Source organism: Rattus norvegicus, chromosome 7, assembly GCF_021556685.1.
Source record: "Rattus norvegicus strain SHRSP/BbbUtx chromosome 7, alternate assembly SHRSP_T2T, whole genome shotgun sequence".
In the NCBI taxonomy this organism is placed as follows: Eukaryota; Metazoa; Chordata; class Mammalia; order Rodentia; family Muridae; genus Rattus; species Rattus norvegicus.
In genome coordinates this window covers 23,283,253-23,355,341 of record NC_141540.1, presented here as the reverse complement: position 1 = coordinate 23,355,341, position 72,089 = coordinate 23,283,253, and the positions used below count along the sequence as shown (strand labels likewise).

General features: G+C 44.8%; 3 pseudogenes across 8 annotated transcripts; all 3 read right to left on the bottom strand.

Annotated features, from left to right (window-relative positions):
• Positions 1-13,573: 13,573 nt before the first annotated feature.
• On the bottom strand, positions 13,574-31,908 carry Smokl7 (sperm motility kinase like 7; annotated as a pseudogene). 8 transcript variants are annotated; one of them, XR_015624520.1, is made up of 13 exons: positions 30,283-31,908; positions 23,755-26,447; positions 23,476-23,616; positions 22,999-23,216; positions 22,642-22,770; positions 22,440-22,554; positions 21,470-21,623; positions 20,148-20,185; positions 19,239-19,532; positions 18,715-18,922; positions 18,441-18,643; positions 14,246-14,428; positions 13,574-14,082 (listed from the first exon to the last, which is right to left on the bottom strand). The product of XR_015624520.1 is annotated as a sperm motility kinase like 7, transcript variant X7 (transcript). The 8 variants fall into 8 exon arrangements; XR_015624521.1 differs by having other exon boundaries at positions 19,364-19,532; XR_015624522.1 differs by having other exon boundaries at positions 22,999-23,194.
• A 682-nt stretch (positions 31,909-32,590) lies between these two features.
• LOC134479835 (nucleolar RNA helicase 2-like) lies at positions 32,591-33,377 on the bottom strand (annotated as a pseudogene).
• On the bottom strand, positions 33,309-67,009 carry LOC134479833 (nucleolar RNA helicase 2-like; annotated as a pseudogene).
• Positions 67,010-72,089: the final 5,080 nt, after the last annotated feature.

The window sequence follows — 72,089 nt, the reverse complement described above, 5'->3', positions numbered from 1 at the left end:
CTGTAGGCAGCAGAATACAGTGTCCTCGTTGTGTATCCAGTTTGTTAATCTATGTCTTTTTATTGGGGAGTTGAGGCCATTGATATTCAGAGATATTAAGGAATAGTCATTATTGCTTCCTGTTATATTCATATTTGGATGTGAGGTTATGTTTTTGTGCTTTTCTTCTCTTTGTTTTGTTGCCAAGATGATTAGTTTCTTTCTTCTTCTTGGGTATAGCTTGCCTCCTTATGTTGGCATTTACCATTTATTATCCTTTGTAGTGCTGGATTTGTAGAAAGATATTGTGTAAATTTGGTTTTGTCATGGAATATCTTGGTATCTCCTTCTATGTTAGTTGAGAGTTTTTCAGGATACAGTAACCTGGGCTGGCATTTGTGTTCTCTTATGGTCTGTATGACATCAGGACAGGATCTTCTGGCCTTCATAGTTTTTGGTGAAAAGTCTGGTGTGATTCTGATAGGTCTGCCTTTATATGTTACTTGACCTTTTTCCCTTACTGCTTTTAATATTCTTTCTTTATTTTGTGCGTTTGGTGTTTTGACTATCATGTGACAGGAGGTGTTTCTTTTCTGGTCCAATCTATTTGGAGTTCTGTAGGCTTCTTTTATGCCTATGGGTATCTCTTTTTTTAGGTTAGGGAAGTTTTCTTCTATGATTTTGTTGAAGATATTTACTGGTCCTTTGAGCTGGGAGTCTTCACTCTTCTATACCTATTATCCTTAGGTTTGATCTTCTCATTGAGTCCTGGATTTCCAGTATGTTTTGGACCAGTAGCTTTTTCTGCTTTACATTATCTTTGACAGTTGAGTCAATGATTTCTATGGAATCTTCTGCTCCTGAGATTCTCTCTTCCATCTCTTGTATTCTGTTGGTGAAGCTTGTATCTACAGCTCCTTGTCTCTTCTTTTGGTTTTCTATATCCAGGGTTGCTTCCATGTGTTCTTTCTTGATTGTTTCTATTTCCACTTTTAATTCCTTCAACTGTTTGATTGTGTTTTCCTGGAATTCTTTCAGGGATTTTTGTGATTCCTCTCTGTAGGCTTCTTCATGTTCTCTAAGGGAGTTCTTCACGTCTTTCTTGAAATCCTCCAGCATCTTGATCAAATATGATTTTGAAACTAGATCTTGCTTTTCTGGTGTGTTTGGATATTCCATGTTTGTTTTGGTGGGAGAATTGGGCTCCGGTGATGCCATGTAGTCTCGGTTTCTGTTGCTTGGGTTCCTGCGCTTGCCTCTTGCCATCAGATTATCTCTAGTGTTACTTTGTTCTGCTATTACTGACAGTGGCTAGACTGTCCTATAAGCCTGTGTGTCAGGAGTGCTGTAGACCTGTTTTCCTGTTTTCTTTCAGCCAGTTATGGGGACAAAGTGTTCTGCTTTTGGGCGTGTAGTTTTTCCTCTCTACAGGTCTTCAGCTATTCCTGTGGGCCTGTGTCTTGAGTTCACCAGGCAGGTCACTTGCAGCAGAAAAGTTGGTCTTACCTGTGGTCCTGAGGCTCAAGTTTGCTCGTGGGGTGTTGCTTATGAGCTCTCCACGGCGGGAGCAACCAGGAAGATCTGCGCTGCCCTTTCCGGGTGCTTCCGTGCACCAGGGTTCCAGATGGCGTTTGGTGTTGTCCTCTGGAATCAGTAATGTGTGTAGAGTGCAGTCTCTTCTGGTTTCCCAGGCGTGTCTGCCTCTCTGAAGGTTTAGCTCACCCTCCCACGGGATTTGGGTGCAGAGAACTGTTTATCCGGTCTGTTCCTTCAGATTATGGCGGTGTCTCAGGCGTAGCGGTCCTCCTGCTCCTGGGCCCTCCTCTGTGGGAACCCAGTTTCCGTTTGGGCCCGGGATGTGGGCAGGGGTGGGCACTGTTGGTGGTCTCTTCCGCTCTGCAGCCTCAGGAGTGCCCACCTGACCAGGCGGTGAGGTATCTCTCTCATGGTGTCTGGGAGCAGAAAGCTGCTGCCGGCCGGGATCCGCGGGTTTGGGGTTCCCGGTAAACACAGGCAGTGCCCGGTCCTAGAGGAATTCTGCCTCTGTGTGTCCCGAGTTCACCAGGCAGGTCTCTTGTAGCAGAAAAGTTGGTCTTACCTGCTGTCCCGAGGCTCAAGTTCGCTCGCGGGGTGCTGCCCACGAGCTCTCTGTGGCGGGAGCAACCAGGAAGTAAGTTATTTATTTATTTATTTATTTATTTATTTATTTAGTATACATCATACAGCTTTCTGCCTATATGTATGCCTGCAGGCCAGAAGAGGGCACCAGACCTGATTATAGATGGTTGTGAGCCACCATGTGGTTGATGGGAATTGAACTCAGGACCTCTGGAAGAGCAGACAGTGCTCTTAACCACTGAGCTATCTCTCCAGCCCCAGAGCTAGGAACTTTTTACATTTGGTGTTTTCCTTTACTAATCTATCATTTCTTTTTTCTTTTTTTTTTTTGCACATCACTCCTTTATTATACTGATCTGGAAAGAGTTAGTTGTTATGCCCAAACGAGTTCTGAACCCACACATCCTCCTGGTATGCATAGGAAACTGTGGACTGGGACTTTGTGCACTGCTTATAGCTGCAGGTGCAGAGGTTAGAGGTCATTCACTGGGAATCAGTTCTCTCCTTTTGTCTGAGACCTGGGAATTGAAGTCATGTCTTCAGGCTTTGTAAGAAGTGAATGTCTTTATGTGATGAACCATCTTATTAATCCAAGTATTTTAGGGTTTGGTGATGTTGTTTTCTGGTACTGGAAACTGAATTTAAGGCCTCATATATATTAAGCAAGCCGCCTACCACCAATCTATGTTCCTAGCTCTGTATCCTTTATATTCCTTTGAGTTTGCATAATAAATCTATAAGAAGTGCGACTACAAGTCAAACTCCAAAAATTCTGGACAATTTTTTTTTTAAAAAAAGAAAAAGAAATAAAGAAGAAAAGGTTTATTTTTCTTACAATGCAAGTTAGAAAATATAAAAACTGTCCCCACACTATAGTTTTTAAGTATTGCCTCCTTTGTGTGTGTGTGTGTGTGTGTGTGTGTGTGTGTGTGTGTGTGTGTGTGTGTGTGTCAGGAGAGCAGTGTGAGCATCACAGAACATAGCCCTCAGACTGCCAGGCCAACAGTGTTCCCCAACCTTCATAGGGCAGCACTGTCTACTTCCATTCCTGTTAGGAGCTTCTTTCATTGTCTACCCTCCTACTCCCTCTTAAAGTTCATCCCAACCGTTATCTAAAACTGTGGTGAGTCATATTGTGTATCTATGCAGGGGAATGATGTCACCAGGGACTGAATGTGTCTCGTTGAATCCTCTGAGGTTGAACTTAGCACATGAAAACGCTGGAAGAGAGTACATGCTTGGGGTGCATGCCCCTGTACTCATGTACTCAGTCTTCTTCCTTGTATCCAGAAAATCTTTCTCTTTCAATAGGACCCTTGTCTACCTCTTTCTTCTCCACGAAATTGCAGGGTTTCATGCATCATTGTAGTGTGGAATAAGAGTATTGACATGATTTTTCCAATGGATATTATCAGAATAGATGGACAATTATACAAGACACCATCTAATAGCAAGTAGATCTACAGAAATGATGCCTCCTCTCGGGAAAATAAAATTTATGCTTTTTTCAATGGTCTGTTTTGGTGCTATTGTATACCAGATAACATTCTAAGCAGTTTTTCTCAACTTCACTTTTAATAAACAAAACCTCCTTGTAAAATTATTTATAATATTCTGGTTCTTCAATGTGGCATTTCAGGCTTGGAGCTCTTACATAACAATTAGTTAATTTTTTAATTGATGTAATAAAATCCCTGACAAAAGAAAACTCAGGGTTTCTTTGGGTTTACAACATTACTATACATTTTATATCTCAGGGAAGGATATGTTGGCCAGACAAGGAGGTAGTTGCTTCTACTGTGTCTGCAGTCAGGAAGCAGAAAGATAAATCTATTCACTTTCCCCTTTCCTTCAGTCTGGGACCCTGTTCCATGGAATGGTGCCTTTGCATTCTATCTGGATGTTTCTATTTCAGGCAAACACTTTTGAACACAAATTCACGAATATGTTCAGAGGTCAGTCTCTGACTCAGTTACTTTAGCATTGTTATAATATGGCACTATGACCTTGGCAATTTAAAGAATAAGGAGTTTCTTTGTGGCTAATAGTTTTGGAAAGTAGTACCTGACCATCTTGTCAGGGTGTATGGCTACAGGAAGGCAGTTATGGTATGTCAAGAGTAGCTAACAAATTATTTCTTGAAGCACAAGCTAACTGGGAAAGATTTAGGCTTTAAAATCTTTTCAGGGGAGGGTGGGGAGGGGAACACCCATAAGGAAGGGGATGGGGAGGGGGATGTTTGTCCGGAAACCGGGAAAGGTAATAACACTCGAAATGTATATAAGAAATACTCAAGTTAATAAAAAAAAAAAACTTTTCAACTGGCTCTTAATGACATACCTCCTCCAACAAGGTCACCCTTCTGATTTAATCCTAAACAGTTCTACTCCCTGGAGACCAACTATTCAAACATGTGAGCCTTTATGGGCTGTTCTCATTCAAATGATTACAGCTACTATTTTATCTGAAACTCAAATAACTCAAATAACTCATCTCAAATAACTTTTCCCAAATGACTCAGATGAGTGTTGGAACTAGAATTTCCATTTAGACCATGAATGAACCTGTCTTATTAACCAGTACAAAATACCTACAGTATTAATCCATGTAGTATATTGATTATATCAAAATAGTGGTTACAATATCTTGTGACTAAGCTGACTCTTTATAATCTAGAAATGATAGCCAAGCAAGACGAGAAACATGGTAGCTGACATATGACAAGAATAGTGCTGAAACCAGATTCCACTCCACATACTTTGATCTTAAACGATAGGAGAGTTGGAGAATTTCATTAAGATGACAAAGAAAATCCTGTCTGCCTATATGGAGATTTCCTTCATTCTTTTTCCCCCCAGAAATAGGTCCAGCTCTCTTAGTTGATTCTCATTTTTAGACTCCCATTATATGACACCACGTAATGTCAAATAGTCTTGTTATCCCTCAAAATGTCTCAGTGAGGGTCCTCAGCATATGAATAGGGTCACCAAAGCTTAGAACTGTCAGTAACTTTTTATGATTATGTAGATAATAGGCATTAGAATCCAAATGATTATTGAAGGGATCTTAGAGAAAACATACATCAAAAGAGAGTCCCTTGGAAAGGCTTACAAGGATGAGTGTCATAAATATGGATATGCATGATTAAATATATGTCATACCTTTTCTTTCCCAAAGATACCTCTCATGACTGCTTTAATGGAAGTACCAGAGCTGTGAAGCGAATGAAACATTTCCTTCTGTGAACTCTGGGTATTCTCCCCTAAAATATACCACCCAGACAGGAGGATATCAACCAGATTACACAGGAACACAGAGAATGCTTGACGTGCTCACTTTGAGTGAATCACCTTTCTCTGGATGGCAGAATCAGGCAGGATCAAATCCAATAAGCATTGAAAGTCAAGAAAGAATTCTGACGTGTGTAATGAGGTCAGGCACGTTCAATGCCTAGGGCAACTTGGATCTGTTTCTCCTTTAATTAACCTTGAGACTTTATCTTATATTATAATGGTAGTAAATTAACAAAAATGCAGGAAGTAAGAAACAATAATAACATGGGGGGAATATATCTCGTAGTAGAGCTTAAATGATTGCCTTATTTCTTCATTTACCATGTCTTAAGGACTATAACAAAAATGCCATTGTCTTCCAGGTATAGCCAGTGTGTCCCTGCATGATGTCAATCATGCAATCATTTTTCAGGCAGATGAGCTCAAGAACTTGATTCATGGCTTCAAATGTGGCTCTGTGGATGCAATTCTCTCTCATAAACGCTAGCATTTCTGTAGGAAAATGCTTTCTTTTGTTTATCGGTATTCATTTTGTTCATAAGTATAAATTGCTTTGCTAGTTAATAGGCTTATAGATCTCATTGGTCCCTAAATATTTTGATTTGTTTATCTTACTAGTTCCTGCCAGTCATATCGGCATCTTCAGAAACTTGGACAGGCTCCACCAGCCTTAAAAAAGTTTCCTTTTTCCCCTTTAGTGAAAATTGTAAAGATCTGTTTCTTCAAGATATGAAAACAGGGACTGGAGAGGTGGACAAATGCTGAGAGCACTGACTGCTCTTCCAGAGTTCCCTAGTTCAATTGCCAGCAACCACATTGAGGCTCACAACCATCTGTTATGGAACCCGACACCTTATTCTGTTATGTCTTAAAACGTCAGCATACATTGTTCTTTCATGAAACAAATATATATATATATATATATATATATATATATATATATATATATAGAGAGAGAGAGAGAGAGAGGTTTTTGTAAAAAAAAATGTAAAGACGCATCTTGTCTCAAGACATACATGCATGTGTGCTCCCCTCACATCAACTTAACAATCAAAAATTCTTAAACAGCATACCAGAAGTCACCCAAGAAAAGTCCCCAGAACAGGGTCAGGAACCTCCCATATAAACAAGAATTTCCCTAGAGTCACAACATAATTTAACAGATTTAGGACTTGTTCCCATCATGCCACATAATTTCCATGATCATTTCCCAAACAGTAACAAGATATGTGGACTTCTTCCCATGTGGGTATCCAATGAACAGAACTGTTTCTCCTGCTGTTTCATTATATCAAATGTCTCTCATGTGGATTCCAATAACAAGGCTACTTCCTATACGGGTAAATGTTCATCTACAACATGCAGGAATTTCTGGTATGTGGATTTGTGATATCTAGGAGTATCACAAACACACACACACTCACACACACACACACACACACACAATATAAACAACTTCTTCCTATTCAAGTAGCAAACATCCAAGACTGCTTTTTATGTGGGTCCCTGATATGCAAGAATTCTTTCCATGTGGGAATATGATATCCAGTGCCTCTTACCATGAAGGTATAGTATTTCCAGGACTTCTTTCACTGTGGGTGAGTGAGATCCAAGACTTAATTTCATGCAAGTAAAATATATACAGGACTTTATCATTTTGGGTTTGAAGTAAACAGGATTGTGCCCCACCTTTTTGGATGATATCTATTGCTTCCGTCCATGAGAGTACCATATCCAGGATTGTTTTTTTACATATGTGGATAATATACACGGCCTTTCCTATGTAGGACCGTGATATCCAGAGTTTTTATCCATATACGTTCCAAATTTCCAAGACCTCTTTTCCTTCCATTGCAGGTACATGATACATAGTATTGCATGAATTCTTCCCATGCACTCCTTACCATGCATGTACGAATATTGAGGAATGATTCTCACACAGTAACATGATATCTGCAATTACATCCCATGTGAGTGCATAAATTTTAGGACAGCTTGCCTTATTAGTCCAACATATCCAGAGCTGGTTCTTATGAACGTATATGATATCCATGACTGTTTCCAATGCTTATACAAGACATATAGATCATTGTCCTATGCAGTTGTGTAACATCCTGGACTTCTTAACATACACATACACTATAAGCTCTCAGAGGCCAGCCCTGATGATGACCAGGTCCCACAGAGGAGGTAAGGAGTCAGAGAGAAAGAAGTGAGTCAGTCATGGTGGTTTGGGGGAATCTTGCAGCCTGACTGATTGGCAGTCTGGTTGCTTCTTTATTTATAGAGAACTCAGTAGGCAAGGATAGATTCACGTTCCAAAACATAGAAAATATCATTTTTATACCCAAACACGTTTAATCTCTATTGGCCAGAAGTTAGGCAACATTCATAAATCATGACAGAGCAGAGTTATTTTTTACAATTATTGTCCCTCCTTAACCCCAGAACCCAACAGTTAGGATATTGTGGATTCCAGAGCACTGGACAGAACAACATCGATGCCGGCCTGGGTGTCATGTCCTGAGCAGTGGAGCAGGGTGCTAATCGTCATTAGGCCCAAGAAAAACTTTGAGCCAAAGCTAATACAATTATTATTCAATTTCCAACATAGTACGATGTTTATATTTATTTATTTGTAGAATTTATTCATATGTACAATCTTGTTCTTTGGACATAGGACACCACTTCATGAGAAAACTTTTCTAAGAAATGGAGGTCTTGACACCTCAGTATCCTATCATTTTTTTCAAACCATCCTTCTCTTCGTCAGAAGAAGCTGGAGATGACTCCAGGCCATCTAACTTTCTTGCTGTATCTTTTCCTGCAGAGTCTTGGTATATGTGGCCACCAATCTTTTATGCCACATGAGTGCCTGAGGCTATAGTAGTGAGAGGCTTTTGCCTGTTCTGCTGCTAAATTTTCTAGTCCACTGAATCTTGTTCACCTTTTTAAGTTTAGTTTGCTCTGATTACCTTGCTGCTGAGTAAGTACAGGGCAGATGTTCCAAGAATATCTATGAGCCAGAGACCCACTACGTGATCTCTGGTGTCTTTGAGTTACAACCTTCAGAGTGCAAGGATATCTTTCGAGTAGGGCCAGAAAGGCTAGCTCCCTAAAAACAGTAGTAATATGCTCAGGACTGTTGTGGGAAATCTTAGAAACAACTGAGATATCCCTCAACAGAGGAATGGATACAGAAAATGCAGTACATTTACACAATGGAGTACTATTCAGCTATTAAAAACAATGACAATGAAAGTTGCAGGCAAATGGAAGGCACCAGAAAATATCATCCTATGTGAGATAAACCAGTCACAAAAGATCAAATGCGTGCACAGTAAGTATATATTAGGAGAAAAAGCTTAGAATACCAAAGATACAGCTACCAGACCATGTGAAGCTCAAAAGGAAGGGGGATTAAAGTATGGATTCTTCATTCCTACATAGAAGGGATAACAAAATAATCACAGGAGGTAGAGAGAGGTAGACACATGGAAGCGAAAGGGAGGGGGTGGGGAAAAGGGGAGCAGGATCAGGTGTGAGAAGAGACAGAGAAATACAGAGGAACAGAAAATTACAAGAATGTGTGTAGCAATGCGGAGTGGGGAACTAGGGTAGCCACCAGAAAGTTGAGATTCTAGCAAAGCAAGCGGCTCCCAGGACACATGGGGATCACATTAGTTGAAATACCCAACAGTGGGTTTCGAGATCCTGTAGAGATCATATCCAGAGGTTAGGCATGGTTCACCCCTCGGGTATGGGGCCACCCACTCATCTCAAAAATATTAACACGGAATTAATTGTTCCTACCTGAAGGAAATGCAGGGACAAGAATGGAGCAGAACCCTTGTTCCTTAAGTACTTTGCAGGGATCCCTGCCCCTAGTTGAGAACACTGTCCTGTATCAAGGCTGAACTGCAGAAACATGCCACACAGCTATTCCACCTAAGTCTGGGGTACTCATCCACTGGGTTCACAGGAGCTCCATGCTGAAGTATGCACATGGAGTCAATTATGGGAAGGAGTGACTCAAGGGCTGCTGATGTCCAAATGTCTGACTCAGCTCTGGCTTCACCTTACAAAATCTGTATTTCTGGAGCCTCAGGTAACCCGATATTAGCCATGCTGGTCATTGTTTTGGCTCATAGGCATCTCAGATGGCTGGGACTATGCATCGCCTCTCTCTTCAACTACCTACTGTTCATCAGTCTGAAATGAGATGATAAACTCAACAGCAAAGGACACTGAAGTACCTATAGGCTTTGACTCAATGAGTAAATGTCAGCCTGCTTGATCCATGAAAGCAAGAGCTTCTAGTTCTGCATCTTCCTTTCCTTTGCTCCTTAAGACTCCATGACCAAGGCAACAAATTTATAAAAGATAGTGTGTGATGCAGACTCACGTTTACAGAAAAAGTACATTGTGCACAGCAAGGGCATAGTGAGAGGAACAGTTGAGAGCTCTCTGGACCACAAGCGGGAGGCACATTGGGAATCACTGGGAATGACTTGGGCTTTTGAAATCTATAAAACGAACCCTAGGGACACAGCTCTTCCCCAAAAAGCACTGCCTTATCCTTCTGAAACAGGTTTACCCACTAGGAACCAAATACTGTATCACATGGTTCTATGGGCACCAAACCCCTAAAGAGATCCTTAGCATCATCAGAAGGAAGGAAAAGGCCCTGACGCAAAAGTCTAGACCAACACTGTGGAGATGTGCTGAGGGCACTGTCCATTTCATGTTCACATGGAGCATTTTTGCAGAAGTTATAAGGGAAAAGGAACACCATGTATATAAGTCTGTAGTCTGGGTTGGGATTTCATCCCTATTGTCCAGAGAGCTGTTTTTTGCATCCAAAGGACTCCTATGTACCAGTCTTGGTTTAATTTCTAGTCTATGTGTCAGGATTTTCCCTGGACCTGTCAGCAGAGGCCAAGGAAAATACTCAACCTCGCTGCATGGCCAGCCTCTTCAGAAGGACAAACCTCAGGAGTAATCATAGCTCCCTGGGCTTTACATTGTAACATTAGCCTGTCCTGGCCTTGCAGGGACCTGACAGGCATAATCCTACCACCCTGGAAACACAGAGGAGCATCAGTACAACATTTGTCTCGATATTGCTGTTCTCCAAAAGTAAGAGCATCCAAATTTAATGTTCACATTCCATATCCTGATGACATCTGTATTTTATTTTAATCTTTGAATGCTCCTCCTGGGAAAAGATTCTTGCCACATCTGTGAAGAACATGACCAGAAAGTATCTGAACAGAACCTAACATCAAATAATGCCCCCAAATAAAGCCCAAACCACTTATTAAATGCAGGAAACACTGGACACTTACTAGAGCAGTAAGGAGTGGACCAGTTCTGAGAGGGGAAGACAAGAGATATAGTGGCCAAAATCAGTAGGCATAGTGTCTAATGTTTATGACCCAAGGTTAGAGTGAGGAATGGATGGAGACCCACAAATCAGTGTCAGGAAAATAAACAGACCAAGGGTAAGAGAAAGCAAATAAGACACATTGCATGCACAAGTGCATTCACAGAAGCTTGCACATACACGCATACACACACACACACACACACACACACACACACACACACACACAGAGAGAGAGAGAGAGAGAGAGAGAGAGAGAGAGAGAGAGAGAGAGAGAGAGAGAGAGAGAGACTGACTCTACAGGACATGGTGACACTTATGGTGTGTCATCCTGGCTGGTTCCTTTTCTGAGCTATAGTGAACAATGCAACAATGATGCTGGATGTCTGAGGATCCCTGCATCACATCGATGGATCAGACAGCTGTCCTATTTTACTCCTTCTGAGGGACAAAATAGCTGGCAGCCAGTTGGGTGGCCCCAGTTTCATTTCCCACTATCAATGTGTAAGCCACCATGATTCTCCCTGTCCTACCCGTTGTTTGTTGACCTTGGTTTCCTTGTTACCTGTCATGGTGGACAGGGCACAGGTCACATAAAGCACTTTAAATTCCTCTTCCAGGATGATGAGGATGGGGAACACTTGTTTATGTATCTATATTTGAGGGTCTGCTTTGGAGGACCATGTCTTTAGTTTTCTAGCCCCTGTATTCATTTGATGACAGGGTTGGTGTGTGTGTGTGTGTGTGTGTGTGTGTGTGTGTGTGTGTGTGTGCATGTGTGTGTGTGTGTCCACATGCGCACTCACGTGTGTAGTTTTATGTGGGTCAGTGGTGTCTGCCACAAGACAGAAGAGCTGGCACGGATGAAATAGGTTTAAAAAATTCCAGGAATTCTCCTAATTGAAAAGTGTAGGCATTAGTTACAACTCAGGCCTACTGGTCTCAGAACAAGTGACATGACATTTCACCAGGATGATGATGTCACTTAGGGACAACACCTGAGATCCTCCCCCCTGCAAATGAAGCATCCTAACTTCTCAGATTGAGCCAAAGGGCAGCCTTCTTCCCTGTATCTCACCTCACCTCACCCCATGATGTTTTGAAGTTCCCTGTTCACAAGGAAAAAGGTCCATGAGTTATTTCACCGAGAATCGTGAGAGCATCCATTTACTGGGCTGCAATTCTCCCAGGAAGAGTTTTCTCTTAGGAAGTGTTCCTTACTGGATCTTGGCACCATCCAGCAGGCTGGGTTTGAGGTTTCTCTGCAGGTTCTTAGCTTGCTACCGAAGATTCTGTTGGCTATTAATTGCACACTATATCCTGCCCCTGACGTTGTAACTCTGGCTCTGGTCCTGGGGATCCATATAATGTGTAAAACACTCACTGGACAAGCACTGTCGAGTCAGGAACCAAATTCCTGGCCTATGTCAGCTTTGATAGACTTTTCTTTGTGGTGTAACCCGTGTGGTCCTCTTGAGCAACTCTCAGGTCAGTCTTAAGTGCATCTCAGGGTGTGAACTCAGCATGCAAGCTTAGGGTGACTTTGAGGTCCATGCTTAGCACCAGGAAATAGGCAGCAGAAGGGTTGAGTAAGAGGCCTGGCTTAGATGAATCCCAGAGTATCATTCTTGATAAGACTCCCGGACTGACAGGTTAATTTTGGCCTCTAAGAGCAGGAAATCCAAGGTTAAATATTTCCCTGATACACTATGGGAATGGTCAGAAGTCCAGGCCTAGGGATCTGGTCTCCTGTCCCTAGTCCAGCACATAGGTAGGAGGAGAATACATTCTTGCATGCTCTGCCTTTAACGTGAACAAAGACCATGTGATTTCGGGAACCAAGGCAGTTGTTTCATGATGCTGTGAGTTGCAAGAGAAAGAAGCAGCTAGAGCCAAGGTACAGGTAGAGGCTGAGGCAGGCCATGCTTTGGTTCTGCTTCAGAGCAAGAAAGCCCATCAGGCCAGCTGTGTAGCTACATACATAGCTCATGATACCTGGCACTTGATCTCAGTGTGTCCTATACTTCTGCTGGCTTGTCAGCCATCCTGTGTGGTACTCAACCTATCCTGTATATTCCAGAGATTTCCCCTATGCCCTTGGTGTGCCAGTTCCTATAAGGACAAGCTATCTTGTGGCTGTTCTGGTGTAGTGCAAGATGTCATGTAAAGCACTTTCCTCTTGTGAGCATTGACCCTTTGTTCCCGGTCACATTCCTGACCTGAATCCTCCATACAGAGGCAGATGTGCCCTTCCAGACTGATAGCTGACACCTAGGCGGCTTTGGGCCAAGAATACAATCACACACTCCCTCCCGTGTTCCTCTTCCTTTAATTCTAGATGTAGAGGGTGGTGTCATGTCAATATCTCCTGGAACCACCCATGACACCACCCTATGGCCACTGTACTGCTCTGCTGCCCTGCACTAGTATTCTACTAATGGTGACATCCTATGGAGTTTGACAGAGAGCATGGCAGTCACAGCACTGTGGGTCATGGAGGACATTATATATCAGTAAGAGTCTCCCATGGGTCATTTCTGTGAATGGCAGCTCCCAAATTCTAACGGTGGAATCCCTGAATGATTCCACGTAGGTGTAGTGTTGGTGAGTCCTGGACCTTTAAATAAATCTGTAAGATTCTCATGTCAGACACCTTGTCCTTGGATTCATTTCTGAGTGGTATCTGTACTGCTTTGAGCTGTGGGTATCTGAATTTGTAGGGGTGAATCTTGGAAATATCAGGCTCTGAGCCTTGTTCCCAGTCAAACAAGTTTTAAAAGGGCCAATAACCACAAAGGACAGAACTTCAGTTTTAATGGTAACTGTGAGTCCAGTCTATTTCCAGCCCCTTCAAGGGGTAAAAATCTTTCTTGGACTATATGTCAAGTGAGATAGCATAAGGACCCAACTCTTCCAAAGTCAGGACTTGCAAAGTTATACCAAGGAATGTATGAAAAAAGGCCTGTGGATACCTGGGCACAAGATTCGTGAATCTGTTATCCACAGACACAAGTTTCACAATCATAGTCCTGGTTGCAACAGCATCAGCCACAGGCTTCTCCTGTGGAGTGGGGCCTTCTTCATGATCTAGGCTTCAGACGTAACCTTTGACCTGAGTCTGTCAGAACCTCTGAATGCTGGAAAGTCTGAGGAGACTTTGGTCCTTGCACCTTTATCCTGTGCACACATGCTTTCAAATATTTCTTAAAGATGTGACTTGGCCTTAGATGGGCCAGGCTTCTTGGATGTAGTCCATCTTCTAGGCCTGGGCTCATCAGGTAGAACAATCTCTTCAGTATCAAGAAGCTGAATGTGGAGAACAAAAGGAAGGAGATTGTGTAAATGGAGGGAATATTTTTTTCAGAAGATATGTTCCCAGCTCTTTCCCAATGGTTTTTGAACATACCAGACATTCTACCACTCTACCAATGAATAAGAAAACCCTCATTGCCATTCCTGTCCCTCTAACCTGATGTCTGAAGGATCAGAAGCTCTGAAATGTTAGCCAAGGAGACATGCAGGAGCTGAGGGAGTCCGACAGGGAGCTTGTGTGTGCTCTATCCACTGTGTCATCAGCAGCCTTTTTTTTTTTGTTTTTTTTGGAAAGAGTTGATTTCTGCCATGCTGCCTGTCCAGAGGCTTGCTAGACATCCTGTAGAAAATGACAGGGTTTGAGCACTCAGAAATTCTGCTATTGGTTGCCCAGTTTTCTTCTGTATGGCCTGTACTATGGAACAACATGACATCTCCAGGTCTTTGTTCTCCTCCCTACAATGGGGTAAAAACTGGAAGCAACCTGTCAGGGGTGTCCTCAAGTACACATCAAATGCCTGGTCACTTGTGGACAGACCATCACTGGGGATCAAGTTTTACAAAACTTTGAGAATGGGGTGAGCACAGAGAACATGAAGATCCTGGGTACTGAGGGAGAGAGACACAACTACACCTTCAGGGACCTACGCCGAGTTATAGAAAGCATCACCTGTGCTATCAATGTACAGAAGTCAGTCAAGGAGACCCACTGCACATCCTGCAGTAACATAACCAAGATTCCCCCTGGAGACTCAAAAGCTCAAGTTCTGTGACACAAATATAAACACATCCAGAGGTGAAGATGATGGCCAAAGGGTTTTTCTCCATAGCTGAAAAATGTTCAAATGGTATTTCTGAAGAATGACCACTCTACTGTGCACAGCCCAACAGTCATACAACAGAGTTTATATTTTAATGTGATTGTGTGCTCTCTCTTTTTCCTGGTCTCATAGGAGCATCGTGAAGATGTAGGGACACATTGCAGATATGCCACTGTCCAGAGTTTTCTTCGCAGAGCAGTACCTTGCTAAAGACGCAAGCAGGGCTCTAATGACCCAAAAGACTTCTATAGACTTCTTACGCCTTTTGTGCAAATGTGGGTGAGGAGGGTAAAATAAACTTTCTGAGCACTTACTTAACAAACAAAGGGTCTAGATCAACTTAGTACATTTGATAAAAGTCGCCTGGAATCTGCTCATCACGAACCAGAAGAGACTCTTTCCTCCAATGACGGACAGATCTCTATCCTCCACCAGGATTGGCTTATGAGGGCCCAAAGATGTCATTGCCATCCAACAATGATCTACTTTCTGGAAAATGAATTCTCAGAGATGGATGGAAGGTTTATACATGATGATAAATGTTGGGAAGAAGTCTGGAGGGATCACATGACTTGGTGATGCCAAAGGCATGGCTCAAAATGGAGGCACACAATGGTCTACAAAACAGTATCCGTTGAGAATCCTAACTCATCAACCAACCCATAGAGAGAAACTTATAACACACTAGACTGTGCCTTGATCAGAACCAGTGTGGTCCAAGATGAAAACCTGTGAGAGAGTAGTGAGGAGCAAGCCAGCTAAGCGTCCAGTTCTCGTTCTGTACTGCCACCCACAGTAGAGCAGTGTACATATAAAGCTTGACCAGATTCCAGACTGTGGGTACTTGTCCTGCCTCACTCTACTCAGGTACCTTGAACTCAGGAAATCCCCACAACTCAATCAGCTTCTATTTAGGGCATATGCCAGCCGACCCCTCATTGCAACATCATCCAAACTTTGTAATGTTCCAGATTATGGGAAGGCTGGTACTTCAAAGAAGGGAACATGACATAGTCTTAGAGACAGCAAGGACACATGACAGATTAGGTGATAAAACCCTAAAAGATGACAGTTACCTACAATAAAAGGATCATTTGTGACATCCAGTAGGACCATCTGTCTTTACACAGTTCTGGGAATGCCAAAGGCTTTTAGTAGATTTGCCTTTCAGTACTGGAGAACAACTGTTTGGACTCTGCCTGGCTATGCCTGAGCCTAGCCTTTTAAAAAGGACTATTTAGGCTCCACACTAACAAATGAGTTCTCCAAATTTTAAGCACCATCTTGAGCATCACACATTTGAACACATCACTGGGAATTTGATAGAATTTCACAGTTTTTTTTTCTTTACTCACGTCGGTCTCATGTCTACGAGTTTCCTTAACAATTAAGCCCATGACACATTACAAGTGGTCTTTTCAACTGCTTCTTGCAAGCTATGTTATACTGACTGCACATCAGACAATACAAGTGAGAGGGCCTTCACAACAACCATCTGAGAAAAAGGACATAGTCTGCCTGCCTAAAGCAGCAGGGTCATTGCTAGGAACCAGGAGGAGACATCCCCAGGAAACACTGGCCAGATGCGACAGAGCCAATCTTGGGGGTTTGATAACTCATAGGGATGGAGCAGTGGTTCAGGAGTATAATGGCTTAGAAAAACAGCATTTACTGTTTTTGAATACATCTTGTATGTAGAGTTTTGTGTTGATTTTCATGAATGCTCATATGTACCAAACAATAGTAAAAGCATTTAATGGCATTATGAAGAGCACATGGCATTTCAGGATGCAACCTCCAAAAAAAGTGGTAGTACCAAGCCAGATTGAGTCCACCCTTGAGATTGGGAAAGCTTAGAGTACAGCGTAGCATTCTGTGAACCCAGAGAGCATGGTTGCAGTGTATCCACAATGTCAGCAAATGGAGGCACAGCAACATTAGAGACCACACTGACCTGTATCCCAGTGGCTGCCTATGTTAAACTCAGAGGATCCTGGGATTTCCAGGGACCAGAAAGAATCAGATATGTGATCCACGGATCCGTCTTGGGACAGAAGAAATTGACAACCCTGCTCACCTCTATAGGAGAAGGAGCCCACCTCTCCCCCGAGTTTTAAATAGACAGAAGCCTCTGCTATGAAGAGTATGGGGCGTTGCCCCTTTAGAGACATCCCAATGTCATTGCTTCATGTCCCGAGAGGATATGTTGCTCACAAAGGTCAGCTTGCAGTCATGGTCTCCCTCTATTTTGGTCTTAATAGCTAAATTCTCTGAGGATCATCATGAGAGGATCTGTCACCTCTGCATTCCCTTCAAGTGCCAGCTCATAATCTGGACCTCAGAGAATTGAGAGATGGATTAAGTGCTCTAAATAGTTTGGAGGTGAGATCTGGGCCATGTCTGGAAAGAATGGGGTGTGAGTTACTGCCTTTTGCAATGGATGGAATTGCTGCTTTGGCTCACCTCAAAAGGCCAAGGACATGATGGAGAAGCTGTGAAGACTTACATGGTGGAGGGATATCCTGAGATATCATTCCCTTGTCTACTATACAAGGAAACCATACAGAAGGAAGAAGATGTCCACACGGCTCACAGTACAGCCTGCTGTGACAGGCCTAGTTGAAGTGAAGTGGGCTCATTCTAGCGTTGTTAGGACACTGGGCATGGCCGACATCTGCCCATGTTACACAAGAACGAAGCCTGCTGTGACAAGTCTAAATGTGCAGTAAAGCAGGCTTACTCTAGAATTGTTAGGACACTGGGCATGACCAAGAACTTTCCCTGTTACACAAAGAGGGTGGTATGAGTTGGAAGATATCGAGACTGTGTCAAAGTGATGGCTGTGAGAATGACTGAAATGGCTGTGTCTGGGGAGGAGACTGTTTTCAAAATAAGCCAGGAGGGAAGGAAAGATCCTGAGTCTGTGGCCTGTCAAGCAGGGACTCAAATGTGGCCCTTTCCTGTGAGACTTGATGAGTTTCACTGTTGTTGGGGCAGTCACTGTCAGGAGAGACCTCAGAAGGGCCTTGGTTTCCCCTTCACACAAGGACACAGTGTATTACTTAACTCAGTCATGGACAGACATGGGTACATTTACCAAGACACAACCAATACCCTGTCCTTCCATATATCAATAATTTAGAATCATTGAGTTGTTATTCTAGTCAGTATCTAACTCACACCTGCATCACATAGGATAAAGATGTACAGGGAACATCCCTTACAACAGTTGCAGGGAGAGTGGTGGCTCTTGTCATTTGCAACAATGTTTCCAACCTCACTTGCTTAAGATGTGGTACAATCAAAGACTCAGCTCTAATTACAGGGACCTCAGACTGTTCGTAACAGTTTCTTTTTACATGAAATAGATACATGTCCTCCATGCCTCCTGAGAACAGAACCTCAGGACATCAGCTATGTGTGGTATGAGAGGCAGGACTGAGCTCCACTTTGTACCCTCTCCTCTCAGAGTTGTTTGGAATCCCAGTATCTCAGCAGCAAAGACTAGGTTTCCTAAGATGATCATCTTACCTGCATCTAATAGATGAGGTCCATAGTGATGGTCAATTCTGATTGCAAGGGGAGACTATGGAAAGACCATATGAATGGCAATCTCAATCTTGTCCTTCCGATTTGTGGTGAACCTCTGAGAGCCTCATGTCAACAATCATCCTAACTGTAACACCTTCACTCATCTTCTGGGAGGTAGGACTATATAGATTTGTTAGTGATGCCTAGAAGACAGAGTTGGAAGCATTACGGTGTTAGCCCTCAGACCCGTTTCCTTCTGAGGACTCCCTTCTACCTTGTTGTCCTCATGTCAGAGGCACATTGATCCTTGAACAGGTTGTTGGTTATTTACAGGAGATGGAGGTCCCAGCGAGAAGTCACGTGTTTTTCAAAGCATCATTTGTCCATCTCAAACTCTCTGTCACAGTCAGAGCTTGGCCTTCACTCTTTTGACACTTGCTCCAACTTCGTCACTGAGTGCAGCACACTAGAATAGGCATGACCTTTGGAGAGATGTGGTATATTAAATGTTAAAGGTGGAGATGGAAGACAGAAAACCCAACATGGGTCAAGATCATGTGAGAAAACCCCACCCTTTGCTTTCTGGACTCCCAACTTCTACAGAAGTTGTGAATGATACTAACAAGAAAGGAATGAAAACAAGTCCTGTTCTAAGTTTTAAGTTCCTTCTCACCACTGAGTTAAGATTGGGGTTACTGGCTTGGACTTCTCAGGTAAATAAGAGTACATTGTGTATGGGCTCTGGGTACCCTCGTGTGGGCTTACACATCATAAAGTGTTATAGATGGAATAACTTACCCATAGAAAATTCTGGAAAAATTAAGGTAGAAAGAACAGTGGCAAATAAAGTACTATGCTAAGAGTCGATATGACTTAACATTAGAGAACTAAGCTGAGAGATTGAGGATCTCCAAATCTACAACCAAGACAACTCCAGTAGACAGAGAAGATTGTGTTGTTGCGACGGGTATCCAAAGGAGAACAGCACATCTGTGGGCCAATGCCTAGGCTCCTACTCCCGAGTCCAGTCAAGTATTTCTCCAGCATGTACTGGCACAGCCTCAGATCCTTCGGGTTCTTCACCTACAAAAGCTTTTCCAATAATAGGTAGTAGAGTTCAGTTACTAGGTCCTTTATGAGTCTGAGAAAGACCTCACTTGAGTTAAACTTTGACCTCCACAGGCTCTCCAGGAAATATACATGCTACCTGCCCCCACATGCATTCACACACACACACACACACACACACAGAGAGAGAGAGAGAGAGGGGGGGGGGAGGGAGAGAGAGATAGAGAGGGGGTAGGGAGAGGGAGAGGAAGAGAGAGAAAGAGAAAGAGAGACAGAGATAGAGCAAGGGAGAGAGAGATAGACAAAGAGGCAGCTAGGCAGGAAAAAAGAGAACGGAGAGAGTCAGAAACTGATGCCAAGAATGAGAAAAAGACGGAACAAAAGATATAAAAACCAGAGAAGAGAGAGAAGAGACAGACTACAGACAGGATGTAGGGGAGAGTGAATAGGTAAATGAGAAAATATGTAAATAATTTAAAATGCTTTGCAGGGCTACATGTTCTCAGTGCCCACACCATCTGTTTAAATTAGGGTAAGGTGTATAAGCATCATACATACCTAGTAGCACTGATTTGGACTTACTATAAGAAGCACAATCTAGCTGCCATAAATGCCATGAAAGCCCAACAAGTTGCTAACCTTTATTGGTGGGAGGGGCTCCACAACTGTCAAACGACCTGGCAGAGGAAACAGAAAAAGAAAAAGATCAACCTGAAGGCCAACAAGTCTGCTGTGAAATTTTTATCTCTGCCTAGAAAGTACTAGTCAATGACACAGTACATACATCATAGTGTTGAGCTGATGGCTGAATGGAAACACTATCAGGTATCATATGGGGAGAAACTGAGAGGGCCAGAAAGGACACTCTACAAGATGTCAGCTTTGACCCTAGGTAAAATGAGAAGCTAAAGCCTCTAGTCACAAGTCTGACAGTTTTCAATGTTGAGCGGCGAGGTGGCCACTGGGAGAAATTTATGATCTTTATTTATAACTGTCAATTAGTACAGGAAACGTGACCTGGAGGGAGACTCTTCACAAAGGAATTCTCTAGATGATGTTCTCCTGTGAGCAAGTCTGTAGAGAATCAATTTCATGATCTTAAATGACATGGGAAGTAACAAGAACTTTAGCAGTGCCATTCCCTAGGCTTAGGGAAAGACTTCATAAGAGCAGAGGCCTTTAGATGAGCACTAGCAAGCAAGCCTACATGCATGCATTAATTTCTCTACACTCCTGCCTGTGGATAGAACATGGGTAGCCCCTTTGTAGTGCCTTGGCTACACTGTGCTAATGCAGTATACCAGGAAGTGTTAAGTCACTGGATTGAAATGAAACTAAGAATATTTTGTTTCAGATAATCACACTGACACTTAAAAACAACAACTCAGACAACAGTGGAAGTTATCTGGTGGTTCTCTTAGTCAGTCAAATTTATCAAACGGTAGCTCCCAACTCCTGCTCGGTGGGACCAGGTGGGCATGGCTTCTCTCCCTATGAATGTCTGATCTCCATTCATATTCTAAGAACCGCATTCAGGGTGTCCTTTCAAAGGTTAGAGAGACTCTGTCAGTGCCTGTCATATGTCAGATGACAGCAGAGAGGAGTTGTCAGAACTCTGAACATCTCTCCACTAATGACCTTCTAGGAAGTACCAATAATGTCAAGAGGCATTCTGATACTAAGCTCATTGCTTCCCGTGTGCCACCATGTCGCTGAGAGACAATTAGTGAGCAGCATCCTTCCTAAAGCATGGGGGAAGAGCAAGAGAAGAAGGCACTCTGCAACAGTTGGATACACAGATTTCCCACATTTAAGGAATAACCAAAAACACAAAACACCATCACATTTGCACTTGGACCTTTCCCAAGCCCTAACCAGCAGAGGAATTCTAAATCTTGGCACTGAAATGGATGACCTATACGACACCTGATGGTGGCAACCAGGGAAGGGAGGGGCCATACCATGTTGATCATATATCCACACTGCAGATGCTTGTGACGATGCAAATGAGGTTGCTTGACACATTGTTGGTGCCCTCCTGTCTGCAGACACAGGCTTATGTTTGTCCTGCCTGGTAGCCACATTGAGCAACTTCTTGTGGGAAAGCACCAGGATCTGCAAGGGACAATTGAGAGTATGGAATACCATGGGATGATAAGGACAGCGTCCCCACTACTTCTTCACATAATGACACTGTACTGAGACTCTGGAGAGAAGATGTGTAAATAGACGAGAGGGTGAGCATCCCAGGAAGACAGTCACAGGGATCAAGTGCCCAGAAGTAGAGGACAGCAGAGGGTGTGTGTATATGGTAGAACATTAGAGGATATTCCCATGTTCCTACACAATCAGGTCAGTTCTGGTATTGAGTATTTAGTTCTAGTATTTAGAAAAGAATCAGAAAAGATTTAATCAAAGAAAAGTGTTTTTCTGTGCTGATAACTAATCACAAATTCTATGGTGCTGAAGGATACAGGGATGACTGTGTCCAGTGGCCCCATCTTGTGCTGCTTCTAGGCATCACAGAAGACCAGCTATTCAACACACTGTGTTAGTCAGATTCCTGTTTTACAGCACTAAGCACCCTCTATAGAAAAGGAAGCTGGATCCCAGAAGTCAATCAGAGTGGGAGAACTTTCCTGAAGTGCTAGGCAGGACTGCAAACTGACCAGTGAATATCGGAGTGTTCAGGGAGAGCATTCATAACCTATGATGTTCAAAGAGTGAGGAGAAATCTGCCCACACCAAAGATCCTGAAGGGTCTGTTCATGGGACACGCCACCCAGGGAGCCCTCAGTCTCTATCAGCACTTCAGGGCTCTATTCATGCTAGGCCTACTAATTTGATGCTGTAACTAAAGGAACTTTGGGAAGTGGGTTGAGATCAATCACATAGTGAGAAATCCACATGGGACCTCCCCATCTTCCTCACCTGGTCTTTCCTTTGAAGTGTAGACACGGTCCTCTCTGAGACAGAATGTTCCAGGAGATTGTAAAGTGTATTTTTCCCATATTGAACTAGATTTTTAAATCAATAGCAGCAGTACCTACAATTGCAGTTCAAAATCAGAGGTCAAGTGGTTTTGCCTTCACTGAGAGATCAGGTCCAGACTTTCAGGTCAGACTCTGCTCACCAGTGACAAACAGGGAAAGACTTTGGTGCACAGCCTCGGGATTTGGGCTTCAGGCTGTGTTGCTTCAGTCAGAAAAGCATCATGGCCCTCGACTGCTTCATTGGATGTCAGAGTCATAGTTGGTGATATCTAAAAAGAGGACAGGGACAGAATGTAAGAGAACAGAGGATTCGGCTAGGTCATTCGACCTGTAACAACCCAGTGTGGTATTTGTAGAGGTAAGAAAATTCCTGGACAGTAAGAGGGTGTGCTGAGGGAGACTGAGTGTCTGCATGGGAGATAAAGCCAACTACAGTGCTGGTGTACAACCAAGGTTCAGGATTACCTCTGGTGACAGTTTTTATCTGCACTCCTTACCGGCTTAGAAACTGACATGCAAAATCAACGATGGTTAGCCACATGCAGCAACATGGGCTGTTGTTTCTGGGATTCCTACACTGTCTCTATCAGGATGGCCTCCTCATCTTCTGACAATCCCACCACCAGCACAGCAGTAGTGCACACTTCAGGCCTTTGGCAGGTAGCAATACCCAACACTCCCAGGGTCTGTGCTCTGCGTGGAGAACATCATTTCACTAAGAGATGAAACACAATAAATTTCCTTTTAGGGTGTCCATAAATATCTATCACAGTATCACAGACACTCGTCAGGTCCAGTCATTCATGATGGCTGCCTGTCACATGGCTGCCATTGCCTTCCTTCTCATGCCTTTTTTCTCTCCAGGCTCAGTTCGACAGAGCTGTCTTCTCAGGGACAGTGTTTCCCAACAACCTGTACAAGGATGGGAACTGACAGTTTTATTACTGTTTTTACCTGTTTTGATGCAGACTTACCTCACCACCTCTGTCTTCCTGGATGTCCTGGACTCTGCCAGAGTGTCAGCAACTTGGGCACAGCTTGTTTGTCACACTAATGCCACTGGGATCTGGCTTCTCCTGAGAGCCTTACACGTCACAATGCTTACTGAATGGCAACTGACAAAAGGACAGATGACACCAATTCACATAGACAGTTTACAAGCTGTACTCACATCTAGAGTGAATCTACATCCTTACTCCTTGGGGGTAAGAATGACAGGACTGTGGAGAGAGTAATGGCTTCCATGATAGTACCTGAGGACTGGAGCCGGCAAAGTCCAGGATGTGAGGAACAGGTTGCATAGCAAAACGTGGAACCCAGCTTTCTCAGACATCCCACAATTTGAACACCATCCCAAGTAAAAGCAGTGGTAGTGGTCAATGGTCCAGAGCCAGTGACTGACCTACAGAGGCCCTCCTCTGTGCTCTTCAAGTCTCAGGACTGGGAAGCAAGGCTGGGGAAGAGTCAGGGAGAAGTTGTCATTCGCTAGCAGGGCTGTCACTAGGAAGACACCAGAATAGAATGAAGGTCTGAACAGGGCCTCAGGGATTGTACCATGTAGCTTCCAGGTACATTTTTGGCCCCGCATCACTTTTGCCTGCAGCCTCCCACGGTCGCATTCCTCCTCTGCTTTCTGTTTCCTTGGTGACAGAAGGCTAGGTCTCCTACATGCACAACCATCATATGAGCTTGAAGGGCAGAACAACCTTGTCAAGGATACATGGGCTTTAAGAGGAGATGGTGACAACATTGCAGCTTGAACTGAAGGCAAACAGATCCAGCTACACTGTTCATGTCGAAATTCACTCATACAGGCATTAGAGTGTTCAGCAGCCTCCCTTGTCTTCGGGCTCCACATCATGGCACCCTGTGTTCTATATGTACTCGGGCGTTCCGCTTGTATCTTTTTGTCCTAATGAGGACAAACTTCATTCCTTAGACCCCAGAGTCCATCCAACGTACTCACATTCTCGCACACTGAAGTCCTCCAGAGCTGGATTCTGGACAGAATTCCTGGAGAGGCCTCAGAAATCTCTGTACAGTCTTGGCTTCTGATCACCAGAATATTAATTTGATTGGATCAGAGTTCCAAATATCTGTTTTCTTCTCTTGACTCAGTTGAAGAGTACAGGAAACAGAATTAGCAGAGTGTTCCAGGCAGTTTAAGAAGTCTGTAGGAGCTAACCTGTTCAAGCTCCCTTAAAAGACAATGACAATGGGAAGGAGGAGGCCTCCTTGGCTTTCCTGTCTGCAGGGTTTCTCAACAGGGTTTCTCAGGAGTGACCTTCGCTGATAAAGGTTATGTTTGGTTTAGCAGGAGGTGACCCTTGGGGCTCCTGATGTGGTTACAGGTCACCAGAACTCCTGTCTCTTTATCCATCATAACTTTTGGCCTCTAGTGGTTTGGCAGTGTCCCTTGCTCTCAGGAAGTGTTCTAGTACTTGCAGACAGCATGTTTCACAGTGATTCAGGCCTTTGATGTTCTCTTTCAAACTGGGTGCCCTTCAAGAGTTCAACATATGTACATGCTCTGGGCCTCTTTCTTCCTGATAAAATTCTCCACTCAGGAAAGATTCTGGTACAGGCAGACATCCTATTTCACAGTCTTTCGAGCTCAGAGGTTCTCTCAGAAAAAGCATGACTTTTAAGTGGTCAGGATATATACACTATTTTTCTCATTTGGGCACCAATGTCCACATGGACAAGACTATTTCATTTCCTGGGTAATTACACAGAGTGAGGGATCTTTCCGTGCATGCCAGAAACTTACTACTCCCCTCTTCCGGTCAGATGCATCGTCTGTCCAATCCTGGTGGATTCCTGCATGCTGGTGTTGACTCATATCCAGAAGGAACCCTCAGCTCTCACCCTTGCAGTCCACCTCCTTTGAGGCCTGAGCATCTTAGTCAGTATTAAAGGGAACTCATTGTTTTTTTGCACCCAGCATCCTACTCTCATAGTCCTCATGTCCTTAGTGTTCCCGCAGCGACATTAGCACAGTGTTGAGGTAGGCAGGTTGGTTCACATGGAGACAGGGGAATCCTCACTTCATTGTTAAGGGCAGGATGGCACTGTTAGGTAGTCTATTGGCTCAAGTGCTTCTGCCGTAGATATGGACAAACACAGCTGCTCAGCCCATCCTGCAGCTGTCACAGGATCTTCCAGAGACTGTCCATCCTGAAGGTCCATACAGACAAATGAGGACATGGAGGTTCAGATGGACTTTTCATATGTGTTCCATGAATTGCGGAACAAGATTCAGATCAGAGCATGGGAAGGAAAGGTCTTCATGCGGATAGGAGATAGAAGGAATTGGGGAATGAAGATAAACGAGGACCAGCTCATGTATCCTATCAGAATGAGTGTTATTTGGTCTTGAGGTACAGGGATCGAAGGCTACTGCTCACGTCTTCTTGCCTGATTTCAGATGGTTTGGGTGGCTACCAAAGAGGCCCTGTTCTTGTAAATCAAGTTTGTGTGGAGAATCCTCTATCATTATGTACATACCTCATTAGGGGATAGGATGTTGTTTTACTGTTTGGGCGTGCAGAACTAAAGTGTGGGAACCAGTCTCTCCCTGGTCTACTGATGCTGGTGTCCATTCTTGGCAGATGCTCCACAGTGATACAGGAATCACAGAGCTCTGGACATTGGTGTTCTTCTGAGATGCAGGGAGACTTTGAGGGGGCCCATTAGATAGTTGACCATTGTTCCTCTGCCAGGCATAGATCATCACTATAGATTCCATATGGACACTTGTCCCTGAAAACAGCAGTCTCTCATTTTTTCTGCATACCTTGCTCAGGTAGGAGGATTTTAGTTTGTGTTTGCAGTCCAGTGTTGCTAATTTGAGTTGGGATCCTTAGCAACAATGAGCCACTTTCCTTGTACTCAGGAATCCATGAATGTCCTGGCCTCAAATGCACCATTATCTGCAGGAGGGAAGCTGAAGGAGGGAAAGAAATTAGTTGTGAGGGGGACTTAAACCCAGGTGCCCAGGACAATGGCAGAATCATCCTTTCTCAGAACCTCCGACTGAATGAGACCTCCCTTTGTAGATTATAACTAGGGGAACTGTGAAAGCACTCAGGAGGGAAGGACACTAGAGCAAGTACAGAGAATGGAGACGTTATGGATCCTTTCCCTTTTCCTGAATGACTAAAGACTGCATTTGAGAGGGCCAGTGGCCATTAAGAACTGCTAAGGCCATTGACTGCTGGATGTCAGCATGTTGTGTATCAGGAAGCTAATGGATCAGCATGTCCTTTAGGGTGAGAGGGAAGAGTCCACATGTGTTGTTGAGCTTTGTCTCATGCTGACTCTGGGATACAGAGAGTGCAGACACTCTATGTGCTGTCTGAATTTAGGTTCCAGAGGGACTCTATTGACCATCATCTGCAGATAAACACAGCAGCTACAAATCCTAGAACTTAAACAAATGGAGGATAGAATTGATGAGGAGATGGTGAGTGGCTGAGACACCTAATAGATACCTGAGTGAAAGTGTGACAAAAGACAAATTCAAGTTTTCCACAGATCCAAGTGACAGGACAAGTGCACACCCTGACGTGACTGGCATGCAAGAAAGGGATTGCCCCTCCCCACATGGGTTGGACACTTTCCTGGAAATTTGGTCAACTTTAGGCCATTTGAGATTTAAATGTTTGTTTACATTATGCCACTGTCAGATTGTCCACTGCATTTATAGTACATTTTCATGATTAATAACTAAGTGTTTAGGGAAGTTATGGATGGTAGCTCATCTGGCAATAGGAAAGAAGTCAAGGAAATCATTGTGAAGAAGCCAGTAAAGAGCACAGGTCATGACCTCTATTCTTGTTTCTGCCTCTAAATACCTACTTTCAGTTACTATGACTTCCCTCATAATAGTTACATACATCAGTTTTAAATTACACAACAGTTTCCTCCACAGCCAAGCAAGACCCACTGCTCTCTCTGTTCCTGGCAGCAATGAAGACAAAAACATTTGGTGAACACTTGTTGGACTGTGGCTCCAGCTTAGGGCAGCCTAATCCCAGAAGACTCATAGTAGCTTCCTAACTTATTGAAAATTCTCAGCTGGAGAAATCTAAGAAGACCAGGGATAGATGGTGAAACATGAGAGAAAAAGCCAAGTCAGTATAGCTGGGCTGCTTTTCAGCTATACTTTAGAGTAGAAAGATATTCCTGTAACACTGAAAATGTTGTCTCGAGGTTATGGAGCCTTTGATTTGGATAGGAAGGGTGCGCGCGCGCGCACACACACACACACACACACACACACACACACACACACACATCCATAGATGTACCTGGTGACACTTTTTACTTAGAACCACCACTGAGTTTGAAACACCTACAGGTGCATGTGAAGGAAGGTTGGGGCCTCTAGACTCTGGGATGCCACCATGAGCCCCATTTCTATTTGACTCTGTTCTTTCCCACTGTTCTCTTCACTATCTTGTCCTTTCCAATCCTCAGGACTCAGGAGAGTGCACCCCTCAGGTCTTTTCCATGTGTGGACCTTCAAGACTGTGAGAGCCTGAAAGTCAAGAGGAATTTCAGGAGTTTTCACCTAAAGGAGAAACTTGCAGTTTATTCTTAAGTGACTCAAAACACCGCACTATCAGAAAAAGACACCGTCATATGCATCATATACAGAGATTGATGCTGGCTGTATGTCACACAGCTTCCTCCATGGCCCTCTGTGCCTTCTATTAGTTTCTTCCAGGGTCTCTCCTGCTGTAACTCTCACAAAAGTGTCTCTTCTGATGCCCTGGACTACCATGCATGCTCTTTGGTCTCTTACCAAGTTAGTTGTTTTCATGCAGAACTACACCATCATTTTTGTCTTCCTGATTTTCCTGTACTCTGCCAGGTTGTCTGCTGCTTGGGGACAGATAGGTCGTCAGGCCTAAAGATCCCTGGACTCAGCAGTGAGTGAAGGCTTGGGACAGAGCACGTTTTTATTCAATGACTTCTGACTGGATAACTGATCATAGCATGACACAGAGTAAACCTAGAGCACAGGATTGAATCTCAGATCTCATTTTGACACTGGAAGACTTGTTCCAGTTAGGAAAGAATGACGTGAGGCCTATGAAAGAAGACTTAACTCTAGCAATGAACTGGACACACAGATGCTGTAGGAGAAGAACTTGAACAGGCTCCGCCCAGAATGCAAAGATCAAGCTGGATGGCTAGGACACTGAACCCTAACCATGACGAAGAGCCCACACCCCATGGAGCCAAAATCCCATGGAAATGCAGGGACATATGTCATGAGGCTAACCTCTGACAAATGAGGAGAGTCCCAGCTCCAGGCTCTTCAGATGTGGAAGAGGACTGAGTGTCAGAAAGATGGCAAATGCTTAGGGAGCAACCCTTCTAGTTTCCCAGGCTTAGCCGCTTTGAGGTTCACTCACAAGTTTTGCATCTTTCTTGGACACAGTGAGAGAGATGCGCTGGGTGCCTACTCTTATCCTTCTCACAGGAGAGCAGGTCACACAGGCTGAGTGATCTCCATGATAGAAGCACTGTGTTTTGTTCTCTAAACCTCAGTGTGGCATCCTTCAGCCCAGAACTGAGACTCACACCAGACATGGTAGACAGAAGCCTGGACTTTCCAAAGCTGGAGCATTTTTGGAATGTGGTGCACGATCACATCCTGGAGGCACTTAAGCTCTCACACCTGAAGTCCACTTCCTATGTCCCTCAAGTCTGCTGCTGTATGCTTCATGCAGTCACCAAGCCTACCACAGTAGATTCTCAAGGGGATGGCTATTTCAAAGAAATTCGAGCTTTAGAGTGAGACCGCAGTGAGCTTGGTTTGTATGAGATACTGGGAAGGTGTGTCCTAGGTATGTAGCACATGTGGGAACGTGAATAGATGTCACTTTGAATGCCCAGTGGCCTGACCAGGAGCTGACCAAGCCAGCACTTGCACTGAATGCCTAGCAAAAGCAGTAAGAACAGAGCTATGGAGGGAAACTTCCCATTTCTGCTCCTTGTGAATTCTGGAGCAGGCATTTGCTGTACTCACAGGGAACATAGGTCTCCTTGTTGGTAGCATACCAAATGATGGGAGGAAAAGAAACCTAGGAGCCCTCAGGTCTGTGTCCCGGGACATTCAGTTTGAGGTTTAGTTGCCTGGACCCTTGTAGCAAGGAAGATCCCCTACCAGCTATTCAGCCCTGGTTAGCAGATGGTAAGAAAGACTAGCACGACTGTACGACCAGTCTCTGAATGCCAGATTGGAACTTCTGGTGACACTGACCCCTCTCTGCTGCATGCAGGATACATAAGAACTGGGTATCCACAGCTGAATCCCAATGTATTCATTCAAGCAGCATTGTCAGACCTCACAGGACTCAGTACACTCTGCCTGTCCAGTTCAATTGTAGGGAGACATGGAGGTGGCCCCTTAGTACTTTGACCACTGTCACTCTGCCAGGCACTAGGTCCCTAAGCATAGTCTCTATCTGAATATGTTCCCCATAGAGAACAGGCTAATATGCCCCCTTTCAGACTGGCTGTACCCACAATCACTTGCTGATTATAGCTAGTTCGTTTACATCAGACACCACCTAGGCATTCTCCAAAAATATTTCTTCCTCAGATGGTACGGAAATGAGCAGGGTTTTATCCAGCTGGAGTAGACATACTTCTCCCTAACCCAAGAGACCCCATGTATACTCTCTGATATTTCCAGTGAGAATACATGAATAAAGACAGAGAAAATAAAATTCAGAGTGGAGGTGCACCCTCCCACATTAGCTTACCTTTTATATGGTACTGCTTGCTGCCTTTTTCAGGGGGGCCACTCTCTTGGAGGATCTATGCTGGGGTTTTTTCTTTGGAGCCCGAGGGAGGCAGCAAAGTCTTGAAATGCAGTCTCTGATTCCTTTGCGGAGTCTCTTAAACCATCCCATCGTCTGAGGGGGAGATGACGTATTCATCTCAATGTCCTGCTTAGGTGGCAGGATTATTTCAACTCCCGACATGTTGTTGTAGACACATGGGGAGGCCACAGGTGTTGAGTGGAGGGCACGGGTAGAAGTGCTTCTCTCCTTCTTAGGATAGTATACCGAAATGGGAGGCATGGAGACACACCTGCTCATCTTGAGTCCTGATAGAATCAGGTCAAGAGGATTCTGTTCTCTTGAGGGAGGTCTGTGGTGGCCAAAGATGGGTTCACTGGCCCTTCTCCTGAGAGGAAGGACAAAGACAGAGGGATGTGCTGGTGATGGGGGTGGCAGAGGGCACGGATCCCCAGGCTTGGCTGAAGTGATATATCCAAGATCATACCCTTTGCTTACATGATCTTTTAAGCTCAAATATGCCCCCATTGGTTCATCGTATCTTTTCTTTTGGAGGGATTCCAAGATGTCATTGGCATTATACCCCATCGCACAGAGCATTTCTATAATTTTGTAATCTGGGTCAGTCATTGTCGGGATTTTAAACTCGCATTTCTTGATCCATGGGTGATTTTCAATTTCCTCTATAGAGGGCCTCATCTCTGGGGAAACCGTGAGGATTTGATGTATCAGGTTTTCGAGTTGCCCAGACAGGTGATGTGGAACGGTATAGGTCCCCGTTGTAATCTTTTGCTCAATCTCATTGATGGTGTTTCCTCTGAAGGGAAAGTAGCCAGTGGTGATGAAATATAGGAGTACGCCCAAACTCCACACATCAGAACTCTTGCCATCATATGGCTGCTGTAATACCAGTTCAGGGGCATTAAAGCCCCTGGTTCCACAGTGCCTACTCAGTAATGTACCAGGTCTGCATTTGACTGCCAGGCCAAAGTCGATCAGCTTAACATTGCCCTCTCCATCTATCAGTATATTCTGTGGCTTGATGTCACGATGGACAATGTCCAGACTATGGCAATATCTTATCGCAGATACGATCTGTCCGAACATTTTCTTCGCCTTTTCTTCTGGCAGCGGGCCCTCCTCATTTATTAGTTCTACTAAGTTGCCTCCTGGAGCATATTGTAAAATAAAATGAATCTGGTTCGCTGTAACCAGGATCTGGAAGAGGGAAATTATATTTGGATGGTGCAGTAACTCCAAAGTGGTCATTTCGGACAGGATTGCCCTGATGGTCTTCTTACAGATCTCTACCGTTTTGATGGCAACCAGGGCCTGCGTTCTCCGGTGCCAGGCCAATCTCACCCTGCCATATGAACCCTGTCCAAGAAAGAAAACCACCCTATACTGACTGCCCAAAGTCTTCTTAATAGAAGTGATGTCCATCCCTGTGATCTTGTGAACACAAGTTGTGAGGTACAATAACCCGTCAACTAACAAAATACACAGCTATCAAGGAGTCCCACAGGTCAACATTAACCGGCTCCCCGGTCCTTATGGACAAATTCAACAGGCTGGTCCACTGTCTTATACAGAGGACACTCATTCTTACATCCAAGTGGTTCTTTGTGAGGTCACAGCATGAAATGTACCAAACAGACAAGGCTGTAAACCATAGTGGCTGTCCCAACTCTGGGCCTCAGGGAACTTTCCATTCTTGTGAAAAGGAAACTAGCCTCTCTGAGCTTCTTCTTCAGCAGATCAAAGAGACAGATATTTACTGTTTAGCAATTACAGGCAGTACTGTGCTGCACAGGGAAGTGCATTAAAGCTGCAACCTGAGAGAGATTTGATCACCTCCCCAGCTGCTCTATTGGCTCCTGAGACTCCAGTTAGAGGAGCAGCACCTGGGAAGTGCATTGAGGGCCCAATATCAGATCGATTACTTTGTCGTCCTCACATTATGCATTCATTCATTCATTCACTCATTCATCCATCCATTCCTATTTCTTTCCAAAAGGAAGACAGAATGACGGTTACTCAGACAGGTCAGAAACCTCTCTGCAAGGAAGGGGAGCTGGTAAATCATCTAAAAGGAATGAAGCACTGGGGACTTTGAGAGCAGGAGGGACCCTGGGGTGCCCATTGTGAAGAGTTTCTTCTTGGCTCTACTCATTGACCAAATACTTTACTATAAACTCCACTTCTGGCCTTTGATTGTGGATCTGGTACCTTTTGTTGTCACCTCTTGGTCATTGTCCTCGGAAGTTTCTACTTCCTCCTTGCTGTCCCTGCCCTGATCCAGGAAGTTCCTGCTTCCACCCTGCTGTCCCATGAAATCACCATGGCTGCCATCTGCTGCCCCTGCCCCCTTGATATCTTTCTGGGGGTCCTTTCAACTCTGGCTCCTCAGTGGCCATGGTGAGCTGCCAGCATCTCCAACCATGCCACTTCACCTGTGTTTCTGTGTCTGCTTCAGTGCAGACATCAAAACAAACTCCTGGTTTTCCTTTGAGGAAGACCATCCCCTTCATTTTGGCATCGATGCTCTTGCCTAGCTACTCCTCGAGTTCCTTCGAAGCATAGCTCAGTTGGACATCTCAACAAAGCACTGCAGTATCACGGTCTCAAAGGCTGCTGGGCAGTGGATCAGGGAGCACTGGTCGACCGATGTGGCCCCTGATCTGTGGAGATAGAGCAGCTGCCAAGGTCTCTACAGCTCCTTTCTCCTCAGTCAGCGTCTCAGCTGACCGCTTGAAATGGCCAACAGCAGTGGGGACACAGTGTCCAATAGTCTGATGGCATCTTTGCTGGAGGCTTTCATTATTTGTTTCAGAAAGAAGACCTATCCACTCAAATTTAGTGCTGGGTTTCCACTCCACCTGGGGTAACTGGTACTCTTCTTTGGTAAAAGCAGTTCAAACCCCTATCCTTCCAGCTCTGCCTCTTCTTCTTGAAAGATCAAAGACTCCATTTCCATTGGTGTACATCTATGAACAACCAGGTCACCCTCAGGATGTCTAACCCACTTGCAGCCAGTAAACCCACACAATTGCCATTTCAGCACCTTTCAGGGTGATTTCCTTTTGCTTCTGCAGAATGTCCCCATGTAAGGACTGGGCATTCCTGCTTTATGCATGTTTTTTGTGACAGCTCCTGCCACTGTTCTTGGTTTCACAGAAGTTGAACATGTCCCCTTGATGACCACTGTAGCCTCGGAACACATCCCCACTCACCACTGTCCTCTCTGTCTCCTGTGCTCCACAGTTAAGGCTGATTTCTGAGTCTTTTTCCAATCAGGTCCACCAGTTCATATGTTGGTTTTGTGTATTTCTTAGCAACATTAAATACTCAATGAGAGCAGATTACAGAGAAAAAGCAATGTTTGCGGGTTGCCTTCAGAATTGTTCTTGTATGCTATACATAAAATTTCTTCCACTTGATCTTCAAACCAATATCTAACATCTGGTCATCTTCATCTAGGACAACATGTTAAAGGTTGGTGAGATCTAGCTTGCCATTCTGCAAGTGATCCTCAATACGAGCTGGGGTCCCAACCAGGATATCAATCCCACTCTGCACTTGTTCTTGTTGACCACCATAGGGAGTTTCACCATAAAAAACACTGATACTTTTATTGATGTCACTGAAGTCTTTGCTCATTTGATTTGCTAATTCTCTTGTAGGTGCAGCACTAGTATCTGATTGGCTTGGCCTCTCTTCCTCTCTTGAAGTCCACATTTAAGTTACCCAGTCAAAGGGATGGCAAAGGAGAAGGTCTTCCTGCTTACTGTCCATGCCTGGGCAATGAAGTCTGTCTCACTGTATACATGATGGAATGTCTTGGCTTTTAGAAAAAACGGGTAGTTCACCCCTCAAGCTTTGAGCTTTGAGAAGCTTGACAGTCTCTTCGCGTATGGGAAAATTAGAGAGAATCCTTTCTTCTCCATGAGTATTTCCTTTTCTATCTCATTACTATTTTCTTCCCCAGGAGCATCCCTGGAGTTGGAGTTTGGTTCGGAATGGGAGAGGACATTCTTGAGCCTGGGCTCTTCTCTCCCATGTCTCATTAACTTCTTTCCCTTTCTTCTCCTTGGGCTTGGGCATGTCTGCCTCTGCTTCAGAAACTTCCTGGTTTTTGTCTCTGTTTTATTTTTTTCCCATTGGCTGTTTTCTTCTCAAGGGACTCCTTTTCTTCTGGGATGTTTTGCTTTTACAAGCATTGTGGTCTTGAGGCTCATCCTCCTTCTTGGCCTTGTTGGATTTAGCAGAACACACATCAACTTCAGAAGGCCCTTTCTCTTTCACTGCTTTTGCTTTGGAGGAACAAGTCTTTTCCATTCCTTTCGTTGCTTCTTCTGTCTTCGATTTTGGCTTCTCCTTTCTACTTTTCCTCCTGCTTGCATTGGCAGCATCTCCTTGCTCTCCTCAGCCCTGTCTTCTCCCTACTTGGATGCACTGGAGAGTTTCCTGGTATTTTTCAGTGTGAGCTATGCAGGTCTGACAGTCCTTCAACTGTGTGCAAAGGAGAGAGAGCGACACAGCAGCCTTCTACTTGTGATCCACTCTGCATCTCTCAATAATTTCTTCCCTTGGAAAGAGATGATGCTTACTTCCCCTGCAATTTCTGTTAGAATTTCTACTACTGTAAAAACACGCCATGACAAAGGTAATATATTACTGCCTTGTCATGTACAATATTTTCTTGTGGCTGGCTCAATGGTTGTGAGTTTCCGTCCAAATCATTATGGTGGGAAGTTAGGCAACTTCTAGACAGGCAGCGCAGTTGAGGCGCTGAGTGTTGTACATCATGCTCCAAAGGCAAACGGAAAACTCCTTCCAGACAGATAGGAGGAGAATCTCCAAACACACGCATACAGTGACACACGTATTCCAACAAGCACACACCTCCAATAGTGCCCCTCCATTTGCCATGCAAGTACAAACAAACACACGCAATTTCCAAGCTCTGTGCTCTGTGTCCTCCCAGCTCCTTTTTTGGTCAGCATTTGTCTTGATCAAACAATAAACTTTCTGAACGTAAAGTACTTCTTTCTATGGGCTCCTTAGCTTCCCAGAAATCAACCTTCTTGGTGACTGTGACAGGCGCTTAGGTGCAAACATTTGGGCAAGTATCTGTGTTTTTGAGATGTTTTTCTCTAAGGAACATAAGGTCCACCCTGCATGATTTTTGGAACATTTCTTTGGGGTTTATTTCCAGCTGCATCAAACTGGGAAAGCAACAAGATTCTCAAGCATCTGCTGCCTGGGATTCCTGACCATGAACACAGGGAAATCAGTTGCTTTTTCTGCTAATACCCTGCTTTTCCCACCTTGAGATACTATATCATCATTATATCTGAGCCAGGACAAACCATTCCTTAAGTTATTCATTATTTAAGGCTTCATTATTTTCTCACAGAAGGAGAAATGGAAGTCACAGAATTCCCTATCAGCTCTAGAGTCATTCCATTAGTCATGTGTCTACTCTCCTTTCCAAGTCACATAAGTATTACCAATGCCTGCCACACTTTTCAGAGAAAGCAAGTCTTTCAGACCACAGACTCTTCCAGTGATTTTTGTCCCCTCCCCCATCTCCTTCAACTGAATCTAAGGTAAATCAGCTCCGGGTCCTGACTAGAGCCTCAGTGGTGGAGGTGACCTGTGAATCTACATCTCTAGGTGGATTCCCCTACCAGACACTGTGCTAACTGGGTGTGATGGTCTCTGCACCTGTGGTTGAGCATCTTACAAGTTCTGATCCTCTAAGTATGGATAAAAGCTGAACCACTGGGAACAAGAATTACACACAGCTAGTGTGGTTTCCTTCTTCTGCAATCAAATATTTCCTAGTGAGACATTACATATGGATCACAGTCATGATGCAGATGAAGACATAATGCTAGGCACACTGCAAAGCTGAAAACACTCAACCTGTCATCAACGAGCTCTATTAAATCACAGCCGTGAATGCAGTTCTGAGAAACGATGAACCCTTCTTCAGTGATGGGAGTCCTCAAATGCCCCTTAGTCCCCTATTAATCCCATGTGTGCCCTATCAGTCACAGCCCTTGGGGATCCAGGAGTCAGAAGATGTAGAAAACAGGGCTCCAGCTGAGTATAGGTAATGGCACTGTGCCTCTGAAAGTGTCCTAGGGAAGCATCAAGAACAAAACTAGTCAACAGAGGTTGGTTTGTCCAGACTGAAGACCAGTCTCACTCTCCTTTTCATCCCCTCTGATCCTCCTCCTCTTCTTCAACCTCTCCCTCTCCCTCCCTTCCCTGTTTTGCTCCTCCTCTGCCTCCCCTTCCCTTTCCCCCTCCCTCCTCCTCTCCCTTTACCTTCATATCTCTCGATCAGGTCCAGTTTTTGTTACCCAACTAATCTCAGTCATGAAGTGTGAGTTGGAGAATCATTGACCTCTCAGGGTTTGGCATCAAAAACAGCCTTTCCCTCTCCCAGCAGCTGTCAAGTGCCAATGGTCTCTCACTTTGTAGTTGGATTTCCAGTCCTTATCCCCACTTCCTTGTTCATAAGATTCCCTCTGGTACGAGCTTGCTTACTCTCATGCATACGCTGACAATCACTGTGAGTTTGTATTTCAAACAACACCGCCATTTCTCAGACATTGACTAGTTAACTACCACTTTGGCTTTAAAGATCTTTCTAGTGCTTAACATTATTCAATTTCGCCTGCTCACTTGTCAGTGTGCTCTCTCTCTCTCTCTCTCTCTCTCTCTCTCTCTCTCTCTCTCTCTCTCTGTGTGTGTGTGTGTGTGTGTGTTTGTGTGTGTGTATATATTTCCCTTCACAAGACACAATCTCACTATCTCCCTCTCCTCTCCTCTCCTGTCCGTACTTACCCCATGCCATCTTCCCCAATAATAGTGGAAAATGATTGTTGTGGAAGCTATACTATGTCACCATGGCATTCACACCTTCTCATCTGCAAATTTTCATTATGGTGGTTGTTTGGTGTGGTATGAGGCTTCAGCTACTCTATCAACACTGGAATTTCAATGGACCTCTTCTCAGACATTTTGTTGTCATGGTGGTTATCTGTATCATAGACATTCTGGACTTTTAGATCTATAAAACTGGCCCTGCATGCACTCCAGAAGTTCACCAATAGCTAGATATTGGTGTCAATTAAAAGTCCTGGATTTGTGCCTGAGAAGTATCTTGTCAGGCTGATGGCTTTAGCACCCTTCAAGGAGACTGCTTAACTTGTAGTCCCTGAAAACATGGCCAGTGACACCCTACTCTTCAGGTGAAGCGCCAGTTCCTGTCTCTTGAGTATTGCAGCGAGTGAGGACATGGCCAGGTCTGTTACACATGAGCACAGGGCCAGCTCTCCTGCCTGCCACAGACATCATGATGAATAAGGGGAGAGGGGTTTCTCCATCATCCTCACCACTGCCTAGCAGACAAGAGACAGAACCCTTGGGGCCTTTTCATACACAGCCCATTTATCCAGGGCTAGATCTATTGTGCTGCCCAAGCAAGGTTAAGGACCTGAACTCCTGAGTGTTCTAGCAGGTGAATGACAGGGGCTGCTCTCCTGTTCTAGTCACACCAGAGTCAAGTGTCATGCATGCCATAGGTGGTGAGGTACAAGGGCAGAGGAGGGTGTCTTTTTCTTGTCCACACCACTGAATGGGCAACAGGTGGCAGTGCCAGGCAATGTTGGGCAGTGTCTGACATGCCTCATGGGAGTTTTACTGGAGAGCATGCTTATGTTGTCTCTTTTTTAGCATGAAAACCTCCAGAGCACGTCTGAAATACAGTGTCCTTGTTTTGGAGTCAGGTAGCCAACTAATGGTCCCAGTGCTTTGGAATCTGGTGACTAAGATAACCCAGCTGCACTGACCACTTTTCCTGTGTTGAGGAGCAGCTTTCTTGTGCAAGACAACTCACACCTGCACTGAACACAGCTGACTAAATATTTGCCCCTCTTTCAGGGCACTGGTAATTTTGGATTGCTCATACCACTCATGAAAAACAAAACCAGTATCTGTGTTTTCAGCCCCACTCTATAAATCTGACCTTTGTCCCTCCTCTATGGTGAGCTCTGGTTCCCAGTTATTATTATTTGGTTGCTGTCTTGTTTTAGACAAGAAAGTCAAGCTCAAAAATATACCTACACCTTTCTCCAGACCTATTTCCTTCTAAACTGGTTAGGTACCAACACTTACTAGGACCATGAGGCCCTCGACAGTGTTTGCCAAGCTCATGGTAGAATTCATGGGACCTAGTAGGAAACTTTGCTGTTGTTTGCTATTTCCTCAGATCTTGGAAAAGAATCTAAAAATGGTTAAAAGATGTGAGTTTAGAAGTAGTACCTGATTACTGGAGACTGCTCAAAAGGGTTTAAAATAACCATGACTATGTAAGAGAAATGCTACTAAAATTACGAGAGACCCTAGAGTGCAAGCCAGAGACACCAGGAGAGGAACAGGGATGAATGATGTCTGGTCCTATGTTAGTAAGATTACAGAGAAGGTCCATGTTCCATGCTGTATTGGCCTTTCTCTGGGGCAACAGAGGTGGAAGTACAAAGCTCAAATAATTAGGCAGTTATCCTGGACTAGCACCACATTCAATACGGTTAATTTCAATGCTGCCAGCCTGCTGCCTGACTCTACGCCAACAGAGCCTCTTTCAGAGAGCAGAGAAGTTGTGGTCATGACTCTCTCTCAATCTAGATGGAGGGACAATAGGATTTGACATGGTGATGCTGCAGTGGATGCAGACAAGATGTCTAGCCATGAACCAACGTGAGGACAAGGTACATTCTAGGTTCTTTCCTTGGTCGTATCTCTTATGGACATTGGAGCTCAGCTCATCCAGATGGACACTAGGAGTTCGGCTTCAGCTTGTAGTGGGTCCACAGGACCTCTGAGTGAATATCTCATTTGTGGTTGCAGGTGGAAGGACCCTTTTATTTGTACCTCATGGAACATAGGATCTGAAGAGGTAGAATGCTTCCTCCCCTAGGTATATGCACACTGGTACAAGACTGACATATCCTGTTTGTCAAGGAAAAGGTGTGTGTGCCTCTGCCTGTTTAGGAAGACAGTGCTTCTGGTAGCTTTTCCCAGGGTTCCTCTAACTTGTTAACTCTGCATAATTTGAATCAGGGGCTCAGTGGAATGGGCTCTACCTGCTAAGGCATCCATAGGGTCAGTAACCATATGAACTGCTTGGAGTCTGTCTTCTTTTGCTAGATTATTTGCAATACCTCTCCATCTGTCTGTGTATATAGAGAAGTACGAAGCCATGATTTGTTTTGTATTCTGGTCTTCACCCTTGCTTGGACCTTTAATCTAAAGCAACCATTCCAAGTGGTAACTCCATAGGGAGATCCAGGGGGCCATGAAAGTTGGACAAGGGATGGGACACAGATTAGTGGTGAGAATGTATTCTCAGAAAGCAAGAGGAAAACTCGTACCCCAAGACTGATTCTTAGCATAGTGCCTAGCTCCGGTTTAGCTTTCTGTCTGGATACAAGATGCTGTACAAGCAGGAACTTTGTGACTCTACTGAGGTAAGGCCCACCTGCCTTGTGGGGAGAAATTTTGCCTTCTTTTATGAATGCCTGACTGTCTGCTAGAGTCAATCAGACCGGGGTCTACCAGCAGATTTCCTGATTTGCTGCTTCATGGAAGGTTATGAGGGACACACTTGAAGCTCATGTTAATGGGATCAATGTTTGTTGATCTTAAAGGAAGGAACTGGAAGAAAAAGAGAGGCCTCCATATGCTTAGAGATACTGAATACATATCAGTCATCATCTCTGTGGGCTGGGGACTTTGATTCCCATGATACTATAAACTATTGTCAAGTCCAGGAGAACCTTGAGACTCGTGCGGTACGGACTCAACAGCCCTGGCCATTGCTTTTCTTTGTTTCATTTCTTTTATTTAGTAAGCATTCCATTCATTCACATTTCAAATGCTATCTCACTTCCAGGTTACCCCTCCACAACCCCTGTCCCACATCTGCCCTCACACCCCTCTGCCATGTCTATATGAAGGTGCTCGCCCACCCTCCCATCCTCTCCCACTTCTCCAGTTTCTCCCTATGCTGGGGAAATCAAACCTCTACAGGACCAAGGGGATATCCTCCCCTTGCTATCAGGAAAATATTTTCTTCGACAAATAGGTACTTGTAGCCATGGATCCCTCCCTGTACACTCCTTATTTGGTGGCCTAGATTCTGGGACCACTGGGTTGTTTGTTAGGCCAATGTTTTTCTTCCTATTGGGTTGCAATAACCTGTCCTTCTCTACTCCCTGTGACAGCTGCTCCACCAGGGTCCCTGAGTTCAGTCTGATGGTTAGCTCCAAGCATCCACATCTGCATTGCTCAATTGCTAACCAGGCCTCCCAAGAATCAGTCAAACCAGGTTCCTGTTAGCAAGTACTTCATGACAAAGACAACAGTTTCAGGTTTGGTGTCTGCACACAGTGTGGATTCCCAGGTAGGAAAGTTCCTTGAGGACCCTTCCTTCAGTCTCTGCTCCATTTTTTTGTCCTTGTTCTTCCTGTGGACAGGAACATTTCTGGGTAAAATACTTTGAGATGGGCAAGCTCAGCCCTCCATTGGGGACTGTGCCTATATACTGGAGGTGGTCTCTTCAGGATCTATCTCCCTGTTCTCTGCATATTTAGGCTAAAGCCATTCTCAGTGGTCCTAGGAGCCTCTCATTTCCTGGTCTGTGGGACCCTCTGGTGGCCATCTCCAGTTCATCATGCCTATTACCTATTTTTATCCATTTCCTAAACCTCTCTTCCTCTTTACCATCTCCTCCACTATCTTATATTGCCCCTTTATTTCCTCCTCCTCCTGTCTCCCTCCCTGGTCCCCTTATTCCTCCACTTCCTGCAATAATCCTGTACCCTCCTCAATGCAGAACTGAAGCATCCACACCCTGGTCTTCCTTCCTCCTTAGCTCCATATGGTCTGTGGGTTTTATCATGGGTATTGTGAGCTTTTTGGCTAATATCCTCTTTTCAGTGAGTACAAAGTGTGTGGGTTTTTTTGTGTGACTGGGTTACCTCACTCAGCATATTTTCTAGCTCCATCCATTTGCCTGAGAATTTTATGAAGTCATATTATTTAATAGCTGACTAGTATTCCACTGTGTAAATGAATCATTTTTTTTTGCATCCATTTTTCTACTGAGGGACTTTTGGTTTGTTTCCAGCTTCTGGGTTTTATAAATAAGGGTGTCATCAACATAATGGAGCATGTATCCTTGCTGTATGTAGGGGAATTTTTGTGCATATGCCCAGTATTGATAAACTTTGTTTCTGAGTCTTTATTTTCTCTCTTTCCAATAATCCCCTCTCCCCACCTAGAAGACTACTGGACGTTTTGCCAGACAGACCCACATACTCTGCTCTCCTTTTTAGGGGTAGTTAGGTTTTATTGTCTTTTCACTCTCATCACAGACACAGATGTCCCAATTTCAAGTTTATTTCCTGTCCCAGTCCAGGAGGATTTGGATCTTTCTTGCATGAACTCTGTTCTCTCCTCAATTAACCATGTCCTGTTTCTTCAGCCAGCTGAGAAGATGCCAGAGCCACTACATGTACCCTAGCCTTAGCAGACAGGCCTTGCCATACTTTCAGAGTCCTCTGCCTATCACAAAGTCACTTGCTGTTGTTGTTGTTGTTGTTGTTGTTGTTGTTGCTGTTGTTGTTGTAGTTGTTGTTGTTGTTGTTGTTGAGAAATATCCCTAGCTCACCTGTTGTTATCCTCCCTCAGTCACCTTCTCTTCACTGTGACCGAAATGGCAGGAGGAAAGTAAACACTCTGCTGAGCCATCTGTGTCTGTCCACCAAGTTTACCCTTCTATTCCTAATGGGTGAGGTCTGCAGTTGCCATTCTTTACTGTTGTGTCTCTCCGTTCTCAGTTCTAACAAGGCTACATAAAGTACACTGGGGTGGAGTAGGTAAGGCAGTAACCTGAGACGTGGAGCTGAGATACTGTGGCCTCAGCTCATGCTCCATAAAGGATGCAGCCACTTGGCCCCATGGAGAACAGGAGCACTAGATGTTGCCTTGTCCAGCAACCCCTCAAACCTATTTCTGCTGGAGTAAGGGAGGCCCCAGCCTGCCTATGTGGGATGTGGTTCAAAATGAACATCTTTTATATTATGGTTCCATAAAGAGTCGGTTCATATATTCAAATGTTTGGAAATGAGTGGTCAGAATTGTCAGCTCAAGTTACTCAATACATTTTGAGTCCCTTAAACTTAGGCAAGGAAAATCAGACCTGTATATTCCCTGAGGTCTTCAGGGGTCCCAGTGTCTGTCTAATGGAAAACATTCTACAGGGACATGGAAGGATTTCTAGAGAAGGTTATGTATATTAGGAGGGTTAATTTAGGAATATCTGAATACAGAGGGCACTTAACTACTAAAATTGGGAGTAAGTCTTCTACTATGTGGCAGTTCTCTCCGCAGGTATTTTCCCATCTCCTTGGTTGATGCCTCCATTAGTGAGACAAACTTAGCGACAATCCAAGTGTCAACTCTAGACATTTGTGAGAAGAGCTGCGGAACATCCAAAATTGACACCAACTGCCATCTCATCTGTACATTGGCATTTCTCTCCAAATGCCTTTTTATTATACAGTGAGCATCTCTTTCCAACTGCCTACCTCCATGTACATATGAAATCTGTTTTCAACTGCCTTTCTTTTTTGTAAATAGACTGTCTATCTCCAATTACGTTTCTGTCCAAATAGAGGGCATCCCTCGCAAACTACCTTTCTCCCAGAATGTAGAATACCTCTGGGCAAGTGCTTCCCTGACTTCCTCTAAAATTCTTAACTGGAAGAAAAATATTCTTGGGGCCCAGAACCAATATCTCAAAATTGACATCTCTCAAAACCATTCAGATGAACTGTGAGAACAGTAGAAGATAGGAAAATTCAGTATAATTATATCAGGGTAGAATTATCCCCAGTTTCTTATAAAGTTAGGTAAGGGTATGTCAGGTAGTGTCTTGGAGATATTTGTGTAGATATGGGAGTATCTGATGGAATCTAAGTTATGTCGAGTTCTGAGCGACCCTGTCTGACAAACGAGCAAAGTTCAATGATGAGAACATACATAATTGAAAAATTAATAGATCAGGAAGAAGGTGGGGATGCAAGCCTTAAATTGTGTAAAGTACTGTCAGGAACCATCCAAGAAACCTAGCCTTAGGGCCAGCACCACAGGAAAAAAAACAACTCAGGAATCATTACATGATACTTTTCCCAAATGACCAGCATGCATTTGAGACCATGAATCCAGCCTGCAACACAAAACCACAGGCCTTAGTGATCATAAAACTGTAGAGGTCATGAAATATCTCATTGGAGGGATCCAGCCACAAATACCAACAGTGGAAACACTATACCATTCTAATATCAAGAGCTTCTAATAGGTTCTAGGAACATCAGAGAAGATCCATCTACTTTCTGAGAATGCTCCAGAAGGAAACGTCTTTGACCAAATAGTGGAGGGGGGCATGTTGCAGAAGGAAGATCATAGAAAATACTTGGTCACTTATGGGCATCAATAAAGTACTGCCACAAAAATTGAACTTGTCCATCCAGGCATAAAATTCGAGAATACCCAAAAAGATGCAGTGGATTATGTAAAATCATAGACGTCACCAGCCCATCACCGCAGACACTGCCCCTCACTGAAATGGCAGCATAGGACCAAGGATTTTATGCTCCAGAACTGATACTACGGGAACCACAGGATGGCAAGGAGGCAGAAGGGTAGAGTGTGGACATGCTACTCCATTATATCACCACAGGGTCCCCTTTCTTCAGTGGAAGGACCACGAAAGAGATCAGAAATACATTGTCACAGAGACCTATGACATTGCAACTCACTTCTGGCAACCAGAAACCTAATCCACCAAATCCTTACAGTTTACCCAGAAATAAGGCCCTCCATTGAGAACATTGAGACATTTTTGTGTAATGAGAGGAAATGTGAAGTACTTAGCTCGACTGTCACCTATCCAGATTCTCAAACTGTAGACATGCTCTGAGGTATGGAATTTTATAGTTGCAAGAAATTAAATCCTTGAACAAGTAAAACTACAGCAAAATGATGGGGGACATATTTAAATTTAAAAGAACAGGAACAGAGGGCACTTGAGCATGGGTCTAAGACTTTTGTCATTACTGGGCTTACATGCCCTATGCCACCCAAATCATGAGCACATCCCTTTATTCTCTTCCTCCACCAAAGAGAAAGGGGAGGAACCCCAACTTTGGCCTCATCCATATCCAGCCCTAGGAGAGCATTGGCCTGCTGCCCTGACACAATAAGGCCAGTAGTGGCAAGAAGTGCTTCCATGCCTGCCACTACATTACAGTGTCCCAAGAGAAGGAACACAGAGACTGCCATTCTGGAGATTTGTCTACCCACTGAGTCCACATCAGCATACCAGAAGAGCAAATGCCCCTGCGATCTAAGGAATTCTTAGACAAGGAGCTCTAAGTAAACCCTCAGAGGATTGAGTGCTTCAAGGGACTAGACAAGAGTATCAGGGTTTTCCTGTCAAGAATCTGTTGTGTTAAGGAGTCTCTGAAGATGAAAGCCTACTATATAACTTTAAAAAATATGGGTCCTATGAAAGAAGCAGGACCCGAACCCCACGAGTTTCTAGGCAAGTACGGGATGGTGCATCACTTCTTGACCTTCTTCACTATACCATGCTACACCAATTAGCCTCTTCTAGGACCTAGTAATGCCAAAGTGGGTCCATGTAGATACTGAGTGTGCTCCAGCAGGGGACATCCTGACCTAAAAATGGAGAAGGACCCAAGCAGGAAAAAGAGGCAAAGAAATATTTCTGCAAATAGTTGAAGCCATTACGTACTGCCAGAACCTTGACATCCAGATATAAAGCACCAGATTGTCCTCAGAGATTCAGAGCTTGATTCGAAATAAAACAGGCATGTCCTGAACCTCGTTGCAGACTGCACATCTTACTGAAAAGGCAGCACGGGACCAAGGCATTTTATGCTTCAGAGTTCACATTAGGTGAGACATGTAATGGCAAGGAGGCAGATGGGTAAAGTCTAAGCGTGCTCCTTTATTTTATCACCACAGGGACCCATCCCTTTGCTGGAGTCACCATGAAAGAGATGGAGAAGACGATTGTCACAGGAGTCTATAACATTAAACCTCACTTCTACTGGCAACTTGAAATCTGAATCACCAGATCCTCACAGTTTGGAAAAAGATGAGGCCCTCCATTCAAAGCATTAAGAAAGATTCTTGTGTAATTAAATGAAATGTGAAGTAAGTATCTCGACTGTGACCTATCCAGAATCTCACATTGTACACATGCACTGAGGCATGGAGTTTTCTATTTCCATGAAATTGGTATCCTTGAAAAAATAAAACTATACCAAAGATGGGGACAAATTCAAATATACAAGAACAGGTACAGGAGGTACTTGATCATGGATCTAATACTTCTATCATGACTGGGGATCCATGCCCTATGCCACACCTATCATGAGCACATCTTTTTATTCTCTTCTTCCAGCAAAGAGTGACCCCAAATTTGGCCTCTTCCATAACCAGCCCTTGGAGAACATGGGCCTGCTTCCCTGACACATTGAGGCCACAGTGTGGGAAGAAGTGCTCCCATGCCTGCCATTGCTTTACATTGTCCCAAGATGAGCAGAGATACTGCCTGTGCCCTTCATGCACAACAGAGGTCTGCCCCATGTGTCTGCACACCAGAGGAGGAAGTGCCCCTGCCATCTAAAGAATACTTGCACAAAGAACCCTTATTAACACCTACAGAATGGGGTGATTCAAGGGACTGGGCAAGAAAAGGAGGGATTTCCTGTCAAGGATCTGTTACATCAAGGAATCTCTGAGACCAAACCCTGCTATATAACTTTCAAGAGTATGGGTCCTGTGAAAGAGGCAGGATACAGAACCCCATGAATGGGTAAGAAAGTATGGGAGTGAGCACCGCATTGTTCACATTCTTCCCTATACCATCGTAACAGCATTAGCCTCTTCTAGGGCCTACTAACATCAAAGGGGTCCATGAAGATACTGAGTGTGCCCCAGCAGGGGACTCCTTGACCTAATAATGGAGAAGGGTCCAACCAGGAAAAAGAGGCAAAGAAAATATTTTCAGCAATTGTGGCAGCCATAAAGTAGTACCATGCCCTTGACCTTCTCCATTCAGATATAAAATGCAAGAATATCTGAAAAGATGGAGATGATAATGTGAAATTTATAGCATCTTACCTGACCATCAAGGCAGACCCCGCCCCTTACTGAAGTTGCAGCATGAGACCTAGGATTTCATGCCTCAGAGCTCACATTAGGTGAACCAGGAGGCACATGTGGCGAGTCTGTGCAGGTTACTTTATTTTATCACCACAGGGTCCCACCACTTCAGAGCAAGCAGCATGAAAGGAATGGAGAAATAGATTATCACAGCGACCTATGACATTGCAACTCACTTCTGTTAACCAATGAAAACTTAATTCTGCAGACCCACAGCGTTTCTGTAAAAGAAGCCCTCCATTCAAAATATTGACATTTTTGGGTAAAAGAAATGTGAGTAATTATCTCGACTGTGACCTATCCAGATTCTCACATTATAGCCAGGTTCTGAGGATGGAATTCTATATTTTCAAGGCATTGCATTCCATAAAAAAGAAAAATTTAGCAAAATGATGTGGACAAATAAAAATTCACAAGAAAAGGGACAGAAGACATTTGAGCGTGGATCTAAGACTTCCGTCAGCCCTGAGATCCGTGACCTATGCCACACCTATCATGAATACACCCCTTTATTCTCTTCTTCCACCAAAGAGACTGGAGAGTGACCCCAACTTTGGCCTCCTCCATATCCAGCCCTAGGATAGCATAGGACTTCTGCCCTGACACTGTCAGGCAAAAAGGGGGCAATAAGTGCTTCCATGCCTGACCTTGCTTTGCATATTCTCAAGAAGAAGAGCAGAGATACAGCCTATGCCCTCCATTCTCAAGATGTGTCTGCACCTTGTGTCTGCATCAGCACACCAGAAATGACAATGTCCCTGCCATCTAAGGAATCCTTGCACAAGGAACCCTCATGAACCATTCAGAGAATTTGGTGCTTCAAGGACTGGGCAAGATATCGGTGATTTCCTGTTCCTCTCTGAAGGAGTCTCTGAGGACAAAACCCTACTACATATGTCTCAAGAATATGGGTCCTCTGACAAGGCAGGACACAGAACCCATGAGTTTCTAGGCAAGTACCGGATGGTGCATCACTTCCTCGACCTTCTTCACTATACCATGCTATAATCATTAGCCTCTTCTAGGACCTACTAATGACAAAGGGGGTCCATGTAAATACTGAGTGTGCTCCAGCAGGGGACTTCTTGAACCAATAATGGAGGAGGCCCCAAGCAGGAAGAAGGGGCAAAAATATTTGTGCAAATAGTGACAGCCATAAATTACTGACATAGCCTTAACTTGGTCTGTGCAGACATAAACACCAGAATATCCTCAGCAAGTCAGAGGTTGATGAGAAATAGACAGAGATGACCTGAACCTCAATGCAGACTTTGCATCTTCCTGAAAAGGCAGCATGGGTCCAAGGGAATTATGCTCTAGACCTCACACTAGATGAGCCATTTGATGGCAAAAAAGGCAGATGCGGACAGTTTGGGCATGCTCTTATATTACCTGACCACATGTTCACAGGCACTGAGAGTAAACACCATGGAAGAGACAAATCTTGTCACAGGGACCTATGACATTGCAACTCACTTCTCCTGGCAAATTGAAGTCTAAATCCCCAGATACAATTTCCCCAAAGTTGAGTTCCTCCATAGAAAACATTGAGGGACATTCATGGGTAATGAATGTGAAGTTAATATGTAAACTGTGACTTCTCCAGATTCTAACATTTTGGACAGGCTTTGAATCATGGAGTTTTATGTCAAGTAACTGGAATCCCCAGAAAAGTAAATGGAAAAGATGGGGCCCTAACTACTCTAGAAGAACAGACACAAGATGTGAGCATGGATCTAAGACTTCATCCAAGCCTGTGGATCCAGGTGCTCCACCACCCCGACTCCTGCACACCCCTTCATATCTTGTATTCCACCCAACGGAGGGGCCTGTGAGCCTAACAGTGTCCTCCTCCTTTACCAGCCCTCAGGAGAGCATGGACCTGCTGCCCTGACTGTCAGGACACAGGGGGCAAGAAGAGCTCCCATGCTTTCCATTGCTCTACACTGTCCCAAGAGGAGGAGCTGATACTGCCTGTGCCCTGTATTCTGTAGATGGGTCTGCCCCTGTGAACACATGAGCACATCAGAACAGGAAATTCCACTGTTGCCTAAGGAAGACTTGGACAAGGAAACCTTCATCACCCTCTCAGAAAATTGGGTGTCTCATCAGAATGGGCATAAGAGAGAGCTTCCCTGTTGTTTCCTGTTTCCTTTCTGTTATTTCAAAAGTCTCTGAAGAAAAGCCACAACCCCCCACCCACCCATATCTTCCAAGAACCTAGGTCCTCTAAAACAGGCAGGAAGCATTAAGAAATGAAATGGTATGCTTGTATGGCAGTGTTCATCACAACATTGACCTTGTACATTACACCATCCTATTACAATTAATCTATACCAGGTCCTCGTTACATCAAAGCCTTTCCACCTAGATACTCAGTATGTTGCTGTAGGAAACTTCTTTGACCTCAGAATAGAGGAGGGCCTGCTGCAAGTGGAGGAGTCAAAGAAAACTATTTGGGCAGAGAGTGCCGGACATAAAGTATCGCCACTATCTTGACATTGTTTATTGAGACATTAAACATCAATACATTTTGCAAATTGCAGACTGACATATGAAGCTAATAGAGCATGATAACTAGGATCTAAATGAAATATTCTTATCAATATTCCTGTATCTTTTTTCTTTAAAGCATTATATGTGCACCAAGGTGGCATTGCCTGAGAAGACGTAAACAAATACCTGTGTAACCCAGATGTGGAATTAGCAAAGACCACAGAATTAGTCTACCTGAGTCTATCTTATTCAACATTGACTTCACAGGTGCTCCATGCTCAGGAGAGCGTGTGGGGTCACTTAGAAGAAAGGGTTACTTGGGCAGTTGTTCTCTATTTGCTTCAGCCAGCACTGGCTTCAGCTTGGATAAGCTGCATTTCTGAAGCCTCTGATAGCAGGATCACCGCTCATGCTTGTCATGGTTGAGATTTATAAGTACTCCAAGTGTCCAGGACAGTGGATCGCCCTTCCCTTCAATAACATGCCTTTAGCATTCACAAATATATATTAATGACTCGACAGCAAAGGGCACTAAAATATCCACTGGCTTTGACTTTTGAACAAGTAAATTTCAGTGCATTGGATCCACTAAAGCAATAGCTACTAAGGTCTGCATGTTCCTTACATTCGCTGCAAAAAGACACCAGGACCCCGGCAGCAAACGTATAAAAGTGAATGTGTGCTTTAAACTCATTTACAAGTTGAGTATCTACTGGGATCATCAAAACCATTGTGAACAGAACAGCTGAGAGCTCACTTGGACCACAAGTGGGAGGCAGAGACAGAATCAATTGGAATGGCCTGGGCTTTGAGACCTGTAAACCCAGCCCCAGTGACACTGCTCTTCCCCAGACTATACTGCCTAATTCTTCCTAAACTGTTGTCCCAACTAGGAATTGTATTGAAGCACGTGACCCTAGGGGGACCAACCTAATTCAATCTCCTACATAGGTGCTGATCATTGTCACTAGGAAGAAAAAGGCTCTGAAGGCAACAGTCAAGACAGGCACTGTGCTGAGGTATTGAGAGGGACACTCTCCACCTCTCCAGGTCCTGTTCTCATGGATCATTCATGAGGGAAGTATAAGTGAAAAAAAAGGAAAACACCGTGTGGTTATGTTTGTGCTTTGGACTGGGGTTTGGTTCCTATAGTCCAGGGAGATGTGGTTTTTTTCCCTTGTAAAACGAAATGACTCTTATGTACCTATCTTGTCTCAATTTCACCTCCATATGGTGGGATTTTTCCTGTATATCTCAGCAGAGGTCAAGGAAAATTCTCAACCTCAATTAATGGCCAATCTCTTCAGAAAGAAGAACCTGGGCATTCAGTACATGCTGCTTTCCTGTATAGCTGTGAAGGCTTGACTCTGTAAATTATCCTACCATGGCCTTGCAGGGACCTGAAAAGCATATAGTGGCAAGGAAGGCACAGAGAAGCTTCTTACTACATTGTTTTGATATTGATGTTCTCCAGCATCTGAATTCAACTTTCAAGGGTTGTGCCATGAGAACATCTGTTTTCTTAAAGAAAAGTAACTGAATATTAATCCTGGCAGAAGAACCTTGCTAACTGTGTGAAGAAAGGGAACAGAAACTATCTGAAGAGACCGCAGTGGCATTCAATACTACCCCCAACCCCCAAACAAAGCCCAAACCAGCTGCTTATGCAGACAGCAGCATCAAGTGTTTGACTTTGTTCTTCTCAAAGGCTAGAGCCGTAACTTGTGAACCTGAACCCTTTTGGTCCCCAGACCTTGTCCTGAGGGAGTCATGCAATGGTAATGTTGAGTGCAGTCTGGGCAGGAAGCTGTCTGGGATAAGAGAACAGGGCACATCCTCTGTATAGGGAACACACAGGGTGAGCTGCAGGACAACATCCTAACAGGAACCCACAAAGTTCCATGTCCCTTACCTTGCCAGATAAACCCCCTCATGTACCAATTTTTGACCAGTTGCCCCAGAGAGGCCTCTGCTAGAAGATATTGAGAAACCAAAGATGAGTGAGGAAAAGTCACAGACTATTCCAAGTGAGAACTATGCAGGCCAAATCACCTCAGCCCTCCATGTGCTGTGACTTCTATTACACACATATCATATGTGCAGAAGTGACAGTATGAGAAAATAATGAAGACATACTTAATACTACTGGATCATGCCATAAATGTGGGCTTGGCTGAAGGCCTTCACAAAGACTTGGTCCATGGCCATATATTTTTCTATCCTCAAAATTCCTTTTCCTTCAATTTTTCCCAATAATTTAAGAAGCACTGATTCTGTTCATGCCTGTTCAGGCTGCTGTGTTTAGAACCACACCTATCTGAAGAAATGTCATGGGGAAAACTGTCTCCATGCTTAACATTTTCTTCTGCTGTCCCATGAATGAGAGCCCCAGATACAGTGAGGCTTCCCAGTGTCACTCTGTGGCTGTCCTTTATGCGAGCTGCAGCAAAGTTCAGGAGCAGATCCCTTGCCATTTTGGTAATAAGGTGCTTGCAATCTGTTTGCAAACTGCAGAGGATAGAATGAAGGCAGGACTCTCAGGGTTGTTTTACCTCTTGCAGTTCAAAAGAGTTCCATCTTGATTCTTCCAAAGATTGAAATGGCAAACCGTTTCACACCTAGGAATTGTGTTTAGAGACAGGCCTCCTGTCTGTAGCTTGTGAGTTTAGCATGCACTGAAGTGCTGATAGAATGAAGCCCCCGTCATATGAAAAGCAAGAGAAGGACAGCCTCTGTAGTTCAGGGATGGATGTCCCTGGGCATCGGCTCATGTGTCACCTGATGAGTACTAATTGCAAATGCATTTTCCTCTGGTCCAAGGAGAAAACCTGAGGATGTAAGCCCAGGACACATAAAAGGAAAAAGAGGCCTGAACAAACCCCATCCACACTCAGAAGCAAGCAGTCCTTTAGAGAAAAAAAAAGAATGCTTGAGTCTACAAAACTAGCCTACCACAGACAAAGTGATTTCTATTGTGGACATAAGTCAGACTCTGGAGAGGGAAAAGTACATATTCTCTATGAAATGCCAATATTCCCAGGCTTATATCCTAGGCATATCACTCGTCACAACTGATTAAGATAGCATTTCAAATTACATCCATTTCATGCTGGAGTATGAAGCAGTCTACTGGACGCAGTGGACAATATGAAACAGAGATTTGTCTGGAAACAATGTGTAGTCTTTAAAAAAGAATTGCGAAGATGCAATGGGAGGAATAATTGATTCAGGAGATCAAAGGAGGCAGCAGGCTGCTGAAAGAGGAGACACAGAAATCTCATTTGTTGTGTGACCTCTACCCAGATACTGATTTGAACCTGCACTCCTTAGAATGTACATTGCTCTTCAAAAATGCTTGCTTTTCCTCCTGTGGAATTCGTAGGGCAATGTCACTGAACTCGTTATGGTGGACTATTAACATAAAAGTCAGAGAATGTCTCTGAGTATCTGTATTTATACTCAAACCCAGAAGTTGAAGTGCCCAGCTCAGTCCTAAACACTCACTGACTCTAAGTAATCCCTCCTCCCTCTTGTCCTATAAGTGCTAAGAGACAGCATTTCGGGGCAGGCTTCCTCCCTTTATTTTCAGTGTAACCCTGTACTTCTTCCTGAGTGTCCCTATGTCATCCTCTATGAGGGCTAAACCTGGACCCATGTCAAAGGATTCTCAGGGACTAATATGACTACTCTTGGGCACACCCTGAGTATAGTGGAATCTTTGACCTTGGTATCTTCCTAGGTGTCCACAAGGAGGCCGTGCTCTTCTGCCCTTGCAATACAGCTTGAGTCTCCTCATGTCTAGAGAGGGCAATCTGCAAGAAATTCTTGGCTGCTTTCCTGAGGCGTCCCAGCTATTCCAAGCTCTCAAGTTCTCAGTAATATGTGAAGACTCACTTAGCTATTCTTCCAGGGTCTTTGTATAGCGCAATAGGACCTTAGTGAATATAATGATGTCTATGGCTCACTTAAACAGGATCATCTGGATTTTGGAGTTGATTAGGAGAAACAATGCACAACTGTAGAATAGGGATCCCAACAAATGAAACAAACCCATGACCACCCAAGTGCAGAAGAAGTAAATATACTGCATGTCAGTTGGGTGCTCTGGGAGGCAGCAGTCTGCCAACGTTTCTGTGACTGCCATGACACACAGAATTGAGGTCAAAGAACTAAATCCAAAAGAATCCTGCTATTGTAGGCTGAAAGCACAAACTGTGTTATTTGGAAAACTGGTTCGTGGGTAGGGGACACTAGGGACATTGTAGGCACATTTCACTTCAGTGAAGAGGGAAGGACAAAGGTGTGAGAGAAACAGGAAGAGAATGACTAACTGAATGAATGAATGAATGAATGAATGAATGAATAAATGAATGAATGAATTTTTGCTGTGGGACATATGATGAACTGGAGGTCTGACCCTAAGTCAGTGCTCTCTCATTCCTTCAGTGGCATTGCCATATCCCTTTATAGAAAGTACTTTTGGAAAGTTATAGGAGAAGTCCCAGAGGATGTTTAAAGTCTCTCTCTCTTCTTCCAAATGGGAAGCATCCTGCCTTGATGATTAATTGTTCTCCTGACGGAGAAACCTATCATGGAACTCATGATGAGAAACCTATTTCTCTTTAGATGTAACAGATCCTCACCACATTCTTTGGAAGCAAAAGCCCATTAGGAAAACCCACCTTCCTCTCATTCCTTGAGATACTCCTCCCTGCCTCTATAGGCCCAGCAGACTTAGGATACCACCAGCATCACAGCCCCCAGAAGGTTTCACACATTTTTGGGGTCTGGTTGTAAGCCTCTGCCTCCAGGAAGGGTGGATTTTTATGACCCATGCATGGTACAGGAAAAAGGCAGTTCTGGATACTTGGAGAGGGCCAAATAAGACAGAATTTTAGTTTTATTAAGGACTACCAAGACGCCAGCATCAAATTCATATTCACAGAACAGACATCCTAAATGTCTTCCTTGTACCTGGAGGTATGTTGATCCTGCTGTCCTGAGGACTGTGCTATCTTTCCCTAACCCTCTGAGGTCAGTGTAATTGTCCTAGGTCTGTGCTTGCATATGGCCTCCCATACAGCAGAGTGTGTTCGCTGTTGGATTCAGCTAGGTCAGTCCTCCCTTGGACAGAGGTATCACATTCTCAGAGCCATGGAGCTATGCAGCAACTAAAACTATGGTCACTATAAATGTCTCACTCACACCTGTAATTCTGGACGATAGGACAGTACACCTATTCTAGCGTTCTTTCACTAGACCTTACAGCAGTACTTTCTAGTGTCTGATGCCAAAGGCCTGATGTTGTTTCCCCTGTGTGTTGTCTGTGACTGGCGTGTTGACACCTGGCATAGAGGCCACCTTCTGTCCAGGCTCCTAGTGAAATTTCATTATTTGGTACACTCAGTTTCCATCATCTAAATCATAGGAGACAGGAATGTCTCCAGAGTCCTGTTTCAGTTTTGTTGACGGCCTTCTAGAAAGGTCAAGTGCACTCCTAGATCTGCCTCCTCAGGACACCTTCATATTCCTTCCCAAGTTATTCTCAGTGACTGTTATCCAGTGCAGGACCTTCATCATGGGCCAGGTCAACTGCAGCCTCAGTCCTTCCTGCCTCTTCACTGTTCAACTGTGGAGGCCAATAGGCTGGGGCCTGCACACAGAATATGGAGCCATTAGGATTTAACTCCAAAAAGAATCCAAACATGGTTGATTCCCTTCCCACTTCCCTCAAACCAAGGGGGTTATGTCTATCTGTGCTTTTAGGATTTAACTCCAAAAGGAATCCAAACATGGCTGATTCCCTTCCCACTTCCCTCAAACCAAGGGGGTTATGGCTATCTGTGCTGCCTATTTAATGTGCTACGGGCAAAAGAATCCTTTGCTCTGAACACCTTAGGGGAGATTGCTGTAGAAAGACCATCACCCTGCTGTGTAGAGTGTCTAAATGTATTCCTCCTGCCCCTCTGAACTTTGTTCCCTTGGGCTACTGGGCCTGCTTCCCATTAGCTGCTATCCCTGTGCCTGGTGCCTGGGGATGGTCACTAGACCCTCCACATTTGGTAGTTGAATGATTGCAAATGCCTTGAGGAAGCCTTGTGGTGGAGGTGCACACCTTTACTTCCAGCAACATAGGCAGGTGGATCCATGAGTTACTTGCCAGCCTGGTGTACTGAGGGAATTCCAGGATAGTCAGGGCTACACAGAGAAACCCTGACTTGGGACCTCCATGCTCCAAAGTGAGAAACCTCTTGTGGAGATAAAGGCAGAGTATCTGAGTACCTCATCTCTGGCAGTAAAGTAGGCAATGTAAGTTAAACTACAGTTTCTGACAGTTAGGCTTGCCCATCCCCCAAGGTTCTGCCCAACAATACCCTTTCTAAAAGTGGGGGGAGGGTCTATCAGCCTCCCTTCCTTCTTGCTCTGCCACAAAACAACCACTGCCTGATGTGGACCAGTGTACAAAAATGTGTGTCTGGCATAAGTTACTTTGCATTGATTTGACAGACATTATGACCAAAAGCAACAAGGAGCACAAATGATTTAATGTGGCTCCTATATCCTGACCATTGTCAAGATTTAATGTGGCTCCTATTTCCTGACCATTGTCCATCTATGACGAGAAGCCAAGGCAGAAACTCAGACGAGGCATGATCCTGTAGGCAGGGAGTGAAAGAGAGCTGGCAGAGTGGCAGAGGAGAGCTGCTGACTGGCATGCTGACCTGACTTTCCTGCTCAGATAATGATGCCTTCTATTGGCACATCTCCAGATGGGACACCATGCTCCCATAGTAGTCATTGATGAAGAAACTCCCTATATACCATCCTATAGGATATTAATGCAGGAGTTAACTCATTAACATTTTCCTCCATTCAGATTTCTTGTGCTATTGATGTTGACCAGTTGACTATCGCACATGAGCACCATACAAATAAAAAGTGCAGTGCTATGGTCAAGTGAAATGTCATCAGAGACAGAAAATGACCTAGAATGTTTAAGCATTAGATGCAGCTGGCTGTTCCTCTTATCTTGCTGTTTTAAGATCTATTTGAAGCAGAAGGGAGGGCCTGCAGGTGTGGAGGACTGCAGGCTGGAATTCAGTGTTCACTAGGTGGAGGGGATCTGTCTGTCACAGTTCTGAGAAGAAGCTTATGGCTCTGACCTTCCCACTCTAGAGAGCCATAATCAGAGACAGGTCGTGACTGGAACTCACTCCTGTCAGTGAAATGGTCACTAACCAGCCTTTTGGTGGGCATGGAGAAAAAGAATTGCTCAGAAAACCTCCACCATAATGTTCTGCCCTGGATATTTGTAGCCGGAAGACTGCTCCCCTACAGAGAGTACTCCTACCAAGACTAGCTAAACCTGTCTGCTTGATACAGCCATGACCCAGAAACCATGCTACCTTGATCTGTGTACAATAGCCCAGTCCTTGTTCAGCTGAATGCAGTCACCCTGCCTCTCTTCAACTCTATACTGAACACACTGAGCTTCCAGGGTGCTGAGGTTTCTCCAGCAGTGAGTCTGGACCACATTATCACAGCTTTCTGTCCATGTGCCCATCTGTCTGTCTTCCGTCCTTCACCATTCTTGTCAAGTCTAAGTCCCCAAACCATGCAAGGACTTGGCAGTGAGCAATGCAAAGGAGACAGACAGAGCACCACAGAAAATATATGTGCACCAAGGTTTCTCCAGAGAGACGGTCTATGTTGGCAATAAGTAAGAAAGCCCGGCTATTTTTCTGGGAAATATCACAGAGATTCCTGTTAAATGTCCACAAGACTGGTCGTGTTAAATACCGAGAAAGATTCGGGGCAGGTAAGCTAGAGTAACCTACCAGAGGAACGTGAGATGGCCTGACAGATTAGGAAACACTTGACACCTTTTAAAAGTTTTTTTTTTAAAGACTTATTTTTAGGAGCCTGTCTGTGTGACTGTGTGTGTGTGTGTGTGTGTGTGTGTGTGTGTGTGTGTGTGTGTGTGTGTGTGTGTGTGTGTGTGTGTGAATGCTCATGTGAGTACAGCTGCCCTAGCTGACCAGATTTTCCTGATACTGGCATTAGAAGCAACAGGGATTCACCATACTTGAGAGCTTGGGGACCAAACTCAGGTCCCAGGGAAGAGCAAGAAGCACTCTCAGCTGCAGGGCCATCTCTGTGAGCCCCTATTTAGCAACTTCTTAAACCAGCACTTTCCCTATGCCCCAGGCCTGCTACTATATATACATTTATAAAAGAGAAACAAAAGTGCATGTTCACATGAAGACATGTATATGACTGTCTATAAAAGTCTCACTTTGTAGCACAGTGGGGTGACACATGCCTGTAATCCCAATTCTGAGGAAGTAGAAGGAGAATCAGGAGTCAAGGTCATCCTTGGTTACATTTGGAGCTGAGATCAGCCTGGGCATCGTGAGATCCCGTCTCAATACATAAGGGTTTGAGAGAAGGAGAGGTGGGTTAAGAACACAGTTTGCTTTTGTAGATGACCCAGTTTCTGTTCCTAGCACCCATGTGACACAACCATCTGTAACTCTAGTCCTAGGGCATCCGGAGTCTTTTTATGGTCTTTTAGGCCATCAGGTACACATGGTGCAGGACATACAGGCAGACAAAAACAACCATACACATAAAAGAAATAATAAACATTTAAAAATAATAAATAAACATTTGAAAGTCTGATTTGTAATAACTCCAAATCCGAACGTCCATGAACACTTAAAAAGGAGTTATGTAGCTATACAACACAGTGCTTTTTAAGCAGAGAAGGCAAATGAACGTTCATGTATGCAATACCAAGATTAACCTCAAAATGATGATGGTAACTAAAGCCAGCGTGACTCCACAACGTTCCTCACAGCAGGATTCTATTAGATAAATAAATGTAAACAGATTAGTAGTGATAAGAAACAGGTCAGAGATTGGGCAGTAAGGGTGACAGGGGAGGGACTAAACAAATTCAGAAGAAAACTTTGACTAGGGATAAGTGTGCTCACTTCCTTGACAGCAGTGACAGATTCACGATGTGTACAGATCCCGAACACTATTGAGCTGCTTACTATAAACATGTGCATTTTAAGGCATGTTCTACCCCTAAGAGGGCAAGAGTGCTGTCTCAAGATTTCTAAGAATTACAAAAAGCTAAGGGCCTTATAAAAATAGTTTAGAATTAAATCTCCATTTATAATACAATTTAGACTTAAGATTTCTTAGACCGCGCCTCAATTTTACTCAACACTCAAAGATATTAGGAGCTGGAGAGATGAGTCAGTGGTTAAAAGCACTTGCTGCTCTTATAGAGAACCTGGGGTTCAGCTCCTAGCATCCAGATTGGGTGGCTCACTGTGTCTTGTAACTCCAGCACCAGGGCATCAGATTTTCTTTTCTGGCTTCTACAGGCACCTGTATGCCCATATTGCATATAAACACATTCTCTCTTCCTCTTCCTCTTCCTCTTCCTCTTCCCCTTCTTCCTCCTCCTCCTTCTTCTTCCTCTTCCTCCTCCTTCTTTTCCTCTCAACACACACACATACACATGCCCCAATCTTCAAAAGAATCTCTCTCTCTCTCTCTCTCTCTCTCTCTCTCTCTCTCTCTCTCTCTCTCTCTCTCTCTCTGTGTGTGTGTGTGTGTGTGTGTGTGTCTGTGTGTGTGAGTGTGTGTGTGTGTGTGTGTGTGTGTGTGTGTGTGTGTGGGTCTGTGTGTATGCTCACACTTGTAGAGGCCAAAGGTCAAAAGTAAGTACCTTCCTCATCACTCTCTACGTTTTTAGAACAATTATTACATTTGTTTATTTGGGGAAGGGATATTCACACCATGATGCTGGTGTGGAAGTTGGAGGACAATTTTTGGGAGTTGATTCTTTTCTTTTACCATGTGGGTCACAGGGATCACATGCTGGTTTGGCAACAAGAGCATTTACCCACCTTCATTCAGTGAGCAGAAAGCTCATAGAATAACTGGCCAATCTTGGGATCTTGGGATCCTCTACCCAGTACCTCCAATACTGAGATCACAGCTGTACTTGTTGTTGTTGTTGTTGCTGTTGTTGTTGTTGTTGTTTAATGTGAATATGGAGAACTCAAGTCCTCAGACATCTGTGGTGAGCATTTTACCCACTAAGCCATTTCCCCTAAATTCTCTCTATTTTGAATAAGAAGAAAGCTCATCAGATCATAGAAATCAGATCCAAAATCTATAACAACAAAAATGGCACTGTAAATCTTTAAATAGTTTTTCAGATCTATCTTAATTTTAACAGGGGAGGTGGTGTGTGTAGTGAATTCTGGAGCCCACAGAGACATAAAGGTCCTTTGTAGCTGGAGTCATAGGTGGATGTGAGTCAGGGCTGTAAAGAGAATATAATATATAATATATGATGTATGATACATGAATATATATATATATATATATATATATATATATATATATATATATATATATATAAAATCTAGATTTTACAATCTCTTTGGAATATGGTGATGACCTTTTTCACCAAAATTTGAAGCAAAGGATGTATAATTGGTTATGGAGTCTAAATAGGATACAGAAGCATATTTGTTTGTTTTTCTGTTTTTTGAGACATCGTTTCTCTATAACAGCCATGGCTGTCCTGAAACTTGATTTGTAGACCAAGCTGGCCTCAAGCTCACAGGGATCCTCTTGCCTCTGCCTCCTGAGTGCTAGGATTAAACGTGTTCTCCACCCTGCCTGTCCCTAGAAGGAATGTTTTTAATTAAATGTAAGTAGTTACTTTGACTATATGTTTATGATTATAAGGATTGGACCAGGAGCTTCATGCATGCTGAACATATATTGTGCCACTAACTGGTAGCCCCAGCTCCCTAAAATTTCTTAGACATTCTATCCAGTGGTAAAATAAATAATGTAAATGTCCAAATTCTCATTCAAGGCAATGCATTAAACTTGATGCATCCTAGAAATGGAAGTTCAGGGAATGAGATGTCATTCTGCAGTTATTAGGGAGAAAAAAATTAACACCAGCAACAGCTACTGTAGTAGAGTGCTTGTGTTTATGTTGAGAGCAGTAGGATCCAGTCCAATCTGCTTGAAAGCAATATAGTAACATCAACTAACAGTAACGAATAATGAGAAACTCTGCGTCATACCTTCCACCCTACCTTCCCCTCATCTGTGGTAGGACTTTGTGCAGCTTAGGTCAACCTGTGTGGCCTACTGACAGCAGAGTTCCAGAGCCTTACTTCCTCCCCCAGTTTGACAGCTAGAGGCGTGGTTTTTACTGTAGCAACTTCAGCAGGCAACTAAGTTTTCTTTCCTAACTAAGCAGATAACCTCCGTCTTCCCATTAAAGGGAGCACCAAGTACTAATTCTAAACAATTGTTCCCGGAACAGTGATCATAATCCTGGAAAATGGGTGTACAATGAATCTACTTGGATTGATGTGCTGACCCAGTTAGGAAGATTGGGCTTCAGAGAGCGGCAGTTAGCATTTCTTCCCCAGGCACAATGAGCTTGTGTCAGTTCTTGTCTGGGTCTGTTCCCTGGTCAAGGTTACTTGGGATCCTCTCAGACAGCTGGAAACTCAGTGAGCAGCCTGTGATTCTCTTTTGTCTGCGACCTTAGTGCTAGGTCCTAAGGAACATTTTGGAGGCCTGTGTTTCTGCCTTTGTGTGACAGAGTAGCTGAGGGCTGGGTATTCCTCGGAGGTCCCTTTCAGACAGCAGTGCAGAGTACAGTTAAGTGTAAACTATTTTAAAACTTGCTTTTCTTCAAGAGTGGGGGCTGGGAGTAGAAGATGACTCAGCAGTTAAGAACTCCAGCTGCTGCTCTCCCAGAGGACAGAGGAGCCAGATTTGGTTCCCAGCACCTGCAGGGAAGTTCACAACTGTCTGTAACTCCAGTTCCTGGGGATCCGACACTGTCATCTGACCTCTGAAGCCTCCGGGCACACACGTGGTGCAACAGACCTACATGTGGACAAGACACTCATATGAAAGAACCTAGCTCGAGTCTCAGGATGGCTCGCCCCAGGAAACACAAGAGACCAGCTTGATGTAAAAGCAAGAGGCAGTTTATTATAATGAAGCTCCGCCTGACACGTGTCTCTTGCAGGAGACAGAGGAGTCGACCCTGAAACTCAAAAATCAGGGGTTTATATAGGGAAAGCTAGGGGGTTTGGCCCGGTTACACACAATTGGCTGTTTCAAACAGTGGCGGCTAATTTCCAGCGAGGCTGTAAGTGATTGGCTCATTCAAACATAGCAGTGAGATTACAACACAGCAAAAGAGTATGTGCTGACTGGGGCGTTCGGGATTTTAGAAGCCAGGTGTTTATCAGGCCTTGAAGGACATATGGTTAAAGTGTGACTCTGAGTAATCTGGGGGAGATGGCCTCCTGCCAGATGGCTTATGGGTCAGTCCTGATAACTCGGGCTGGTTTCTGCATTCCTTTTCTTTATCTTTATGGTCTGTTAGTCCTGGCGGCAGGGCGGGCCGTGTCATGCTTGGACTTGCCTGGGCCTGCCTTTCACAGGTTTCTTAGCCCTGAGTCTGTGAATTTTGAAACTTACTCTTTACTTTACATCTATATTCTTTCATTCCCCTCTTCTTCTTTTGACTCTTATTCTAATCATAGAATGTAAACACCAGTGTCCGCCAGTTCTGTCTCAAATTGGACTATAGGTTGGTATTGTCTCTGTATTACCATGAGTTTTACTGTGTCTATCCAGTTCTGAATAAACGCCATGCCCTTGTTAATTATGCAGGGACCAAAAATTAGAGCTAGGCAGACAAGGAGCACAGGTCCAGCCAGGGCTGAGTACAATGTGGTCATCCATGGCAACTGAGAATACCAGGACTCGAACCACCCTTTCTTAAGAGTCTCATTCTCGTCTTCAGTGTCCCAACCTTTCTCTCAATTTTTCATAGAGTCTCTGACCACCCTGGTATGGTCTGCGTAGAAACAACACTCTTCTTTTAGGGCGGCGCATAAGCCTCCCTCTTTTAAGAACAATAGGTCAAGGCCCCTTCTATTCTGTAGAACTACTTCTGATAAAGAAGTTAAGGATTTTTCTAAGGCATCTATAGACTTTTCTAGCAGCCTCAGGTCTTCATTAACAGCATCTTTGAGCGATTGAATTCCCTGTCTTCCCTCAACTAACGCTGCTATACCCGCCCCCATAAGCAATGCTAGGGTAAGGGTTATTGGTTCTCTTTTAAATCTGGTGTTGGTGTATTCTTCTTCGAGGCTATCACCGGGTTGGTAATGTACACGAGGTATAAGCTGGATCATAACACAAAAATCATAAGAAGAATTGAAAAAACTAGTTGATACACATGGGGTGAGTCCTGTGTTGCATGCCCACCATCCGACGGGGTTTGGTACAAGATAGTGACTGGAGTCTGTCTTAGCAATGGGATGGATTTGGCCACACAGGTGTTTGTGAGTGGGTGGTGGGGTCACTATACAGAGGCTGGGACTATCCCCTGAGACCTCAGTCAAGGTCAATTTTTTTCCTGTTCCTCAAGAGCAAGAAGCATGACTTGTGGTCATATTGTAGCTTCCATTGAAAGCTATCCCTTCGTAGTAAGGGGGCCCTGAGGATAGGCACAACCAGCAGTCAGTGGTGGCATCCGGGTCAGTCTCATTAAGGGCGGAATAAGCTCCTTGAATTAAATTAAACATTCTTTGGCCGGTTGTAGGAGCCTTGAATGGGAGCTCCTGAGGAGGAGTTTGGGATATACTTATAGTCCTTACAGCCGGTGGGGCGGTTTTTGGGACCGGCGGCTTGATTCTGATGGGGAGGCCCTGCTCAGGGAGGACCTTGCTGGGTCCTAAAGGTACTGGAAGGGTGCTCTCTACCGTCAGTTTAATTGTGAATATTAACCCAGGATCTTTTCCAGGAGCATCTACTCGCAGACCCCAAACATTTCCTCTGTGCCAGCTCCGGCACTCCTATTTCCCTTTATCAGTAAACTTTATAAGTATAGGATTACAATATTTATCTTTACAAGGTCCTTCTGGACCGTTGGTAGAAGGCACAGCACACCCTTTAAGATATCTGCTAATCTCTCTTTCGCCCTGGTTTTCTTCATCATGACTACTGTTTCTCTTTACAGTGATTAAATCCCACTTTGAGGAGGGATTCCAGTAAGCTTGCCCTGTTGTCTCACACAACCCCAAGCGGCACAGTAGAAGTCAGGCCTTCCCCCACACTGGTCCCGAAGCTTTCTGTGTTGTTCTTGTCCGGGACAGACGTAGATCCCTGCTGATCTGAGATTGGCTAGATAAAACCGTCCTGAGCACCCGTATATAACTGAGGCCGCTAATGGGGATTGGACACATTGTTTTTCAGGGGGTGCATTAAGAAGGTCAAGATGGTCTGGGATATCCCAGGCAGGCGAGCCTGCTGCTAACTTACAAAGGTCAGGGGTGAGGTCTGGCCACCATGTCCATGGGGGCCGAACAGCGGTGGTTGACCACACGATGTCTCCCTCTCCATTTTGTACTTCCCACGTTTGTTGGACAGGGGTGTGTGGGTTGTTGTTACTTATCTCTAGGGCTGCGCCAGCGGTGTAAACGCAGTTTAAGAGGATTAGTAGTCTTTTCCAGCGTCCATCCATCTGGATCAGTTTCAGGGGTTGCTCTCTTAACGTGAGACTCGTGGACCCAAGTGGGAATTCCTTCAACTTTGACCACGGTGGGCATCGTCAGCAATACCAGATATGGTCCTTTCCACCTCAGCTCTAAGTTTCCTGCCCAATGTCTCCTCATCAGGACGTCGTCTCCCACTTCAACCTGGTGCGGCACTTGTGTGTCACCAGCAATATAGGTTTCTCTTAATTGTGTCCATATCTCTTTTCTTACTGTTTCTAAGGCCTTGAGCCGAATCGAGAGGTTGAAAGAGGGAGAGAAAAATACATCTGGGCTAGTTTTATCTTTTATAGACATATAAATGGATGGAGGGGCTCCAAACATCAATTCAAAAGGGGTCAAACCAAAAGGGCCCGGGGAGTTTCGAACCCTGAATAAAGCATAAGGGAGAAGGGCTGTCCAATCGTTTCCACTGGTCTCTAAGGCTAATTTTGTTAAGGTCTCTTTTAATGTTCTATTCATACTCTCTACCTGTCCTGAACTCTGGGGCCTGTATGCACAGTGTAATTTCCAATTAATCCCCAGTTGTCTGGCCACTCCCTGACTTACCTGGGAGACAAAAGCAGGTCTGTTGTCTGACCCAATTACCTTAGGTACCCCAAAACGGAGCAGGATTACTTCTAGTATCTTCTTGGTTACCACGTTGGCAGTTTCATTTTTTGTAGGGAATGCTTCAACCCAGCCTGTAAAGGTGTCTATAAAGACTAGAAGATATTTATTTCCATCCTGGGCAGGCTTTACCTCCATAAAATCGGTTTCCCAATAGGTTCCAGGTCTATCTCCTCTCAAACGCCTTCCTTCTAGGGGCCTGTTGGACCCAGCATTAGTAAATGCACAAGCGCGGCAATTTTTGACTAGATTTTCGGCAGCCTTCTTTAATCCAGGAATAGAGTAAGGGGACCTATTAACCAATTCTAATAACTTTTTAGCCCCCAGATCGGTAAGGCAGTGTATATCAGCCAAATATTCCTGCCCCTCTTCTTCTTTGAGAGTTCTGTTGTCTGTCTCCTTGGTCTCTGACTGGGATTTAGTTTTCATCATCAGAGTAATGGGTCCATGAGCTGCTTTCTTTGCCTCCTGATCTGCCATTTGACTTCCTTTGTCTATGGGTCCGGTCCCTTTTTGGTGTCCTGGGCAATGTATTATTGCCACTTTATGGGGCAAGTGAACAGCCTCTAGCAGGCTAAGGATCTCTTCTTTATTTTTAATATCTTTTCCAGCAGATGTTAAGAGTTCACGCTGTCGGTATATTGCCCCATGGATATGTGCTGTAGCAAAGGCATACCGGCTGTCTGTGTAAATATTGATAACCTTTCCTTTTGCCAGCTTTAGGGCCTGGATCAGTGCGATGAGCTCCACTCTTTGGGCAAATGTGCCCTCAGGCAGACTGCTGGCCCATATGACGGCCTTTCCATCTACCACCACTGCCCCGGCCCTCCTCTTACCTTCTACCACGAAGCTGCTTCTGTCGGTATACCAAGTCATTGCCCCTGGCCATGGTTGGTCTATGAGGTCTGACCGAACTCCGGTTTCTTCTGCCAACACTTCCTCACATTTGTGTATAGGGGCTTCATCAGCCTTAGGTAACAGGGTAGCAGGATTGAGGATAGCCGGGGGGGGGGGGGGGTTTACTCGTTCAGTCAGCAATAGACTCTGGTAGTGAGTCATCCGGGCGTTGGTCATCCAGCGGTCTGGTGGCTGTCAGATAATGCTCTCAAGCGAGTGTGGGGCCACTATCGTAACACTCTGGCCCATAGTCAGCTTGTCAGCGTCTTTGACCAGTATAGCCATTGCTGCTACGGCTCGCAAACAGGAAGGCCACCCACTAGCCACAGGGTCCAGTTTCTTTGATAGGTAGGCCACCGGTCGTTTCCAAGGCCCCAAGGCCTGAGTTAGGACTCCTCTGGCCACGCCATTTTTCTCATCAATATATAGGATAAAAGGTTTACTTAGATCTGATAGGGCTAGTGCCGGGGCCTGTAGCAGCGCCTTCTTGAGAGTCTCAAAAGCCAATTGATGGTCTTTAGTCCAGGTGAACTCTCCTTTTTCTTTAGTTAAGGGGTGTAGCGGGGCTGTCATAGTCTCGAACCCTGCGATCCAAAGCCTACAGAACCCCGCAGTGCCCAGAAATTCTCTCACCTGACGAGATGTGGTCGGGATTGGAATCTGCATTACCGTCTGCTTCCTGGCCTCCGTGAGCCATCTCTGTCCATCTCCTAGGGGGTATCCCAAGTAAGTTACTTTCTTTTGACATAACTGTGCTTTCTTGGCTGAGATCCGGTACCCCAGTTCGCCTAGCTCGACCAGGAGGGTTTGAGTCCCGATTTCACAGTCTTTGTGGGTTTCTGCGACCAATAGAAGGTCATCAACATATTGTAAGAGAACATATTGTATTTTTGGCCCGAAAAGGGGCCAAGTCACGGTGCAAAGCCTCATCGAACAGTGTGGGTGAGTTTTTGAATCCTTGGGGCAGTCTCGTCCAAGTCAGCTGTCTGACTTGCCCACTGTCGGGATCGTGCCATTCAAAGGCGAACAAAGGTTGGCTGTTGGGATGTAATCTTAGACAAAAGAAAGCATCCTTGAGGTCTAAGACGGTGTACCAGATTCACTCAGATGGTAGCGTGCTGAGTAAGTTGTAGGGGTTTGGCACTGTAGGATGGATGTCTTAGACTCGCTTATTAACTTCTCTAAGATCTTGTACTGGGCGATAGTCATTAGTCCCTGGCTTTTTTACGGGGAGTAGGGGGGTGTTCCATGGAGACTTCCATGGAACCAGAATCCCTTGTTGAATGAGTCTGGTAATGTGAGGGCGTATGCCCTCCCTAGCTTCTCTACTCATGGGGTATTGTCGGACCCCAATGGGGGTGGCTCCAGACTTAAGCTCGATTACCACCGGGGGAACTTGCTTTGCCATTCCCATACCCCCCGTCTCGGCCCATACTTGAGGGAATCGGTCAAGCCAGTCTTGGATTCCCTCGGGAAGTCTCAGTTTATTTTGGTAGAGCCGGTATTCTTCTCCTAATTGTAGAGATAAGGTCAGGGCCCGAGGCTCTCCTACTCCCCAGGATACCTCTGGTTGGTGAGAGGCGAAAGTTATGTGTGCCTTTAATTTGGTTAGCAAGTCTCTTCCTAGCAGGGGCATAGGACACTCCGGTATGACTAGGAACGAATGAGTCACTCTGTTCCGTCCTAGATCCACTGTCCGGGAGGTGGTCCATGGGTACGATTTTTGCCCGGTGGCCCCAATCACTACAGTCTTTTCACCCCTTTTTAATTTTCCCAAAGGCGTCCACAGAACGGAAAACGCAGCACCTGTGTCGACTAGGAAATGTACAGGAGTCCCCTCCACGTCTAAAGTTACCCTAGGCTCGGGGAGGGGGGCCAAGCCCCGTCTCCCCTAGTCTTCGTGATCTCCTAGGGACAATACTTTCACCTCCTGCTTCCTCTTGGGGCATTCACGAGCCCAGTGACCGGTATCTTTGCAGATTCTACACTGGTTTCTTTCCTGGTGAGGTGGATCTCCTCTGGGCCTCCTTGGCCCCTGCCTTTTTCCATCTCCCAGGTTCCCTAGCTGTCTAGTCCTGTCTCTCCTTTCTCTCTCTCCTACAGCAGCCAGAATCCTAGTCAAAACTTTCTCTTGCCTCTGGTCCCTTCTATCTTCGTCTTCTCTCTTTTCTCTTTTCTCTCTCTCTAACTTCTCTTCCTCTGTCTCTCTCTTATGATACACTTTCTCTGCCTCTCTCACCACAGCTCTTATGGTGTAGTCCTGTACCCCCTCGATCCGTTGTAACTTCTTTCTAATGTCTGGGGCTGACTGCCCAATAAAAGCCATAATCACTGAAGTCCGTTGTCCCTCAGACGTAGGGTCAAATGGGGTATATCTACTATGTGCCTCTATAAGCCTCTCTAGAAAAACTGAAGGGGATTCTGTTGTTCCTTGCATGACCTCTCTTACCTTGGCCAGATTGGTGGGCCAACGTGCAGCACCTCTGAGACCCGCCACCTGAGCCCGGTGATAATTGGACAGTCGTTCCCTACCTTGTGCCGTGTTATAATCCCAATGGGGCCGGGTCAATGGGAATCCTTCCTCTATCTCGGACGGGGTCTGGACCGGTCGCCCGGCCTCGTCTCAGACATTTTTCTGAGCCTCGAGGAGAATCCTCTCCTTCTCCTCGATGGTGAAAAGGGTTTGTAGGAGCTGTTGGCAGTCGTCCCACATTGGCTGATGGGAATACATCAGTGACTCAATTAGGCTCGTGAGCACTGCAGGGTTCTCAGAGAAAGAGAGGTGGTTAGTCTTCCAGTTATAAAGATCGGAGGAGGAAATAGGCCAATACTGTAAGAGCTGTAAATTGTTTTGGTCAGTAGGGGGAGCCCCAACCACTCGGAGAGGGAATGCTATGGTCAAATCTGCTGGTCCTTCTGGGGAGGCTCCTCGCCGACTCCTCATTCCAGCTGAGGGCCCTCCTCCCCCAATTCCCGGGGCTTGAGCCATAGGAGGGGCAGAGGGCAGAGCCATGGGAGCGGCCGGGGGGTGGGGAGCTGGCGGGTAGGGAGGGAGCTGTTGGGAATCAGGCCACTCAGGAGGCTCTTCAATCTCGGGGTTGATCTTAGGGGTCGCGCAGGCAGTGGGCTGCACTCGCTCCCCTCCTCCTCCTCCTCCTGAGGTTTCGGTTTTGTTTTGTCCTTCACATCATCTTCCTCGGGCCATCAGGATCTTAGTGCTGGGACGAAGGGGTGGGATGAATGGACGGACCCACTGGGGTGGGGGATCGTGCCAAATCTTCCCATACTACGATGTATGGCTGCTGATCTGGGTGGGATCCCGCTCCTTCCTGAAAAACAATAGCCTTGATGGTAGGTAAGTCAAAAGTCCCCTGGGAAGGCCATCCCACACCAAACGTGGGCCATTCCGAGGAACAATAATTCAACCAGGGTTATTTTTTGACTATCACTGATAGATTCCATCCTCTCGCCCTAACGTCCGTCCAATGGTCTTGAGTTAGAGGCAGAGGGGTTGTAACAGTCTGACCCATAATAAAGAACAAGTACAGGGACAACACAAAGACAGAGACAAAAATCACCAACACGTTCAGACACTCTCGCCCACATTCGGACTTATAGAGCCAGCCAAACGCTATCTCAGATGGGGTAGTATTCTGTGTCCACTCCCACCTGGGTAGAAGGAGCCCTCTGTCTCCTTGGTTCCAGAAACCCACAGCCAGGTCCTCCTGACTGCCCACAGCCAGGCTCTCCCGACTGTTCTCCTCCCGTGGAACGTCTTCCAGGGCTGCAGCTTGCGGGGCCCGGGGCGTTGCCCCTTCCGAGGCCAGAGGATCCTTACAGACCGCAGAGGCAGCTGCACAAAGTGGGATTCCACGTCTACTCTCTTAGCACTGACCAGAGTGAGATTCCACGTCCACTCTCTTAGCACTGACCGGTACCGAGACACACATAAACACACGGCGGCCGCACTCTTACATTCACCACTCACACCTCCAAGGGGCCTTCGGATCCCCAGGGGCTACGCACTGATCCCAGATGAGCCCCCAAATGAAAGAACCTAGCTCGAGTCTCAGGATGGCGCGCCCCAGGAAACACGAGAGACCTGCTTGATGTAAAAGCAAGAGGCAGTTTATTATAACGAAGCTCTGGGCCGACATGTGTCTCTCGCAGGAGACAGAGGAGTCGACCCTGAAACTCAAAAATCAGGGGTTTATATAGGGAAAGCTAGGGGGTTTGGCCCGGTTACACACAATTGGCTGTTTCAAACAGTGGCGGCTAATTTCCAGCGAGGCTGTAAGTGATTGGCTCATTCAAACATAGCAGTGAGATTACAACACAGCAAAAGAGTATGTGCTGACTGGGGCGTTCGGGATTTTAGAAGCCAGGGGCTTATCAGGCCTTGAAGGACATATGGTTAAAGTGTGACTCTGAGTAAACTGGGGGAGATGGCCTCCTGCCAGATGGCTTATGGGTCAGTCCTGATAACTCGGGCTGGTTTCTGCATTCCTTTTCTTTATCTTTATGGTCTGTTAGTCCTGGCGGCAGGGCGGGCCCCGTCGTGCCTGGACTTGCCTGGGCCTGCCTTTCACGGTTTTCTTAGCCCTGAGTCTGTGAATTTTGAAACTTACTCTTTACTTTAAATCTATATCCTTTCACATACACATAAAATAAACAAGTGAAAGAAACTTAAAAATAAACAGAATAATGCAAGAGCTGGCAAGATGGCTCAGCAGGTAAAAGTGTTTGTTCCACAAGCCTGACAACCCAAGTTTAGTGGCCCAGCACCCAGAAAAAAGAGCAACTCCTGAGAGCTGACCTCTGTCCTCGTCATGAATGCGTGTGCCTGCAGAAATGCACAGGTAGGCACACAGACACACAGACACACAGACACACACACACACACACACACACACACACACAGGCTACATGAAAATAAACATTATTTTTTAAAGACTAATTAAACAGCTAGGCAGTTGTGGCACAACTTTTAATCCCAGCACTTGGGAGGCAATTACATGTGGATCTCAGTGAGTTCAAGGCCAGGCTGGTCTATAGAGTGAGTTCCAGGACAGCTAAAGCTGCACAGAGAAACCCTGTTGGGGATTTGGCCTCAACTGAACAATGAAGGGGAAATGACAGAAAGAAATGACAGGGACAGGATGGAAAGACAGCTGCAGGATCTGGTCCCCTGGCTTGATGGTTTCCTTTCCCAACAAAGTAGAAAGGCATTACTAGGGAGAGAACCAGAAGACAACAGAAACTTCAGAGGGGTGGGCTAAGAATGTATGATTGACAGGCTTCACAGGGATGGCTGCCAGAGAACAATCAAACTTCCTGGGGCTCAAGAGATGACTCAGAGGTTAAGAGAGCTATGAGGTTAAAAGCTTCAAGAGGAATCTGGTTCAATTCCCAGCACCCACATGGCAGTTAGCAGCTGTCTGTAACTCTAGTTCTAGGGGATCTGACACAGACAGACAAGCAAAAGAACACCAAGGCACATAAAGGAAAAAAAAAGGAATCACCAAAAGAAATTTTAATGGAGGGAAAAAAGGAAAAAGAAAACACTTTCTAGGAATTCTCACCGACGAAGCTTATAGAGAGCTGTCTTTTTTTTAAGTTTATTAAAATTTCGGTTTTTGAAGCTCAAGGTAGGACAAGCTCTCTGTTTTGAGTAATTCTCTTTTTTCAAATAAAGCCCCACAGCTTACCTAGCCTGGTCTTTGCAATACAGATCTGATTGATCCATGTGATTACAAACATAAGGTCCGACCAAATGTTAAACAAGGTGAATCTCAAGAGAGAGAGAAAAAGAATAAAGTTTTGTTTTTTTTTAATTTTTTTAAGAAAACCAGACTCTAAGACAAATGCAGCAGAGATTAAAACTCACTGGGATGGGGCTCTGAAGATTTAGGGGTAATCCTTGAATAATCCTTAGAAATAGATACCTCTGGTGCCAATCAGATGAAAGGGATTGGATGGATTTTTCCATCACACATGGCAACAAAGCCTGTGTAGGGACTGGAAAGATATCAGTGCTCTTCACAGGGTCATGGAGGCACAGTTCTGGAGACAGGCAGGAGAAAAAGCAACATCAGTTACAGAAGTGACCCTTCTGCTCCAAGGACACCACTCCTCTGGTTATGAGGAGTAGGAGGCAGGCCTGGAAGCATGGCCGGTGTAGAGAGAGCACTTGCCTAGGATGTGCAAGACTTTGGATTTCATCCCAGCATTATGGAATAAAGGAAAGAAACTTCAAGAGGCAGAAAGCAAGGGACCAACTGTGAGTTAATGACTACAGAGACACGGTGTTTGATGTTTGGTTGGTTGGTTTTTTGAGACATGTTTGACAATCATGGAACTCTGTAGACCAGGCTGTCCTCGAACTCAGAGATCCACCTGCCAGAGGACAGGGATTAAAGGCGTGAACCACCAAGGCCTGGCTGTCAGGATTATTCTTTAAAAAGCAATACACTCTTTTAACCACCGAACCTTCTCTGCCACCCCTTCTGTTTTTACCCTAAATTCATTTTAACTTACGTAGTTGTTTTCACTGTAATACAGGGTAACTTTACAATCTTCCTGCCTCTGCCTCCTACATCCCTGTGCCACCTGGCCCAGCTACAACAGGTGACTTTTGGAACAAGGAGGAAGAGCATCCTCAATTTCTATCTGCATCTGCACCTGAAGGTGGCAAGGTGAAGTCAAATAAGCCCTTTTCTTTTGGTGTTTTGGAGTACAATGTCACCATGTTTGTTCAGCCTGGCTAAGAACTCACAGTGTTAAGCCACACTG